Source organism: Odocoileus virginianus, chromosome 31 (assembly GCF_023699985.2).
Source record: "Odocoileus virginianus isolate 20LAN1187 ecotype Illinois chromosome 31, Ovbor_1.2, whole genome shotgun sequence".
NCBI classification, from domain to species: domain Eukaryota; kingdom Metazoa; phylum Chordata; class Mammalia; order Artiodactyla; family Cervidae; genus Odocoileus; species Odocoileus virginianus.
Genome location: NC_069704.1, coordinates 41,127,260 through 41,198,605, shown reverse-complemented (window position 1 = coordinate 41,198,605; position 71,346 = coordinate 41,127,260). Strand labels below are relative to the sequence as shown.

General features: G+C 41.7%; 3 protein-coding genes across 4 annotated transcripts in view; all 3 read left to right on the top strand.

Annotated features, from left to right (window-relative positions):
- Nucleotides 1-19,551: 19,551 nt before the first annotated feature.
- Nucleotides 19,552-20,326, top strand: LOC139032479 (large ribosomal subunit protein uL16-like). The gene has a single exon (XM_070459709.1). It carries the CDS (start codon nucleotides 19,555-19,557, stop codon nucleotides 20,245-20,247), a length of 693 nt encoding a protein of 230 aa, XP_070315810.1. The 5' UTR covers nucleotides 19,552-19,554; the 3' UTR covers nucleotides 20,248-20,326.
- Nucleotides 20,327-23,795: 3,469 nt separating this feature from the next.
- XPO7 (exportin 7) lies at nucleotides 23,796-59,722 on the top strand. The gene is made up of 28 exons (XM_070459708.1): nucleotides 23,796-23,850; nucleotides 24,388-24,534; nucleotides 26,965-27,058; nucleotides 27,593-27,759; nucleotides 28,731-28,823; nucleotides 31,176-31,280; nucleotides 32,930-33,095; nucleotides 33,668-33,741; nucleotides 35,050-35,169; nucleotides 36,400-36,546; nucleotides 37,366-37,538; nucleotides 39,469-39,662; nucleotides 40,098-40,203; nucleotides 42,496-42,631; nucleotides 43,168-43,241; nucleotides 44,403-44,486; nucleotides 45,709-45,769; nucleotides 46,156-46,264; nucleotides 47,223-47,329; nucleotides 49,582-49,670; nucleotides 50,388-50,495; nucleotides 52,367-52,449; nucleotides 52,666-52,880; nucleotides 53,072-53,210; nucleotides 54,959-55,119; nucleotides 56,272-56,370; nucleotides 56,965-57,092; nucleotides 58,109-59,722. The coding sequence occupies exons 1-28, from the start codon at nucleotides 23,830-23,832 to the stop codon at nucleotides 58,200-58,202; spliced, it is 3,294 nt and encodes a 1,097-aa protein (XP_070315809.1). The 5' UTR covers nucleotides 23,796-23,829; the 3' UTR covers nucleotides 58,203-59,722.
- A 7,277-nt stretch (nucleotides 59,723-66,999) lies between these two features.
- NPM2 (nucleophosmin/nucleoplasmin 2) overlaps nucleotides 67,000-71,346 on the top strand; it is a 15,374-nt gene continuing 11,027 nt past the window's right edge. Inside the window, exons 1-4 of one of the 2 annotated variants that reach the window (XM_070459705.1) lie at nucleotides 67,000-67,774; nucleotides 67,973-68,052; nucleotides 68,167-68,252; nucleotides 68,418-68,543. In XM_070459705.1, coding sequence (XP_070315806.1) covers nucleotides 67,995-68,052; nucleotides 68,167-68,252; nucleotides 68,418-68,543 — 270 coding nt within the window. In that variant the 5' untranslated portion in view covers nucleotides 67,000-67,774; nucleotides 67,973-67,994. The remainder of the gene's footprint in view (nucleotides 67,775-67,972; nucleotides 68,053-68,166; nucleotides 68,253-68,417; nucleotides 68,544-71,346) is intronic. The other variant, XM_070459706.1, reaches the window with a different exon arrangement.

Here is a 71,346-nt window from a genome sequence, read left to right as displayed (position 1 = left end):
TATATAACACTCAGAAATGCTTGGTAAAGTATTAAAATAACTCCTATTAAGCACATAGTTGACCTTACCCCCCAAAAGTAAGGAAAATAAATCCTTTGGGAGTAAGAATAGGAAGATAAGAGTTTCAGAAGTGGATCCTGTTGAATTTGAATAAGCATTCACAAGTTTGCAAGAAAAAAAGGAAATCTCCCAAGTCCTCCACCCCATCAGTTAGTTTAAATGAACCCATTCTAACTGGAGCCTGAGAAGCTAAGCAGGTGGCTCTAGGGCCAGATGCCAAAGCTGGAAACTTGTGCCTGCTGTGGAGTAAGGAATCTAAGGCTGAAACTTGCCCATTAATCCAGTTCCCTAGAAAGCAGTTGGAGTTGTTAGCACTCCCTGGCCACTAGCAGATACAGGAAATCACAGGTATTCAGGATTTTCGCAGGTTCACATCAGCCAGTTATGAATTTATATTATACTCCCACATGGGAAAGACCCACCTAAATGAGCATTTGTTGATTTAGTTTTGGCTGTGCTGGATCTTCAATGCTGCATGGACTTTTCTCTGTGTGTAAGTGGGGCCTACTCTGTAGTTGGCGACGGGTGGGCTCTAGGGTGTGCAGGCTTCAGTAGTTGCAATTCCCGGTCTTTAGAGCATAGCCTAAATAGTTGTGGCACACAGGCTTAGTTGCTCCACGGCATGTGGGATCTTCCTGGACCAGGGATCAAACCCGTGTCCCCTGCATTGGCATGTGAATTCTTTACTACAGAGTCACCAGCAAGCCCCAATGATGATCTTTCTTTTTTTTAAGTGACTATCTAAAATGATGAGGCACATTTGAAAACTCAAGTTGAATATGAGCTAAAAATATAATTGTTGACATTTTAAACCCAATGAATAGGTTAGCATGTTAGACAGTGAAGAGGAGAGGTAAAGAACAAAGATATCTGAAAATGTGGTTCAGAGTACAGCACAGAGGACAGGAAGTGTTTAAAATACGAAAGGTCAAAAGACATAAGGGGTAGAATATTTAACATACCTGGAAAGAGAATGGAGGAGAGACAAGTATTTGAAGGATGTTGACTGAGAAATTTATGGAACAGAAGTTATAGGTGCTCTGCATATAAAACAAGGTACATTTTTAGAAAATCACACCTGAACATGTAGAAAAGCTACAAATTCCCAGAAAGAAAGCATGACCTACAAAGAAAACTCATGCTGACAGAGACATCTCAACAGTGATCTAGAACCCAGAAGATAGTACAGAGAGAAATCAGTGTCAACTTAGAATTGTGTACACTGCAAAATAATTTCTTAAGAATGAAAACATTCTTAATCCTTTTTAGATAAACTGTTTCTATCAGCAGATCTTTACTTAAGGAATGTCTGTAAAGGATACATTTAAAGAAGGAAAATACCTTAGAATAAGGGTAGTGAAAAGTAAAAGGGAACCAAGAAATTGGCAAACATAAATAAATCTAAACAAACTGTATGAAGTAAGAGTAATGTCTAATTTTTAGGACTAAAAATACACAACCAGAAAATCAGCCGTGCTCCAATAAAATTAAAAACTAAGAAGAAGAAAAAGTAAAAATATAAAACCAAGTAGTAGACAATAACAGACTAATCAGGAGAGAACTGGTCATGTTCTAAGGTCATTGTTTTTTTAGGATAGGGGATAAAATATTGCTAACTTTGGACTTTATTAAGAATGTGTGGTTACTAGTTTTGGGAGTGGAAGGTGATGGAAATCAAGCTAGCAAACCAAAAAAATTGATTAAATCCAAAAATATCAAGGAAAGGAAAAGAAGCAGAAGACGAGGGCAAACACAGCAAAGGAAGAGTCCATGATACATTAGTAATAACAGATATAAAGTAACTGTTAGTCCCTCAGTCGTGTCTGACTTTTTGTCATCCTGTGGACTGTAACCCCCGCAGACTCCTCTGTCCATGGGATTCTCCAGGCAAGAATACTGGAGCGGGTTGCCATTCCCTTCTCCAGGGGTTCTTCCCGACCCAGGGATGGAACCTGGGTCTCTGGCATCACAGGCAGATTCTTTACTGTCTTGAGCCACCAGGGAAGCCCAGTATGAAGTCACCTCAAAAGCGAGTCTGTGCAAGCGTGTTAAAAACAATCACACAGGAGAGATAAAGCTTGACCACCAAATACATCATGTAAGATAAATACTTCAAACTGGCTTTTAGGTCTAAAGTTAAAAGAAACCAACATTAAAAGATAACTAGAAGAAAATGTTTGTGAACTTAGGGAAAAAATCTTTTTAAGGACAAGCAAAACACGTAAAGGAAAATAGCAATAAATTGCACTGTATTAGAATTAAGAACTTTTCTTCATCAGAAGACAGCATTAAGAGTAAAACAAACCAAAAAAAGAGTGGGAAGAGTTATTTATACACACAACTGGCAAAAGTCTTCAGAAGTCAAAACAGTCACTAAATACAAAAAACAGCTCTTAAACTTGTTTGCTTTTCATGAAATAGCTTCAGAATATATAAAGTAAAAACTGAAAAGCATAGGGCTAATCCACTATTATAGTTAAAAATCACTCAGCATTGATTGGGCAAGGAGCCAAAAAGAATAAAACTACAGAAGATTTGAACACAAATAACAGGTTGGACTTGATGGACAGCACATTCTCTTAGCATGCACGAACACACACTCTCCTCTTGCACACATCGGACATCTACAGAAATGAAGAAGAGCTAAAGTGGTAAGAAGGTGCTGGAAGTGCAGAAGAAGAATGAGTGACAGATCGGAAAGTCAGAGCCCGGAAGGTTTGCATTGAGGGGTAATGAAAAGGGGATGGGGTGGATTGGAAGTCAGATGGTTTACCAACTTTCTCTCACCCCACATTGTTGATATAAAAGGAAAGTCTGACCCTTAGTTTGGAGAAGGCAGTGGCACCCCGCTCCAGTACTCTTGCCTGGAGAATCCCATGGACAGAGGAGCCTGGTGGGCTGCAGTCCATGGGGTAGCTGGGAGTCAGACAGACTGAGCAACTTCACTTTCACTTTTCACTTTCATGCACTGGAGAAGGAAATGGCAACCCACTCCAGTGTTCTTGCCTGGAGAATCCCAGGGACGGGGGAGACTGGTGGGCTGTTGTCTTGGGGTCACACAGAGTCAGACACGACTGAAGTGACTTAGCAGCAGCAGCAGCAGACCCTTAGAAGCGGAACACAAACTTTCAAGTACTTTGAAGGCATTAAGTGTTACTTCTATGTACCAGATTGAACCACATAAAACTGCCATTTTTTGGTAGAATGAGGATTGGCTATTGGCATTTTCCTATGGCCCAACAAAACACAAAGTGAGAATTGAGCTTTTCTGTTTTGTTTTTTGTTTTTTAATTCACCTTCTTCAAAAAGATAAGTGTTAGTAGACCAGAATTCAACATTCTATCAAAAACATCTGTGCCAAAGTCTTCCTACATTTATTTACTATCTTACACACTAGAGGTTGTCTCAGGCTTTGTTAATGACACATTCTCAGGCAAGAAGTAGATGTTGGATTATTTCAAAGACACCATTTGGCTCCTTGAAGCATCCTTTAAAAAGGCAGTTAGTGTCCTAAAGCATGTGGGTACTGAACGTGTGGTCTCATCTGTAGTAAGAGTCATCACCAGGAAATACTTTCCTGGGTTTGGGTGCTTTCTATAGCAAATGAGGTGTCCTGACCTCAAAATAACTTTCTAAAGGTTTGTTCACCTCTCTGTTCAAAACTCTATAATGCCCTCTGTTTCTGGTTTCTGTTTCACTGTTGAATTACACTTTTTCAGGAAATCTCATAAACTGACACAGTAGTTCCAGAAATTAACATTATAGAAAAAATTAGTTTATTCTCACTGCAAAGTTTATTTTCCACATTTATAATTGACTAATTCCTGCTGTAACACAGATCCTCCTGGCTTAACCAACTTTTACTCTTTGTGATTGGTTGTTGGTCTAGCAGCCAACAAAGGCTCACCCTGGTGTCATCTTTAGCCCCTTGCATGCCCGGAGACAATTGCTATGTAGCTACCTTCTCCCAAACCTGCGTTAATGACTAACATGAAATTGACAAGTCGCTTAGACTTGTTCTGTGTGGATACGTCTCCCACCACTCAGATGAGAGTTATTTTTATGCACTAAATGCAGTAGTGTGTCAGCAGATTTGGAAAACTCAGCAGTGGCCACAGGACTGGAAAAGGTCAGTTTTCATTCCAATCCCAAAGAAAGGCAATGCCAAAGAATGCTCAAACTGCCACACAATTGCACTCATCTCACACGCTAGTAAAGTAATGCTCAAAATTCTCCAAGCCGGGCTTCAGCAATACATTTCTCCTTTATTGACTGTGCCAAAGCCTTTGACTGTGTGAATCACAGTAAACTGGAAAATTCTGAAAGACATGGGAATACCAGACCACCTCACCTGCCTCTTGAGAAATCTGTATGCAGGTCAGGAAACAACAGTTAGAAGTGGACATGGAACAACAGACTGGTTCCAAATAGGAAAAGGAGTACGTCAGGGCTGTATATTGTCATCCTGCTTATTTAACTTCTATGCAGAGTACATCATGAGAAACGCTGGGCTGGAAGAAGCACAAGCTGGAATCAGGATTGCCAGGAAAAATATCAAATCACCTCAGATATGCAGATGGCACCACCCTTATGGCAGAAAGTGAAGAGGAACCAAAGAGACTCTTGATGAAAGTGAAAGAGGAGAGTGAAAAAGTTGGCTTAAAGCTCAACATTCAGACAACTAAGATCATGGCATCTGGTCCCATCACTTCATGGCAGATAGATAGGGAAACAGTGGAAACAGTGTCAGACTTAGTTTTTTGGGGCTCCAAAATCACTGCAGATGGTGATTGCAGCCATGAAATAAAAAGACGCTTACTCCTTGGAAGGAAAGTTATGCCCAACCTAGATAGCATATTAAAAAACAGAGACATTACTTTGCCAACAAAGGTCCGTCTAGTTAAGGCTATGGTTTTTCCAGTGGTCATGTATGGATGTGAGAGTTGGACTGTAAAGAAAGCTGAGCGCCGAAAAATTGATGCTTTTGAATTGTGGTGTTGGAGAAGACTCTTGCGAGTCCCTTGGACTGCAAGGAGATCCAACCAGTCCATCCTGAAGGAGATCAGTCCTGGGTGTTCATTGGAAGGACTGATGCTGAAGCTGAAACTCCAGTACTTTGGCCACCTGATGTGAAGAGCTGACTCATTGGAAAAGACCCTGATGCTGGGAAAGATTGAGGGCAGGAGGCGAAGGGGACGAAAGAGGATGAGATGGTTGGATGGCATCACCGGCACAATGGACGTGAGTTTTAGTAAACTCCAGGAGTTTGTGATAGACAGGGAGGCCTGGCATTCATGGGGTCGCAAGGAATAGGACATGACCGAGCACCTGAACTGAACTGAATTGTACCATAATTGGTTAAAAGCAATGTGATGGGGTGATGGGAACAAGGTGGCACAAAGTTAGTGTTCATGGAAGCTTTAAAGGCTAAAGGCTCCCTGACGTTCCTTTCAGTCTTGTGACAGCCAAGCTGTTGCAGCCGCTAGTGTGATGCCGTGGGTCAGGTGAAGCTTCCTTACGCCAGGGGCCACCTTTTCCAATACCATTCTACCTCAGTGTTTTAAAGTCTCACTCTCATTTGTTGTTCAGTTCTAAACTTTACTGACACTGTTGATTATTTTTGATAGGGAATACAGATAGCACTTGTAGTTTGTGGCAGTTTGGGAAGTCTTAGAGCTTCTCAGGGAGTAGAGGTATCAGTCCTTTTTTTAACCTAATTACCAAAGTAGGAACAGATGTAAATTCTGGAATAAATTTGTAAGGTCATTTTTACTGGGATCTAGGTTTAGCTTGGAGTTTTCTTAAAAAAGCAGTCATATTAGGTAGGTAGGTTTGTTTTTTACTTAATTCACAGCCATACCCTGTAATATTTCAGAATCCAGGGCTGAGTGGGTCTAAATTTATTTCATTTCCTTAGAAGCGGTTTCTTTAATCTTATTTGTGCATAGGCTTTTTAAGGACATTTTCAAAGAAACACTTGCCAAAAAATTTAATTAGCATTAGTACCATTCATTGCAGACTTCCCAGGTGTCTCATGGTAAAGAATTTGCCTGCCAGTGCAGAATCAGACATAACTGAGCGACTGAGCACATACACATGTACACACACACACACACACACACAATTAACACATAACCAGTCCCCAGAGAAGTGGTAGTGTTTCCCTTTGAAGACTTCATGTGTATCCTCTTAGTCATAGTGAATCCTTGATAGGAGTCATAAGTAGATGTGCTTACCTCTTCAGTCAAATGTTTCATTTTGTAAACATGTTATTTCATTTTTTTTCTCCTCTCTGTGCATCCTCAGTTGCTCAGTCATGCCTGACTCTTTGCGACCCCATGGACTGTAGCCCACCAGCCTCCTCTGTCCATGAAATTTTGCAGGCAAAAATACTGGAGTGGGTTGCCATTTCTTCCTCCAGAAGATTTTCCCAACCCAGGGATCGAACCCAAGTCTCTTGTGTCTCCTGCATGGGCAGCCGGATTCTTTACCAATGAGCTACCTGGGCAGCCTTGGCAAATAACAGGCCCTTGTTTTACAAGGATGCTTGTAAAACAAGTGCTGTTTCCTGTATGATAGAATAGAGATGTTCAGGAGTTAGGGAAGTTCCAGTGTCACATAAACAGTCTAAAGCAAAGCTGACGTAGAGCCCCCAGTTGAATGTAGATACAGTGACCAAAGTAGCGGTTACCAGAAAGGAGGTAGGGGTGGCGAGGTTGAGTCAACCGTGTAGTGACTGGTGGAGACTAAATTGGTAGTGAGCACGCTATAGGGTATACAGAACGTAGAAATGCAGTGGACACATGAAACTTAAATTATGAACCAATGTACCTCGATAACAAATCTAAAAAAGAACGATTATTTGTCTTTGTATACTACATCACACACACGCATGCACACACATACCACCAGTTAAAACCTTCCTTTAATTAGCCTGCCATCCTGTCCGTGTAGTTAAAATATTGATGCAACCTGTATTTGGTCACACTTGGAGAACCCCATAGCCGTATAGGTATGTTATCAGCTGTTTTGTTATTGAGGGTCTCCAGCTACTGCTAATGTTTTTTTTCCAGAGCTTCATGTTGTCAGCCCAGTATTTTTGGAAAATTACTTTTAAAGAGTATTGTATTTATGGTACTAAAACTTACAGTAAGGTCATATGTTAACTCTGATTATATTTGAGTTTATTGAGTTTATTTGAGTATATTGAGTTTGACTGAGGTTTGATCCATGGGTTGGGAAGATCCCCTGGAGGAGGGCATGGCGATCCACTCCAGTATTCTTACCTGGAGAATCCCATGGACAGAGGAGGCTGGCGGGCTACGGTCCATAGGGTTGCACAGAGTCGGACACGACTGAAGAGAGTTGGCACACGTATCTCTATTTACGTGTCTGTGATAGAGAAGATCCTGTGCTGTTTAAACAGCGGGACTCCCTAGGGATGATGGAGAAATAACAGTTCCAGATAGGAGTGATTATTAATAACCTAACCCAAGTCTCAACAAATTTAAACGAAGCACATCAGTACCATCCCCATATTGTTAGAAGCTTCCTCCTTGGTGTTAGCAACCTGTGTAGCAAATGTCACTTCTCTTCTAGAATATCAAGTGCATTTGGCCTGTTTCTTTTGTAAGAATTTAGCTCAGAAACCACACCAGTTTCTGCTGTGAGAAATGGTGAGATACCTGTAGTCATTCCTACAGCAAGCTTGTGAATGAAGACTTTAGGGCCGTTCAGAAATAACTTTATTGGTATGTTGCACACACTAGTTTTTTGTTGTTGTACACTTTGTTATTTTCATATATAGTAACAAATCTGCCAAAATGTACTGTAAAATCTATTCTTCAGGTATTCTTGTGCCTTTTTTTTTTTTTAATTTTTAAATGACAAATGCATGGTGAAGCTGCAAAAACTTACAGAGAAGACTTTTTCAATTGTCAACAGGTGCCAGAATTGTATTTATGTTTTTGAAAGGAGTGCAGAACACCAGAGATATTATATAAAATAGAGGACCCACAAGGCAAACCAAATTAGATTTTGCTGACCTTTTGCATATAGACATGTATTTGAGTGGTAAGAGACAATTTAGAAGAGTAACAGCAAGTTATTTAAGCATGAACATTACTTTGAAATGACCTGATAAATCCAGCTCTCGAAAATTTTTCCTGTATACATCCTCCAGCAAAAGAATATTTTATACCAGGTGGATGCAGTATGGGTTCCATTAATAATTCACATCTGCAGAGAACCACTGTCAACCACATCATCTTTGAATGACAGTGTTACAATGCCTATGTATTAAACTAGGGAATTTTAACCATTTTATTGCCCTGTCAAGTGGACCAGCAGAGTGGAAGCTAGGATATGAAATGGTATGTTTTATTATAAAACATTGATTAATAAACTAGACAATATTAAGATAAAATTTGGAGAAGATTGGGACTTTTTTTAAATTGACCTTAGATTTGTTTTTAATAGACTAGTTTCTAATATACTTTCCTTAAGTTTGCATAAAAATCAAGTAGAAGGTACAAAGTTTCCATATACCTCCTTATCCTCAACAATTTGCTCTGTTACTTACGTCTTCATTACTGTGCTGTATTAAAGCTGATTAGCCAATACTGATACCTTAACTGAAATACACTCTGTGTTGTATGTTCTCTGGGTATTGACAGATGTATGAGGTCATGTATTGATCATTATACTATCATACAGAATCGCTTCACTGCCCTAAACATCCTCTGGCTCTGCCTGTTCTTCATCCCTTCCTCCTCTTCAAACTCTTGGCAACCACTGTTCTTTTTACTGTTTCTCTAGTTTTGTCTTTGAAATTTGGAATCACAGAGTATGTAGCCTTTTCACAGTGGCTTCTTTCGCTTAATAATTATTTCAGGTCCTTCGTGCCTTTTTGTGGCTTGATAGCCTACTTCTCTTCAGCAGTGATTTAGTACCCCATTTTCTGGGTACACCACACTTGGTCTTCCCGTGCACTATTGAAGGGCATCACGATTGCTTCCAAGTGTTGGCAGTTTTGAATGAACTTGCTGCGAACACTCAGAAGCAGGTTCTGCGTAGATACAAGTCTGCAACCCGTTGGGTAAATACCAAGCAGCTCAGTTGCTGGGTAGTATGGTGAGACTAGGTTTAGTTTTGTAAGAAACTGCCAGACTGTCATCCACAGTGGCTGTACCATTTTGCATTCTCATCAGCAGTGAATTGAGAATTCTGTTGCTCCACATCCTCGCCAGCAATTAGTCCATGTTCATTGTTTATTTTTTAGCCGTTCTGATAGGTGTGCAGTAGTATCTCACTGTTGTTTTAATTTGCATTTCCCTGATATCATACAGAGTTAAGCATCTTTTCATAGGCTTATTCGCCATCTGTGTATCTTCTTTGGTGAGGTGTCTGTTCAACTCTTTTGCCAGATTTTTAATTGGGTTGTTACTGTAGAGTTTTAAGAGTTCTTTGTATATTTTGGATACTAGCCTCTTCTCAGATACATGTTTTGCAAAGATTTGTCTCCCAGTCAGGCTGATCTTTTTCATTCTCTTAAGCAAATTATATTTTCTTTATGACTGCAGTTCCTATCAGCCATGGAAATGGAAAGAACTAGTAACATTAAAAGAAGGGGGAAACACTATTCCTAACTTGCTTGAATAGTCTTCAAGCCAGTTGCAATTATTTAGCTGACCTATTAATAAAATAAGTATAGTGCTTGAACCTGAAATTCTTTTTATTTAGTCATCGTAAAACATAGTAGCAAAGCTTGGTGATTGGGGGCGTCAGATAACTGATGATTGTGTGTCTGATCACTTTCTTTGCTCTCTTATATGGATTTAGTGGACTTGTAATATTTTAATATGATGCTGCATAAAATATCCCCAGTACTCTGAAGTTTGGACCTTATACCATATTGATATTGAGAACATAAAATTAAAACAATAAATGCACACTGGCCCAACAGTCTCTATCTATAGTGTATTTTAAATAATAAAGAACTCAAAAACATACAGTTCTTGGAAACCAGGGCTAAATGAAATGTGAAAGGCTCTCTCATTTTGGCTCCTTTAACACTTAACCAATAAGCTATTACTTTCTGACCTTTAGAAATCATATGATTGACCATAACTGCTGTGTGGTATGTGTATGTATATACATAAACACACGCGCACGCTCAGTCACCTCAGTCCTGTCTGAGTCTTTGCGACCCCATGGACTGTAGCCTGCCAGGCTCCTCTATCCATGGGATTTTCCTGGCAAGAATACTGGAGTGGGTTGCCATGCCCTCCTCTAGGGGATCTTCCCCATCTAGGGATCAAACCTGTGTCTCCTGCATTGGAGGCAGATTCTTTACCACTGATCCACTGGGGAAGCCATATTTATACACACATACACATATTAAATTTATAAGGAAAAATATAATACCAGTAGACAGTATCATTCCAATGTAAGAGATTCGGTTTAACATTCTTAACAAGAGTATTGAACTTACAGGATTTTTTCCCTTCATAGACCTGCTTTTAAAAATGAAGTTTTAGGGAAATGATAATATAGTAGAAAACTATTTACATGTATGATTGTTTCAAACTGCAAACTTGGATTCCCACATGGCTGGGTGTTGGCTTCTTTTCCTAAGGTGATCAGCTAGGCCTTCATAATCTACTCTGTTACTCAGCCATTTTCATAGCAGAATACTTTGTTTGGTTCTTTTAATACTCTCAGCATGGCAGAATCAAGTTCCATAAAGGGCATTTGAGAAACAAACAACCTTTTCTGTAAAGGAAGTGAATGTCGCAAAAACCAAGTGTATTCTCTTTTTTGCTTAGTAGAACTCCATTTATAAATCATAGGGTACAAAATTTTTATGCCTAGAGCCTATTACCGTTTTTAAATGCTGTTAGTAAGCACACTGTGCCGTATTCATTTCAGAGTTCTTTTATGTTGCACAACTGCCTTTTTTTTTTTTTTTTTTTCATTTATTTTTATTAGTTGGAGGCTAATTACTTTACAGTATTGTAGTGGTTTTTGTCATACATTGACATGAATCAGCCATGGATTTACAAGTATTCCCCATCCCGATCCCCCCTCCCACCTCCCTCTCCACCTGATTCCTCTGGGTCTTCCCAGTGCACCAGGCCCGAACACTTGTCTCATGCATCCAGCCTGGGCTGGTGATCTGTTTCCCCCTGGATAATATACATGTTTCAATGCTATTCTCTCGAAACATCCCACCCTCGCCTTCTCCCACAGAGTCCAAAATTCTGTTCTGTACATCTGTTTGGAATGTTAGTTTAAAATGATGTCACAGCTCTATAGAATAATTTTCCAGAGTTTAATGGAGAGTGGTTACTTGGTCAGTTAAGGTCATTTCTGTGAACTAAACTTCAACATGGATTTAGGTGAAATCTTAACATGAGAACTCTGTCCTTGATGGCAGCAGCCTTCTTGGTGATGACTTTGTCTGCATAACTTGTCCCCTGAGCCTCTTAGCTTGACTAAGGCCTCCTTGCTCTCCAAGGCCAACTCTCAGCTATCATCCCAGGACCTCCCTTCACCATCCTCCCAGAATTCCTTTGATATCACTCTCTGTGTTAAAAGAGTTCCCATCTGCTGCACTCCATGCTTAATGTTTTTTCTGGGGTGGTGTGATGCACATTCTTTTAATAGTAAATAGCATAGGTCAAATAAACTGTGGAAAATTCTGAAAGAGATGGGAATACCAGACCACCTGACCTGCCTCTTGAGAAATCTGTATGCAGGTCAGGAAGCAACAGTTAGGACTGGATGTGGATGAACAGACTGGTTCCAAATAGGAAAAGGAGTACGTCAAGGCTGTATATTGTCACCCTGCTTATTTAACTTCTATGCAGAGTACATCATGAGAAATGCTGGGCTGGAAGAAGCACAAGCTGGAATCAAGATTGCTGGGAGAAATATAAATAACCTCAGATATGCAGATGACACTACCCTTAACGGCAGAAAGTGAAGAGGAACTAAAAAGCCTCTTGATGAAAGTGAAAGAGGAGAGTGAAAAACTTGGCCTAAAGCTCAACATTCAGACAACTAAGATCATGGCATCTGGTCCCATCACTTCATGGAAAATAGGTGGGGAAACAGTGTCAGACTTTATTTTTTTGGGCTCCAGAGTCACTGCAGATGGTGATTGCAGCCAAGAAATAAAAAGATGCTTACTCCTTGGAAGGAAAGTTATGCCCAACCTAGATAGCATATTAAAAAGCAGAGACATTACTTTGTCAACAAAGGTCCGTCTAGTCAAGGCTATGGTTTTTTCAGTGGTCATGTATGGATGTTAGAGTTGCACTGTGAAGAAAGCTGAGTGCCGAAGAATTGATGCTTTTGAAGTGTGGTGTTGGCGAAGACTCTTGCGAGTCCCTTGGACTGCAAGGAGATCCAACCAGTCCATCCTGAAGGAGATCAGTCCTGGGTGTTCATTGGAAGGACTGATGCTGAAGCTGAAACTCCCAATACTTTGGCCACCTGATGTGAAGAGCTGACTCATTGGAAAAGACCCTGATGCTGGGAGGGATTGGGGGCAGGAGGAGAAGGGGACGACAGAGGATGAGATGGCTGGATGGCATCGACTCGATGAACATGAGTTTTAGTAAACTCTCGGAGTTTGTGATGGACAGGGAGGCCTGGCATGCTGCGATTCATGGGGTCGCAAAGAGTCGGACACGACTGTGAGGCTGAACTGAACTGAACTGATCGTAGGTGATAAAACCTTGTGGCCTTAGGTGCCAGAAATAGCTTTGTTCTGCCCTCCCACTTGATTGCTTGTATACCTGGGTGAACATGCTGTGTTGATCATTGTCCTTCAGAGTCTTGCAGGGACTGCTTGTCTTGTTGCCAAGTGTTGCTTCTGTGCTGCCCCCAGCCATCTGATTCCTGATCATTTATGTTTACCTGACTTGTATTTTGTTTGTATTTTTGTTCCCATCGACCATCTCCTTACCTCCTGGTCAGCTTACAGAATCTTCTTTCTGTCAGGCTTCTCAGGTTTCATAGCGGTATGCCTTGGGTATGGCCTGATCCTCACTTATGCTGGACTTCGGTAGGACTTTCCTCCTGACAGCTGATGTTCTTCGGCTCTAGGAGGTTTCCTTGGATTATTTTGTTGATGTTTTCCTCTCCTCTGTTCTCTGTGCCCTCTGGAACTCTTGTTAATTAGATGTTTGACCTCTGGAATCAGGTCTCTGATATCTTTGCTCTCTTATTTTCCACCTTTTTCTCTACTTTCCAGGAGGCTTTAACTTGATTTTCCAACCCTCCGATGGAGTATTTTGTCTCTGCTATCATTTTTAATCTCTAAGATCTCTTTTTATGTTCTTTGAATGTTTCTTTTTTAGAGCACCCTGTTCTTACTCCCAGTTGCAAAATATTTTCTTATCTCTTTGTGGAGCTTAGTAATACTTTTTATCTTTATGTTTTTTCTTTTTTCAAATTTCCTTTTTCCTGCACAGTTTCTGTTTGTTACAGGGTTTTTTTGTATGTATTTGTTTTGTTTGCTGTTGTTACAAAAGAAACCAAGGCATGTTAAAAATTTTCAAGAGTATATTTGAGCAAAAATCAGTTTCAGTGGAGCAGCATCCAGTCTGGCATATAGAAAGGAGCTCCAAGGGGCATAAAATAAAAAGACTCTAGGTGAGAAGGGAGCAGGAACAAGGGAGTCATACTAAGCAAAAAACCAGATTAGTTGTTGCAAAGTTGCTTTCCTTTAGGGGATGGCAGGGGTCTATCCAGCAGGTTACCTAACTAGTGCTAATCAGGCAGGTCCTGATTGACTGGCTTAAGACTCCATTTTTGGGAGAACCGAAACTATAATTAAGTCTCGGTTTTTTATCCAACCGTAAGCAGCTTCACTTGAGGCCTGTTTTGTATTTTAACACTGTCTTCCATGTTAAAGTGCTTCCCTGTGGCTCAGACTGGGAAGAATCTGCCTGCGATGCAGGAGACCCCGATTAGATTCTTGGGTTGGGAAGATCCCCTGGAGAAGGGAAACGTTGCCCACTCCATGGACAGAGCCGCCTGGCAGGCTGCAGTTCATGGGGTTGCAGAGTCGGACACAACTGGGCAGCTATCACTATACACACTTCTTTAAAGGCTTTTATACACACACTGTTAAAGGCTTTCTTCAGATTTGTGGTAATCCTTATTTCCTCATAATCAAGATTGAAAGACTACCAAGCTGATTAGAAAGGCAAAGTGTGGGCGTGAGGCTTGTCCGCTTGAGGCATCACTGTGGGGTAATCCAATTATGCCATTTGTTGGGTAACCCCTATATCAGTGTATCTTTAGGTATTTCCTTTGTGACTAATGGGATTCTCAGGGGAAGATTTTCCAAACTCCTGTCAAGGGAGTCCAGTCTGGACACTGGCATTTCTGGGTACAAGGAGCCCAGTAAGGGGGCGTTTGATGTGTATGTGGCCACTTAATCGACTATCTGGTGCCCACGTCCTCAAAGGTGCTTTCGACTGGCTTGGTGTCCCTAGTCCAGAGGCACTGAGTAAAGATACCTGGAAATCTCACTTCTCAAAGATACTTTTACCCTGTTCTTTCTTGCCCTGGCCACCACACTTCACCTTAACATCTGACCAGGGAGTGTAAAACAGCTTGGTTTCCAGTTCTTTTCACCACTTGCAAGATATTTGGCCTTCCTGTGTCAGTTAAGTCAGTTACTGCTGATTTTTCTGTATTCCAAAATTTTGTCCTGTCTCCTGTCATATTTCTTGTGAGATTATGTTTGTGGTTTTTTTTTTAAAATCCCTTTAGTGTTGTTTTTGTTGGGTTTGGGAAAGGAACAAGATTAGATATGGGATCACTCTGCCATTTTAACCCAAACCCCCAGGAGGCTTTTTTAAGAGTTAGACAGCCATTTATTTTTATTTAGCTGGCTGCATCTGGTCTTAATTGTGGCATGCGAGCTCTTTCATTGTTTCATGGAGGATCCTTCATAGAGGTGCATGGACTTTCTAGTTGCCCTGTGCAAGCTTATTTGCTCTGTGACCTGTGGGATCGTAGTTCCCCGACCAGGGATCAAACCCACACCCCCTGCGTTGCAAGGCCGATTCTTAACCACTGGACCACCAGGGAAGTCCCGACATCCACTTACAGATGACATTTTTATGAACCTTCTGTGTGCTGGATACTGACTGAGGTACGCTTTTGTCCTTTTCATGCACTGCACGTTAGTACTCATTTACTAAAATCACAATAAATAAATAATCAGTATAAATGGCCTTGTAAACAAACATTTGAGTCAATTGTACTAGAATTTGAGTGTTACACAGTTATGTAAGTTAATAAATACCTCTCTTTGAACAAATGCCTATAATAATGGCAATATAATTCTGTATCTGTGGGGAAATATGTACTGAATACTACCCAGTCTGGAAATAGGTGGAAATACAATTGATCCTCATTATTTATGGTGGTTTGTTCTGTAAAGTCGCTGAGAACACTGAATTAACAAATCGAGAACCATTTGTCTTTCAGGACATATAGGGTTAAGTTCCTGCCAACCTCTGGTCACATTTTCCTCAACCAACCTTTATTTGTATTTCTCTTTACAGACACCTTTTAAAAACACCTTTATCTAACATTTTTTTCACACAATCTTCTTGAGCTTAGGAATACTAAATAACACTTCAGCACTATGCATGGGGCTATTTTAAACAGCATAATTGGCAACAAAAAGCCCTAAATTGCAAAAAACATGGCATTAAGTAAACTATAAGAAGGACACTTTTTTAAGTGGTGAGAACTGAAGCAAAAACACAAATCATTACCTTGTTTGACTTCAGATGAGAAACATGTGTTTTTCACCATTCTCTTCATGTCCACAAATGACACAGTTGCTGATAGTTTTGACTTGGGGGATTACAAATAAATTTAGCAAGTAGGTAAATTTGCAAGTAGGGGACCCATGAACAATGAGGAGCAATTATACAGGACTGGCCAAAAAGTTCGTTCAGATTTTTCCATACGAGAACCGGAACAAACTTGGCCAGCCCAATATACCCTGTACCGTAACCCTGCAAGGCAAGGCACCTAGAACCCCTCTAGGGTTCTAGTGGTAAAGAATCTGCCTGCCAACGCGGGAGACACAGGTTTGGTCCCTGGTCCGGGGAGACCCCACGTGCTGGGGAGTTCCTCAGCCATGCGCCACGACCATCGAGCCTGTGTCCTAGAACCCAGGAGCCGCAACTGCTGGAGCCCAGGTGCCCTGGAGCCCGGGCCCAGCAGCAAGAGAGGCCCAGTGCCGCGACTCGAGAAACCTGCGCGGCAGCCAGGACCCGGCACGGCCAGAAGTGGCTCATCTGAGGAAATTTATATACATCTGTATGATAAGTTATACATACAGACACACACGAATGAGGAGGGCATGGCAGCCCACTCCAGTATTCTTGCCGGGAGAATCCCATGGACAAAGGAGCCTGGTGGGCTACAGTCTCTGGGCCCACAAAGAGTCAGACACGAGTGAGCGACCAAGCTGACAGCACACATGTGTATGTATATATGATACCACTGTAGAGAAAACTGTAGATTTTAATGCATGTTCTTTAAAAAGCTGTTGTTCTTCACTTTTTAGTAGACAATATATTCCATAATAGCAAGTAATAAACTCAGTGATGAAGAATGCGCATACATTACTACATTGACTTTTACAGCATTGTTAGATCAATATTATTTCTACTTATAAATAAAAACTAGTTTGAAAGATTTGAGCAACTTCTTCACACTCCCACAGCTTGTAAACAGGGCGGTGGGGATTTACCTGATATCTGAGGTCTTAACTCAGGTTATACTGAACCTTCATTCTAAAAGGATCCTTGTTCCTGCTGCTGGGTCACCGGCGTTGTTCATGTTAGAGAGATGTATGGGAGTGTTAACCTGATTTATTTTTTGTTAAATTCCCTGTTTTAAAAGGGTTGGCCAATTGTTTTCATGATCTTTTTAATTTTAATATTTGCTTCCTTTTAAATCTGATTTTCTTATGTAATTAGAAGCATAGAATTTAGAACTGGCAGTATCTTTGTCAAATAATATAATAAAATCCACCTATTTTACACATGAGGAAGCTGAAGCTCCAGGAAATAAACTTGCCCAAAGTCACGCTGTTACTTACTAAGTGAAGTGAAAGTGAAAGTCACTTAGTTGTGTATGACTCTTTGCAACCCCATGAACTATACAGTCCATGGAATTCTCCAGGCCAGAATACCAGAGTGGGTAGCCTTTCCCTTCTCCAGCGGATCTTCCCAACCCAGGATTTGATCCAGGGTCTCCTGCATTGCAGGTGGATTCTTTACCAACTGAGCTATGAGGGAAGCCCTCCAAACTGCAAGTTGGCAAGGAGTTACTACCCCCAAATGAAGTCAGAATCTCTTGTAGTACCATATGCTCGTTACTTTTTTTTATTTTTATTTTTTGCTCATTACTTCTTTTTTTTTTTGCTCATTACTTTTTTAACTTTGATGTCTGGAAGTGAACCACTGATGAGAGGCAGAATTGCATTACAGCAAGTGGAGGAAACTCCAATGTCTACCAGGGCCAAGGCCTATGACCTGCAGTCAGCTAGCAAGAGCCTGCCCTGAGGGAAGCACTGTGCTTTTACTGTCATTTGATTAGTGACACTTGAAAATGCAGGTCCTGGGTAATCAGATCTGCTAATTTTTTATGGGAAACTAGAAAACCAAATACTCTGATGAAACATTGGCAACCATGTTGAGCATTGTAAGGTGAACAACCAAAATGTGCATGGGCCAGTTTGAGGCTGCCAGTGTGAAACCCGTACTTCAGGGTCTTCCGCTTGCACTGCAGCTTTCATTCCTCTGCACTCCTAATGACCAAGAGAAGAAGCCGAAACCGGTTTCTCGCGACATGTTAATGAAGCTCTTAGTTAGATGTGTCAGTCAGCAAGCCAGGCACAGTCAGTCTGCTGTTTACCTCGTGAAATGACTTGTTTGCCTGTGTTCATGTGTCACCCACAGTGCAAACATCATATGTGTTTGTTACAAGTGAGGACTGATTCATATTTTGAAGCTAAGTGTAGAATTTTGCAGTCTCACATGTTAGGAGACATGCTGTCCTTATCTAACGCACGCAAGGCGCTGGCACTGCGGTATCGCCTGCTGAAAGGACGTATTTTATCTTGCTTTACGGCAGTAGACATTACACAGCAGCTGCAACCAAAAAGCTTTACTTACCCGCTTAGTCCTCTCAGAAATAGAACGTCCCTCATGCATCCAAAAACCTTACTTTATTTATTTCCTGAACAAGTAATGGGAGTTACACTTCTAAAAGCAGAAATTGGTATAAAACTGAAGTATTCTAAATCTAATGTGTGGTTGTCAGTTACAGATGGACTTCTTTTTCATTAGTAGAAGAAAGAAAGATGAGAGTAAATATGTGAAGAATTTGGGGAGAACTGTGTCGCTCTTCCATCTTATGTGTACAGAAAAATTTACAGATTATAAATGTACAATTCAATGGATTTGCTCAAAATGAGCATGCCTCTGTAATCAGTACCCACATTAAGGAATGAAACATTTATCCATACTACTATTGATGGACATTTAGCTTTCACATTTGGGAACTGTTACATTTAGTGCTGGCGTGAACATTCCTATTCAAGTGTTTTGGTGAACTTAGCATCTATCTCTGTTGGGTATATACATAGGAGTGGAGTAGCTGGGTCATGCGATATTCAAACTATCAGCATTTATTATTGGTAAAAACAAAATAAAAGTATTGATAGCAATAAGCACTGACATACTTTTTCAAATTTCAGCTTTTAGAATGTATTACCTATTGCCTTCTTGATTTTATAAATTTATCTTATGAATTCTGATTGGAAGCAGGATCAGCTGTTAATTAATAGTAGTATGTTCCTATTGAGAGGAGTTAATTTAAAAAAGATTATCTGTACAATTGTTGGGGGGGTTTCCCTGCTTATAAGTAATATCTACTTGTGGTCAAAAATGTAAAACTTAGGGAAATACAGAAAAGAAATTATGAGTCTTCCATAATCTCGTCTCCCAAAGATAATTGTCAGTATGTTTTCATACAGATTTTCCTTTATGAATTTGCTAACATGTATCACAGATGATACACTCTGCATACAGTTATTCCACTTGCTTTTTTAAAATAAACTTTTATTGGAGTGTAGTTGATTTGCTTTGCGTTAACTTCTGCTGTATGGCAAAGTGAATCAGTTTCTTTATATATATGTATCTCCACTCTTTTAGATTCTTTTTCCATTTAGGTCATTACAGTGTCTTGAGTAGCTTTCCCTGTGTCATATATAGTAGATTCTGTTGTGTGTGTGTGCGCTCACACAGTCGTGTTCAACTCTTTGTAACCCCATGGACTGTAGCCCACCAGGTTCCTCTGTCCGTGGAATTTTCCAGGCAAGAATACTGGAATGGGTTGCCATTTCCTCCTTCAGGGAATCTTCTTGACCCAGGGATTGAAACCATGTCTCCTCTTTCCCTTCGGCACGCCACTGAAGATCCTGGTGTCGCCATGGGCCGCCGCCCCGCCCGGTGTTACCGGTATTGTAAGAACAAGCCGTACCCAAAGTCCCGCTTCTGCCGAGGTGTCCCTGATGCTAAGATCCGCATCTTCGACTTGGGGCGTAAGAAGGCCAAAGTGGATGAGTTCCCACTCTGTGGCCACATGGTGTCAGATGAGTATGAGCAGCTCTCCTCTGAAGCCCTGGAGGCTGCCCGTATTTGTGCCAACAAGTACATGGTGAAAAGCTGTGGCAAAGATGGTTTTCACATCCGAGTGCGGCTCCACCCCTTCCATGTCATCCGCATCAACAAGATGTTGTCTTGCGCTGGAGCTGATAGACTCCAGACAGGTATGCGCGGTGCCTTTGGAAAGCCCCAGGGCACAGTGGCCAGGGTCCACATTGGCCAGGTCATAATGTCCATCCGCACCAAGCTGCAGAACAAGGAGCATGTGATTGAAGCCCTCCGCCGAGCCAAATTCAAGTTCCCTGGCCGTCAGAAGATCCACATCTCCAAGAAGTGGGGATTTACCAAGTTCAATGCGGATGAATTTGAGAACATGGTGGCAGAAAAGCGACTCATCCCGGACGGCTGTGGGGTCAAGTACATCCCTAATCGTGGTCCCCTGGACAAATGGCGGGCCCTGCACTCATGAGCATCAGCTCTGTTCCCTCTTTAATCACGCTCACCAATAAATGCTATTTCCTGTCAAAAAAAAAAAAAAAGAAAAGAAACCATGTCTCTTTGCGTCTCCTGCATTGGCAGATGAATTTTTAGCACTGCACCACCTGGGAAGCCCAGGTTCTCATTAGTTATCCCAATCTTCCAGTTTATCCACCTCCCGCTTTCCAGTCTCATGACCAGAAGTTTTTTACATCTGTGACTCTATTTCTATTATGTAAATAAGTTCATTTGTATCATTTTTTAATGGATTCCACTTATAAGTCATAGCAGACAAATTTTGTCTTTCTCTGCCACTTGCTTTTTTAAGCTAAGAATAATTGTTATTACTGGATTTTTAGGAGTTTTTAAAAACATTATCTATGCTGATTGAATATTCATTATTGACAATAGGTATGCCTTATCGAATAGATAAAAAATAAAATGTAATTAGTATATCAAATTAATTTTATTGGCCTTACACTTTTTAAATCGTTTCTTTTCTGGCAGGTTAAGTATGCATCTTTTGATTTACCTAATAGAGTTTTTTCCTAATACACAGAAAAATTCCAACTAAGGAAGATCTACATTAATGGGGTTTATGAACAGGTTGAAAGTGGCTTGAGTTTTTTCTTATTTCAGACATCCTGCTCATGGAAATTCAGCCACCAGATTGGTAATTCTGACTGTGTGTCCTTCATGAGAACGCCTCTGGGTCGAGGGTGTGCGTCACACTTTGTCCTGGCGTGGTGCTTCCGGCCGTGTCAGCGGGTTTGGGTGGCAGGCAGGTCAGGGTGCGCTTCGCAGAGAGCCTGGTCGTCCAGGGTTTATGCTTGTTCCCTGGCCACTATTCAGCCCTGTCGGAAATGTCGTCAAACCCTCCCTAAAAACGAGTATCCTGGCCTCTGATTAGAAATCTCCAAGTGGATTTTTTTTTCCCCCAAACAGACTAATTTAAAAATATATACTGTCAGGCTTTTTTTTTAAAAGCAGTATGTGACAAAATAAGTTCCAGAATATGCTTTTTGGAGTTAGTATAACATCTAATGCAGAAACAGAAATCTTCATTTTCCCAAAAGGTACAGGCAACTCCTCAGATAAATCATTAATTTTGGAGGCCTGAAGTCTCAACTGATTGCACCTTATATTGAAATGAGAATAATTGAGCTGCGTTTTTCTCTATCCTAGTTTTAAAAACCGTGTAAAATAACATTATTGCTAAATAATGGGATACATTCTTTTTAATACTTTTTAATACCTTCATTGTAACTGAATTGTTGGTGAAATCCAAGTGCTTTAGGTTTGGAGGTTTGATTGTCTTGAGTGTCTTGTACTAAAGTAGTGCTTTTCTAGTTGAAGATTGCTTTCCAGTTTTGTGAAGACTTTACCCAAACATGCTTTTATATTCCAGTGGGACCAGATGGAGGTTTCTCTGAGAATTATCAGTTTGGCAGCCTCAGGAATAGAAAATAGACTTGCTTCTCTGGAGTCTCTTCTGTGACTGAACCGGCATTGTGTAATAGATGTCCTTAATAAGAACTGGTTGAATGGGAGAAGGAACTGCGCCAGGGGGCAAGATGCAGTGATGCTAAATGTGAAATAACTAGTTTTAATGGCTCATCAAACAGTTGTAGGATAAATGGTTTTATTCTGGGTCCCCCAGAGAGGTGATTCAAAATGATCTAACTGTTAGATTTGCTTGCAAAACATTAGGATCCCAGAGAACATAAATGTAAATGTTTGATTCCCCTTTCCTTCAATGGGCAACCCAAATAAAATGACTATTCACCCTGTGGTTTTTAGACGTTTCCACTAATTGTTTAGGAAAACAAGATTGTTTCCCATTTGTTCTTCTGGAAACAAAGAAATAAAGCTTTTGTTCTTCTAAATGTTTGTGTAGATGGTCAAATTACTCTTTTGGTGGTTTGTTGTTCTGTTTTTTGGTTTTTTTAATGGTCTTGTTTCCTGAGCTGAGAACTCATTACCAGACTTACCCTGCAGTGTATTTTTGTGTAGTACATTTAAACAAATCAAAACAAAGCAACAACCAAAAAGCCCACCATAACCTGCGTGTAGGCTTTTAGCAGTAAGGAACTTAACTGCCAGTGACAGGTGCTTAGCCATCGTCATGTGCACAACTTTGCTGTAATAAGTGTAAATAAGAGGAGCACGGGGGTGGGGTTGCTCTTGGGACTGACCGACCAGACTTCAAGGGAAGTCATGATGCCTTAAGCAGCCTGAGCATTTAGGGGGTTCTGTTCAGGATACTGGGAAGCTTGTAGTGGGTGGTTATGGAGGCTATGAGGCTGCTGCTGCTTACTGAAACCATACCACCCTTTGATGTCTTCTATGTTACTTACTTTTTAAATAATTTGTTCCCTGTTAGTTAATCATTTCACAGGCAGGGTAGGGGGTGGAGGTGGAACCCAGTCTGCTGGGTTGAAACAAAAACCTCCTGAAAAGGAGATTTAATCTCTTGCTTAGAAATGTAGGGATTTATAATTAAACTGATTCATTGGGAGTTTGGCCATTAGTGGCAGACAGAACACTGACTTGCACACATGTCTTGTGGAGTATATGTGATTAATTGGCCTTATCCTCTATTCCTTGTGTTTTGTTTATAAGCTATATGGAAAAATCAGGAAAAATTTCACTCAATAGGTCTTTCATCACTTGAGATCTGGCTTTGTGAGTACAGTTTTCTCTGTGCTTTCAAATTGCGGAAGATATTAAGTGGGACCCCTTCAAATCAGAGAGGAACAGATTAAACATGAGCCTAATCAGAGTCCCAAGATGTTTTGAAGAGTGGTTTGTTTATTTTGTTCTGCAGTGGAGGTGGTTGTTTTTATTCTTCTGAGGGCTTTCTGAAGTGAGACTGATAATCCGAGTGTCAGCATCTGTCTTTCTTGTTTGCTTTAGGTTAATATTTGAAATTTATTAATCAGATTGAGTAAAATAGGTATCCTGCCCCCAGGGCTTTCCTGCTTAGTAGAAAAGCTGTGATTTATAAAGTCCCAGCTTAATGAAATAAAGTGATGATGAAAAGCCTTGGGCAAACTGGCTGTGTGATATATTTTAGGCTATTTACACAGGTTGGTTTGCCTAATTATTATTTTGGTTCTTGTCAGAATTGTCATTTCTAATAGTAGTGGGATCCCTCAAACTATTTAAACCAGATCTTGCTTGCTGCTGTAGAAAATAGGTTCAAAATTTCTTCTTAAAGTCCAAACTGGCCCTTTAAAAACTAACAGATGTTTGCCCTCCTCTCCAGTCAGTGAAAGGTGATAGTTACATCAACTCTTACTCACTCCTTTCCTCTTAGCTTTTAAACACCACACTAAGTGGAAGTGGATTTGTATCCCTTTGGGGTTTTGACCAAAGCACACACCCATCCCCTTCCTGCCTCCCTGGAACTGGTTCAAGATTCGGAAAGTAGGGTTTGTTTGGGGGCGTGTCCCGTGTCTTATCTCTGTCTGAGCACATGCTCAGGTTGAATTTATTTTGACCCTGCGCTTTAAATTTGGAACCAAAGCAAGAGTTTAAAGTGCAACAGAAGAGAGTCTGCTGAACTTTAGACATGAGGGACCCTGGGAGGAAGGTGCGTACTTGTATTCTGAAACTTAGAGGTTGGCCATCTTTGCATGTACACATAATTGTAAGCTGATAGCTACAGGCAAAAGGAGAATATTTCAACCTATGTAAAGATCTGTGTGACGCTTACATTGTGTGTTTATGTGCTTAATTTTACAGTGATGACTTTAGTAATTATAATCTTGAAATTAATGGCTGAGCAAGTAAATTCTGCATTTTTCTTTGAAAACATTTTGGAAAAGCTTAGGATAAGTAATGCAAGGAAAAAATGTGTCATTTTTGTCTGAACTTTAAGCAAATGACTGAAGAAGAGTATCAATTTTAGGCATTCCATCATTTTGTCTTTTAAAGCATCAAAGGAAGAGGGCTCTAAGTGGTTATTTTTAGATAAAGGTCACCCAGATTCTCCTCCACATGGAGAAGCAAGTCTCTCTTCATTGATTATTATTTATCTTCATCTAGTAATTTCAAGCACAGTATGTATGTAGTCGACTTATGTATATAGTAGACTGGACTGATTTCTTTTTTGACTGATCTGTTCCAGAGCCTGGCCCAACTAGAGAATCTGTGCAAACAGCTGTATGAAACAACAGATACGACCACTCGACTTCAGGCAGAGAAAGCCTTGGTTGAATTTACCAACAGCCCTGATTGCCTGAGCAAGTGCCAGCTACTCCTTGAAAGAGGAAGTGTACGTAAGATTTGAAAAATCCTAAAGGGGAACAGGTTTAGGAAGATACATTCTGGTTTAGGGGTGGATTAGGATAACCTCTGTTCCTTGATTCTTCTAGGTACCTCTGCCTTCTTAATTTTCACTTTTAAAACAAACCAGACCTGCCACACTAGCAAAAAAGGCCTTCAGAGTCATCAGGAAAATCTCACTGAGCGTATATTTTTGTCCTATGATTTTTATTCTTGAATCAAATTTCTGGGCCTCCTTTTCTGTTTTTTACAGTTATGTATCACTTCACACGTTTTACAGAGAAGACAAGGCCATATATAAATGGCCTTTCTTATCCACAGAGTTCATGTCACCTTCTAAGATCCCTCGTCTGCTCTCTTTTTCCTCTGCTCTACCACAGCCGCTGCTTTTTGTCTTAGATGTACAGGGGAAAAATTTTCCTTCACAATGGAAATGACAGGAAGTTAGAATGTTTAAAATGAAATTAGAACCTCTTCCGGCTTAAAAATGGCATACAGTGATCAAAATAACGCTTTCATGAGACTTGATTTGATTAAGTTAATATTTTTGGCAGGACAGAGGTCTCAGGAAGGACAAGCCTCCATCCAGGGTATCATGAAAGGGCATCAAGAGAGTTTAGAATCCCAGCTAGACCAGCCGCCAGCACTCTGCCAGAGATGGGAAGGAAGTGTGAAAAGGAGGAAAGCCATTAATTTGTTGAGAGTATAGAATTCTCAATGGCTTCATTTTTGAATTTACATTAATAGTGTTAGAGAATTTATGCAGTAAATAGAACAGACTACAGTTGGCTAAGTGATATCCTTAGTAGCTAAAGAAGTTGACTCTCCTCCCGAGTATCTGGAGGTTAAAGCATCACGGTCAGAGATTGGGTTGTGCTCTGTTCTGTTTTCGCATATAGTATTTTTATATTTCTTTTCCATCACTTGGTTCTAGTATTGATCAGTTTAGATTCATACTGTGGGAGATTCACAGCTAACTCTCCTCTGACTTCCACTGACGCCCCTGGGGTCGTTTGTGACACTGTTAACTCCAGTTCTTCACACTGATAGTCAGCAGGCTGGAATGAAACAGGGCTGGTGCAATGCTGATAGACTTAATTATAGTGGATTCTTACTCTTTAGTCTCTATCGACTTCTTAATGATTTAGCAGGTTTATTGGAGTCATATTCAGAAACCATTTTCACATTACATAGTCTACAGCTGTACACTGTGTTCTACAGTTATAGTAGCCTCTTGCATTATTGGTGATCTGACACACCTGCTTTAATCAGTTTAAACAGTGTTTGAGAGTTGAATGAAAAATCACATGTCAGAGTCACTTTTTTTGTTGTTGTGGAAGCCATTAACATGCATTTTATTTTTTTTCAGTGGAATATAATTGCTTTACAGTGCTGTGTTAGTTTCTGCTATACAACATGAATCAGCTATATGTATACATATATCTCCTCCCTCTTGAACCTCCCTCCCATGCCCTCCAAAGTCACTTTTATAGATTTTTTTCATAAACTTATTTTTATAATTGATGGTATGGTGTAATGCCTGTGGATAGCCTCTATGGATAGCCTACTGCCCTAAGGACTTAACAGTTTCGTGGAAAATTATGGTCAACCCTTGATTAAATTATTTTGGTGATTCTGTCTGTCCCTGTTACGTGATGTTACATGTAACACAGCTGCACAGAGGAATTCGAATCTGCACATGGCTCCTTCTTATACATTATGATCAGATTGAATATGCTGATTCTCCATAAAGTTAAAATTCATTAAAATCTACACTTGAGAATATGGTAATGCTATTCCTTTGCTTAGGGCATAGTTTTTTTTCTTTCTCATAAATAATTGTTATGAATTTACTGCTAAAACTAGCATATACATTCCCCAGAGCAGTAGCTGACTGATAGTTGCACTGATGGAAAGACACAATTTGGGGATTAACTACACAGCATAAGGCGGCGGTTCCTTCTAATACTACTACTACTTTCTTTTTCTTTCTAATGCTATCCTATAGGAATATTATGAGGTGAAACTTTTTTAAACATTGTTATAACAAGGCTATTGGAGGAGATTTCTTGATTTAAATGAAAGAGGAGATTTGTCTTCTAAAGAGCTTAGTATCTTTCTGTAAAGATCTCCTCTAACTTCTGTCCCCTCAAAGTGATACAGATACTTGGATTAGATTCAGTTTGATCAGGCATTCACTTTATCCTGCCCTTTATTCATGACTGAAGTCAGCTTAATGAGCACAGATGATGAATGGGCTCATTTTTCCATAGTATGAGACCCTTAAAAATCCAGAGGATCAAATGTAGCAAAGCTGATTAATTTTCTTAAATGTGAACTCAGATCTCCAAGTTAAAAACTTTGACTGACTAACTTAATAAAATTGAATCCTAAGCCCTTTCCCCCTCTCTTTTCACAGTCATCTTACTCCCAGTTACTGGCAGCTACATGCCTTACAAAGCTTGTATCGCGCACAAATAACCCTCTACCATTGGAACAGCGGATAGATATTCGTGAGTAGAAAGTTGTCTTTTCTCTCTTAAATTAGTTTAGTGATGTTCTAGTAATAGTTACATTTATGTTGCTTGTTTGATAATGTTCTGAAATTGCTAGGCATACAGAATATCTAGAACATAGTTTCTTTCCAGAATTGGGCTTAAAAGTGAGGAGGGCCCAATATAATTGCTCCTAGATAAAGCCCAAGTTAGCTGTTTTGTTTTCAGAAAGTTTCTTTTACCTGGTCTTCACCATCACTAGTAACTAAGAAAAACATTGCTGAAGATTTTGAATCCTATGCCAGCCATGCTATTTAATCATCAAGAGGTAGATTCAAGGCTCCCTTACTTCAGGTTCTTCGTTGTGACTCGTATACAATTCTGAGTTGGAAAGTTTAGTGAATCTTAAATTTAAAGTCCTGTTTCTCAGTAGTGTGAATAATTAAGGAAGTTTAAGGTAAAGAGTCTAGATTTACCACTTCTTAGACATTTAACGACACACACCCTTCCCTGGTGGTGCCATCTCTGATGTAGATTATTTCTGTTTTATAGGGAACTATGTGCTCAACTACCTTGCCACTCGGCCAAAGCTGGCCACTTTTGTGACGCAAGCACTTATCCAGTTATATGCCAGGATCACAAAGTTGGGCTGGTTTGACTGTCAGAAGGATGATTACGTCTTCAGAAATGCAATCACAGATGTCACAAGGTTTTTACAGGTATGATATATGTATTCGATAAAATAGAAAGAATTGAAGCAATATATGCTTACTTAGATATTGATCTGCAAATGGAATTGTTTGGTACATTTTCTTCCATATCTTTTTAATTCTTAATGTGTTGGTTTTACATGTTCACATGTCATCACAAACCCTACTTCATTCTTTCTATTGCTTCCATACTATTCCAGTTTAAAACATTATAATTCATTTAACTCTTCTAGGTGAGTATTGAGTTAGTATCTATATCTAGACTGGTAGATAAATACTTTGGTGAATATTCCTTGTGTGTGTGTGTATTTGTGTGTGCTTATACTTTGAGCCAAGTGTGTTTATAGTGTGAATTCCTAGCCTTTGAATTATTCAGTGAAAAGACTGTGTGTATTCTGGGTTTACATGGATATTTCCAAATTACCCTCAAGAAAAGTTACTCCCTCCAACAGTTAATATGTCTGTTTCCCTGTACCGCCCCCCTGTGAGCTCAGCTTTCTTATTTTTCCCGTTTCATGGGTGGAAAGAATTGGTAGCTCAGCATTTGAGTTATGAATGAGACAAATAAATTTTCATATGCTCATTTACTACTTATTTTTTGCTTTTTGTGAACTTCCTATTTATATCTTATGTACATTTTTTAAATCAATTCTTTGCCCTTTTTTGTATACAGCCTTCCATATAGATTTTCTTACACATTCATTTGTCTTTTATCTTCGATGTGATTTGCTAATTTCTCTTCCTACAATATGTATAGTGTAAAGCTTGTAGATATTTTTAACATACAAAAGGTTTCAGTTTTTATGCAGTCAGATTTAATCCTCTTGTATATCAGTTAGATTTTGTGTCCTGCAAAGCAGCAGTTTTAAAATACCAATTTCTCATACCTTGTCTAGGCAGTTTAAGTATGACTGCATTCCAGATGCTGAAATCAAGCTGCACAGGCCAACTCTTTCTGCCTTACTTTTTTTTTAAACCAGGATAGTGTTGAATACTGCATCATTGGTGTCACGATTTTATCGCAGCTAACCAATGAAATTAATCAAGTAAGTGCTACAGCCTTCCTCATTGAAGTAAGTGCCATATTTTTACTTAGTATTGGTGTTTTCTGCCTGTGTGTGGGATGATCTTTTTTGGCAGTTGTGTGCTTTTGCGGTAAGTGATTAATGCCCTTTTGAAATAAAATAGTTCCATGGGGTTTTCCTCTGTGAGTGCAGTCCAGATCCCCTTCCATCTCCAGAATATTTTTTCTCTCATCTCAGCTTTCCTCAGTGGTATTAATGTTCAATGTTAGAGAAGAGCACGGTGATCCTAAGTCAGAACTGAGGAAACCAGCATCATTGGTGTGCTCTTTCTGCTGTATAAGTTAATATATTTATAATCATTCAGAAATCAGTTCTCATGTGCCTTTATTAAAGATTTTTCTGGTAATCTTTTCAGAATGCACAAAACATTCCACTAAATACCAAATAATTTTTTTAAATAGTCATCGATGTCACAGATACTACAGAGGAAACACCAGTGGCTTTCTTTTGCTCTGGCTATAATATTTTTTAGTCATTTACTTTTGTATCCAGCTGAAATGTTATAATTATTGAACAGGCCTGAATTAATTGTAACAGCTCACCCTTCAGCTGTCAGCTATTAATTATATTGGCATCACTGTTGCTATTGCACATACTTATGCAGACATGTTAATTAACCCTGAGAAATTTACCTGTGAGTTGGTATTTTAAATACACTAGCTTAGAGCCTATTAAAATCTGGAGTCCATATTGTGTTCTCTGTCACATGTAATCCCCACTGTGATTGGTAATTATTAAAATAATTTATACTTTTGAGTGATTTCTATGTGGCAGGCACTGTTCTAAGCACTTATGTTAATTTTATTACACAGTTACAGTAGTCGTATGAGATAGAGACTCTGGTTATGCTATTTTCTAAATAAGGAAACTAAGGCACATAAAGATTAAATAATTTGCCTATGGTGTCACAGTTACCAGGCAACAAACAGTGTATGAATTCAGACCCACATAGGCTTATTGCAGAGCCTATGCTCTTAACTTGCTTATTATTTAACCACTCCTATCCTTGTAGTAACTGGAGTAGGAAATGGCAACCTACTACAGCATTCTTGCCTGGAAAACTCCACGGACAGAGGGGCCTTGCAGGCTACAGTCCATGGAGTCGCAAAGAGTCGGACACGATTGAACACACACACACCCTTGTAATAAGAGAGCATGCATTAATTATGTACAGATTGTGGAGTTAATGCTTTTCCTTTGGAAGCTTGGCTCCACAAAATCCATCAGTGTTGGTATTTTAGAATCTTTTCAAAATTTTGTATTTATCTTTTTCAAGAAAGCAATAGAAATGTGTGTGATGTACTTAAGATGTAATTATTCTCTGGATTATGATCTGTGTAACAGATTGTATACGGCATCTGATATATAATGTAGTGATACCTTTTTATCTAAGACATTTGTAATACAGTGACACTGAGGCTAAAATCAGAATATTTTGAACTGTGCAACTGAATTTTCTATTGGCGCTTTTTTTTTTTTTGCTTTAGATTTAAATTAGAAAACATATTTCTGTTATCATTCCAATTTGAACTTAGAAATAAAATTGGGGGGTAGGGAGTTCCATAATGTGCCAAAAGGCAAATGAGCTCCCTCCTGCATGAGTTGATCAGGATATAGAAGTGATTTAATCTTACAGTAAGTGGCTGGACTAAATATTGTTGGCAACCTTGAAATTCCTTTATCACTCTTACTGAGTATGTACTGTGTGTCAGCTATAGAGGACTTACTAAAGAAGTAAGAGATTTAATCCCTGACCACAAAAACCTTTAAAATATGACTAAAAAGACAAGGACAGAGGAGTGAGAGACCAGTACAGCCCCTTAATTGAAGTCCTCACTCCCGTGGAATAGACTGCATGTTGAAATAGGTGAGAAAAGAAAGAGAGTATTACAGGCTATTGCCATTTATCTTAAGTTCATGGCTGTAGTAACTCTTGACTGGATTATGTAGCAAAATCCAAGCCTTGCGACTGTCTGTTTTTGAGACTCAGCCTCAAAAAAGCATGATAATAATTATTAACAAAGTCTTCCAACAGTTTGTTAAGTATTACCTCCCTAAGTGCAGAGGAAATGGAAACTTTGCAGTGGAGACACTGTACTTTCTTCTTATCTTCCCTCTGTAAACGGTAGAGACATGATATCCTGCTTAGCTATTAGCCGCTTGTCGTCATCCTCATTCTCTCACTAAACAGAGTTTAACAGTAACTTAAATGTTTAAAATGTATTTTGTTATTTTTGTTGGTCTTATTGAAAAATCCTTCTACTTCATTTGAAGTCTACTTGAAAATTTTTTTCTTTGCACTTAATTCTAAAACTTGCGTTGATTTGTTTTTCTGCACAGGCAGACACCACCCATCCTTTAACCAAGCACAGAAAAATAGCCTCTTCTTTCCGAGATTCATCGTTATTCGATATCTTCACGCTTTCGTGCAATTTACTAAAACAGGTAAGATTGTATGTTGGTACCTGCTTCCTGGTTCCTTCTGAAAGAATCAGAGTAGCTGAGGACTTGTTAGATGTCAGCGCTTCAGTGACCCGTGAGAGTTTATGCGTCTCTTTAATTATCATCTCTCACATGATATATATGTCCAAGCTGTTGATGACCTTCTAGTCTGAGAGAATTATTTCCTGATTTCACATCTCCCTAGGTAAGGAGCCGTAAGTGAACACTTATCCCATGCTCCTATTTTAAAGAAACTGGTTTGCCACGAAGCTTGGGGTTTTTGTTGTTTGGTCTTTTTAATATCCATATAAGATCTTCCTATATGGAGTTAAAGCATCTTCCTTTTATGGTGTTTGATTCTCAGTGTTCTGAACACAGGCTCAGACTACATTGTTAGCACATTAAAACTAGGCTGGCTCCCCTGTCCCCTGCTGAGTTACAGGCAGCAAATAAACAAGCAACATCTGTAAGGAAAAGCATATTTTGAATTTTTAACATCGATTTAGATTTCATAACCTGAAGGGGTAGACAGTATCACTGAAGGAAATTAACTGTTTTAAAATAGAAAGTTGGTATTTCTGGAGAAGGAAATGGCAACCCACTCCAGTATTCTTGCCTGGAAAGGTCCATGGACAGAGGAGCCTGGCCGGCTGCAGTCCATGGGGTCCCATGACTGAGCACGTGTGCACGAGGTTGGAGGGAGATGGATTGGTAGCAATAAAATGATAGAACTAAAAAAAAAAAAAAAAGAAAGAAAGAAAGTTGGTATTTCAATTCATTTATTGATAGACTTGAACTAAGGAGGAAATGATAACCTATAAATTGTACATGTTCATAGCTGTGTTTTAATGTTTTGTCCATATAGAAAGCCAAGTGGAATTACCCTCTGACTTTGTGTTCATTTGGGGTTTTTGTTTGTTTGTTTTATTGTTCTCATTTTCCAGTGTGTCTCAATTATGATATGAGAAGCAAGTTTGGATTTTTCTTTTGTCCCAATTAATGATGTCCATCTTTTCCTTTGGCTACCTAGTTTTACTTCAGAATTCCCCAAAAGTCCTCATGTTGGGCAGGCTGCCTTGTAAAAACTGTTGTACCCTCTAGAGGGGGAAAAAGCTTGTGAGAAAACAGGATTGAATCCTCTTCTGATACTGATGCTATCAGAAACGAATCAGCCAGTCCCTGGGGTCGCAATTGGTAGAAACTTGAATCTCATAGTCACCATAGCTCTGGGCCATTATTGAGCTGTAGGCAGGTTCACTGCTGATGAATAAATAAAAAGGATCTAAAAAAAAAAAAAAGGATCTAAGACTCAAATGAAGTAACCATTCATCCCATATTGCTTCAGAATTATCTGCAGCCATGTCTGCAGCATGTAAAGAGTAAATGTCAAAGAGGGAGTTTCTGTAAATACTAGCTTCATGTTTTTATGAACATGAAGCATGTTTTAATAGTAAATAAGGAGCTAGGAGTTTCATGGTGATAGAAGGACTTTAAAGGTAATAGAAGTGCTGCATCTCCTGGCAGAGAACCGCCACGCGACTGTGCTGAATCTCACCCTCCTTTTCTGGCTCAGCAGCCTCCTTGTAAGTCTGGTAGCATACTTGGAAGAGAGGAATGACTGTCTGGGGCTCATTATGTGGTCATTTTTACAGGCTTCTGGAAAGAATCTGAACTTGAATGATGAAAGTCAGCATGGCTTGCTGATGCAACTGCTCAAGCTCACTCATAACTGCCTGAACTTTGATTTCATCGGCACTTCCACCGACGAGTCCTCAGACGACCTGTGCACGGTACAGATCCCCACCAGCTGGAGATCAGGTAACACGGCCACACGTCACACCGGGCTGCCGCCCCCCTCTGCCTGGAGTCAGCAGTGTGGGCTCAGGATCCCCTGGCAGGCCCCCTCCTTGCTCCTAGAGATCACTTGGGAGGTTGACGTGGGTCTTTATTAAGTTAGGGAGCTGCACTTGGGAGGATTCCCCAGCTGGGGCAAACTCGTGGTTACCCGGTTTCTGATGGATGTGAGTTTGACCTTACATTTCTTACCTAGAGACTTCTGCTCTCTCATTCATTTGAGAGAATTTCTAGCTTTAAAAAACCTGTACATGTGCTTGGTATTGTGTTCCTAAAAGATAAAAAAATTCTTGCTATGAAGAGTCCTGCTTGTCTTAAGTTGTTTGAGAATCAGAAAAAATGAATCCATTTCTTAGAGGAACTAAAAGCTAATGCTTTTTTTAAAAAAAAAAAAGAAAGAAAACAAAAAGCCCCCATTAGTTTGTCACTTTCAAAGGAAGTAAACATTCTGGAAGATAAGAAAGCAGGAAGATAAGGCGCGCCGGGGAACCCAACGCCAGCGTGCGGACGGCTCAGTAATGTGTTCTCTCTTGCAGCGTTCTTGGATTCTTCAACTCTGCAGCTGTTTTTTGACCTCTATCATTCCATCCCTCCTTCATTTTCACCTCTGGTGAGTCTGGACTACAGTTTCTGTTTCTGGAATGTAGCAGTGGTGAATGAGCCTTATGTTCATTGTGGTGTACAAAATCATAGAAATAAAGTTTCTTCCTAGAACTACTAGGGTTAGTTATCTAGCCTGTTGAGATAAAGCTTGTCAGTTAAAGGTTCTCACCATAAAGTCTTGATTCCTTTTAAACTGTTCCTGTCTAATGACAAATTGCTGCAGGTAGCAGGTTCTTTTGGTCCCCTTTGTGTCTGACTTTGTACTGTACCTCGAATTGCCACAGGCTAGAGTGTGGGGAATTCACCTTATATGGTCTAGTAGAAGATTGTCAAGACTGAGATTTCTGAAAATCTCTCAGGCCTGTGTTATATAAGTGATCAATGGAAGCTGTATTGGAAAGGCAGATTTGCATACTTGTCCTTAATAAAATCTGAAAGCTCTTGGGAATGCTGTATTTCTCCTTTAAAGCAATAATTAACCTCAAATCCCAAAATTCATTTGGGTCCTAAAAAGTCAGTGGTCTGATACTTCAGATTGTTGGTGTAAAATGTTGTTGTACAAAACGTACAAAGAAAGTAAAGTTAATAAATGTCAGTGGGTGTTTTGCACAGTGTTTCTGTGTAAACTGCTTTCCTGGTCCCTATGTCACTTTTCCAAATTAATGCGGACTTTCGCTTTAGCAGAAACATGAATTTGTGTTGCTTGTATCATTACATTTACTTCTGCTGTTAGTCAGCAGAGGTCTGCCTCCCAGAGTAGAAAGTAGGGAGGAAAAGGGCAGAAAGTAGATCAAGAGGGGCGAACAGAATGTAAATTTCTAGCGCAATGGGGGAAGGGGAAAATGTTTTCATTGTAAAACCTGTTTTCTTCCGAGCATAGATCTGACTTGGTTATTTCATGGTAGCACTACGTAGCAAAGCCTGGTTAGCCAGAAGGCCTGATAAGACAGGAAAAAGCCTACGTCTGAAGCACTGTTTACTGTCAGTTGCTTGCTGTTTTCGAGTTTAAATATGTATCTTCAACATAAAGAGGCCGTAGGGGTGGTCGAAAAATAATACCTATATGAATTTCCAAACTGGATTTAACTAGTTGTTATGCTCACTGTGAGTCTAATGCCCTTTATTTTTCTTTTAGTAAAACTGTTTCAGATATCCTCGACTACACCCTCCTTGATCTTTTTTTTCTGCTATCATTATAATGATAGCAGAGAGTAACAGAAGAGGGAAGAAGAATATTTATAGCAAGGAAAAGAGTAATGAAAAGAGCTATACCGTCTGTTTTGCTCATTTGTGTTTTGGTTGTGCCCTCCTCTAGGTATTATCATGCTTAGTACAGATTGCCTCAGTTAGAAGGTCCCTATTCAACAACGCAGAGAGGGCCAAGTTTCTCTCTCACCTTGTTGATGGTGTTAAACGAATACTGGAAAACCCACAGGTACGATTTTTGAGAATTTACTTTTATTTTATGTGTATGGATGTATAAGCATGTATGATTAGTATATACCTCTCTGTTATAAGGCAAAAGCTCAATCTAGAGGTCACACATAGCAAAAACCCTAAAAACAGTTCAATCTGTTTTTGTTTCCATGATTTTGAATGTAAATTATTTACGTAAGTGAATAGAGCTACTTTTAGCTAGAAAGGGAGATACTTCTCATTCAAATATTATTCATTCCATAACTCAGTTGTCCTTCTTATCTTTTTCAGTCCCAAAGATTCAGCTCACACCTCTTTTTTTAAGTATCACTTCTCCGCACTAGGAAATATCATAAATAAGACCCGTTCACTTTTAAATGTACTCAGTTATGGGACTCCCGTGGTGGTCCAGTGGTTAAGACTGCATGCCTTCACTGCAGAGGGCATAAGTTCGATCCAGGGTCAGGGAACTAAGATCCCTCGTGCCATGTGGCATGGCCAAAGAAAAGAAAAAGAAATAACTGTACTCAATTCTTTCCTTTTTAAAAATTCATTTTTTTTTATCAGCAATTTGTATGGAGTCACCTACCACGGGCCAGAGATGTAGTGACAAGCAGAACAAAACCTGTCCCCTTTCTCTAATGTAGGAGAACATGTGTAAGGAAACAAACATACTGCTGTAGTGTACAGACAGAAGTGTCTGATATAAGTAGATAACAAGATACATAAACATATTAATACAGTGAGTTTGTTGTCATGATAGCAGTATAATAAAATACATGAAATATTTGTGTAACTTTGCCATTCTAGTTGTGCTTAATGATAAATTAGACAGCTGTGAAAATGAAAATGTCATTACTTTTCATTCGATCAGTGGGAAGCAAACAGGCCTGTTAAATCTGAGATTGTGCCCATTTCTGCCGTTAATCAGCATTGCAACCCTGGCAAGTAGTCTGGTCCTTCTGGGCTTCTGTTTCAGACTCTGCCAATTGAGGCCAATAACCCTATCTCCCAACATGATTATTGTGAACAGATGAGATGATAGATGTAATAGTCCCCTTTAAAAGTGACTTTTTAAAAAATTGTTGTTTAATCGTACAAATGCACTGTTCAGAGTGATGGCCAGCATCTCAGAAGTTAAAGCACGTCTCCTGCGGCCTCCCCGCCCCCTGGGCCGTCCCAGATGCCTTTGGAAGCAGTTTAGTGAGTCGCGTTTCACACTGTCTTTTCCCCCCTGTGCTGTCACCAGAGTTTGTCAGACCCAAACAATTACCATGAGTTTTGCAGACTACTGGCCCGCTTGAAGAGTAACTATCAACTGGGAGAATTAGTGAAGGTGGAAAACTACCCCGAGGTCATCCGATTGATAGCTAACTTCACGGTGACCAGCCTGCAGGTTTGTTGTGGATTGCTTGGCTTTCTTCCTAAACAGTGGAACCTCTTCTCTTGCTCGTTGGTTTTATTTGACCTTGTGGCATTACAAAGAGTGTGGTTAGGAGAACATGAGGGAATTGTAAGAATAATACTTAGATTCAAGGCTGGGAGAACTCCTTCATAGCCCCCCTTAAAAAACGGGCAGAAGAGTGAAGGGAGACTCAGCACCCTCTCTGTCTTAGCCGTGTGTAGGCAGTGGTTCTCTAAAGTGATGGATTGCATCAGAATCATCCAGAGAGCTTGATGAGAAATGCGGGTGCTTGGGTCCTATTCCCATCATTTTTGGTTCACTCGGTCTAGGGAGGAGCCTTGGCACCTCTATTTCTAACAAGCTTCCTACGAGACTATCTTGCATACTAATGTCTGAGAGCCGCTTACTCAGCCAGCTCAGAACATCTCTTCTCACTGGATGATTAGTCTCTGAAATACCAGTAAACACATTAGACTGGTTGCTGTACAGAGAACAAAACCCATCAAAGTTTATCCTTTTTTTTTTTTTAAAGAAAAGCTTTTATCCTTTATGTCAAGTGGCTTGAGACTAATGTACTATGTACACAAATGACAGTTAACATCTGATTCTACTGGATCCCTTTCATAGACCTTGCTGTGTCCATCCAGCCACGATTCTTTCTCCTCTGCCTTCCTTTTAGAGCATCTGTGGTTTGATGCTTCTGGGACCTCTAGGAGGTCACATCAGAGCATCTTAAGAGATACTAAATTTAAGATTGGACCTCTAGGAGATACGCTGGTAACAGAGGCCTACTCTCTTGGTGTTCTTTAGCATTGGGAATTTGCCCCAAATAGCGTGCACTATCTCCTGAGCCTGTGGCAGCGGCTGGCAGCCTCCGTGCCATATGTGAAAGCCACCGAGCCCCACATGCTGGAGACATATACTCCTGAGGTCACCAAAGCCTACATCACATCCCGTCTGGAATCTGTGCACATCATACTCAGGTAAGGAGATGGGCAGCCTCCCTTTTTCCCTACACACGCCTGGTGTCAGACTTGCTAGGGCCCTGACATCCAGTTGGTAGATGCATCCTTGATATGAATCTTATTGGAGCTAACACCGAAATGGGTATTTTTTCCTGTCAGCACAGCAGCTGATGAGAGCATAATGTCTGAAAGAGGAGTCTTTTTCTCTTTAATATCCTATTCATGTCCCTTCTTCACCCACCATAGCAGCATCTTGGAATACAAAGCATATCAGTATAACATTTGTCCTTGCCACTGATTTTCGTTAAACATGAGAGAAGCATTTCTAAACTGTAGGTGACAACAGTTACAACGTTTAACATATAGGTGCTTAATGTGAACTTCTCAAGAAATAAGTGGATAAATAAACCCTGCTATCCAGAGCTTACTAGAAGATCTAAGAATCCCAGGCAGCTGGCCACCGATTGCATTACCCTGACACATGGGTTTTGTCTTCTTGACTGCCAGCTGGACCAGAACTCTATAGTAAAGAAGTGTCAGACCCTTTCAGAAATGACCTATATAAAATACAGTTATTCTTGGTGTAGAGACCTTTCTTATATATTTTTTCATTGGCTGTTTCTCAGGAGAATTTAGCTGAACTCTGCAGGTCTGGTTGGTTGTTTTTTCATTTTTAAGTTGCATTCATAATTTGCTCAAATCAAGTAAATTTGTCATAATAATTATAGTCTCAATTGTGTATGACTTGAATCATTTCAGAATCTTGGTATTGGTGAAGCCTACTGGAAAGCGTTGTTCTGTTAGTGGTGTAGTTTTTATTCTTAAGGACTCAGCAGGTTTCAGGCAGGCCATGTTGGGAAGTGGGGACACGTATGGGCTCTGGGCCCAGTTACTCAGCTCATAGCTCTGTGCTTTTGGGCCAGATTATAATGGGAATTAAATTACTGTGTCCTGGCCTAGTGCATGGACCATGGTTGACACACAGCTCTGAGCTGCCCGTTGTGGTGGCAGTGATGCTGCTGGATTGTCATATGACCATGTAACAGTAGACAGCTTATAAGGTTTTTAAGTCTAGGAAACCAGTGGATACGACAAGACATGGTATAGATCCACAGCGCCTTGTCTGCAGTTCTGAAACTTAAGATGTGAATGTTTAATTTTCTCATAAGTTAGACACAAAACTCATTTGGTGGCAAAACTTGACATGTGCTGATATGAGACCACTTAATCTCAGGTGGCGCTAGTGGTAAAGAATCTGCAGTTCAATCCCTGGGTTGGGAAGATCCCCTGGAAGAGAGTATAGCAACCTACTCTAGTATTCTTGCTGGGAAAATCCCATGGGAAGAGGAGCCTGGCAGCCTACAGCCCATGGGGTTGCACAAGTCAGACACAATTGAAGCGACGTAGCATACACACATAGTAGTGTTTTTAAAAAATTTTATTTAGTGTGACTATTCGTAATATTTATATATTTTGCTACAGGAATATTGTATGTGACATGCCACAGCCCATGGAGGGTTCATGTTACGTGTAGAAGCATACAGTACCTCCCTAAAATCTGAAGATTTCTGAATTCCAAAGCCCATCTGATCACAGAACGAGTGGCCTCACAGCAGGGATAGGCTACTTGTAGTCTCAGAGTTTACTATCGTCAGGAACAAACGAGAGGCTGAGAGCTGGGAGCTTTCAGGGTTGAGAAGCATAGGACTGGGAAAATCACTGCAGACAAATGTTACGGGACTAGGGATTGAAAGATACCTCAGAGACTGATGCTTGGTGAGACCCCTGCCTTCAGCCCGTTCTTACCTTCCTTCCTTGGTAAAAAGCTGTGTTGGGATATGGGCCTCTGCGACGGCATGTGGTGGCAGAATGGAGGAGGAGAGCTGCTGTGACAGGGAAGTCAGCAACACGTTTTAAGGGGGCTCCTTCCTTCTTCTGTTGGGAGTAGAGATGGACTGGAAGACCCCCTGGAGGATACAGGTCTGGTCCAGCAGCAGCTGGACCAGCTCTCTACCATCGGGCGCTGTGAATACGAGAAGACATGTGCGCTGCTCGTGCAGTTGTTTGACCAGTCTGCCCAGTCCTACCAGGAGCTGCTCCAGAGTGCCAGCGCCAGCCCCATGGACATCGCAGTGCAGGAAGGTGAGTGGACACCCAACTGCTGTCAGCACTCTTTCACTCACTGTCACCTGCCTTTCACCTCCCCCGCTTCAGAAGACTTCCTCCATCCTCAGTTAGCTTCATATACACAAGAATATTTGATAATAAATGCCCTGGGGAACTAGGAAAGAGTAACTGAAGTCATATCTGTAGTGGATGTGTTCAAGGAAGTACTGAATTCTAAAACTAATGCCCCTGTCTGATAGGGGAGCCTTGGTTATAGGGGAGTTTCGCCCTTGGTATCACCCTTACTAGAGCAGAGGAGTAGCTGTTCTCTGGAGGAACAGTCTGACTTCAGGGCCTTTTCAGTTTCTTAAGATTAAGGGAGTTCACAGTAAGAAATGAACCTCACAGGGAGGAATTTCTTCTTGCAGTGATGACTGGAGGTGACACTAATGGGTCTTCTTCCTGTTGCAGGAAGGCTGACGTGGCTGGTTTACATCATTGGTGCAGTGATTGGTGGCCGGGTCTCTTTTGCCAGCACTGATGAGCAGGATGCTATGGACGGCGAGCTTGTCTGTCGGTAAGTGCTCCCACAGAGGCCCCCGTTTCACTGCTCTGACCCTCCCACCCCCTTTCGGGTCTTGAGGCCATGGGAATTTGACATGCTTCTGTTAGTGCTTTTCTTCCCATTTACAAAGTATAATTTTATGAAGCTGATTGCCCATGAAAATGAAAAACTGTTACAGGTCCAAATTCCAAAGTTTTTATAAATACGGCAACAGCCATGCCTACAATCTTTACTAAAAAACCGTCTGCAGTAATTCAGCAAGGAAATAAATTGTGGATATAGAATTAAGAGTATAAGTAGGATACAGAGTGGAGAGTAGCTTTTAATTCTGTTTAAGTGCAATATCTCAGAGTTAATGAAATGTGGACTGCTTTTGCCTTGCCTAATAGTCAAATAGGAAGTCTAATAGGAAACTGGGGGTCTTCAAATATCCCTAAAGATGAATTACAGAATTTCTACAGCCTTTCAGATGCCTTGACATACCTTTTTCTATCTACAGGATTTCAAGTTATTTTGTGTCTGTATGATTCTCATCTTAACTAAAAACCTGTAAATGAGCATTTAGTGATTTCTGAAAGTCTACTTACTATTGAAATAAAAAGGCAGGATTTTTTAAAAATCTTTTTAAACCTCTGCAGCAGAGATTCTCAGACTTTTTTCTTCAAGACTTTGTACCATCTTAAAAAGTATAGAGGTCCTCAAAGAACTTGTTCATATGGGCTATATCTATCAATATTTATCATATTAGGAAGTAGAACTAAGACGTTCTATGTTTTTAAAATATTTACAAATTAATTTAAAAAATAATAAGCCAATTTCATGTTGATATATATAATATTGTTTTTAATAACTATTTTTTTCAGAAGAAATGAATGAGAAGAGTAGCTTTGTTTTAATGTCTGGCACAGTAAAAGTCAGCTGGATTCTCCTCTCTGCTTCTGCATTCAGACTGTAGTGATATCACACAGCTTATAGCCTCTGGAAAAACCCCACTGCACCCTCCTGTGAGAATGCGGGTGAAAGGGCAAATAATGTTTTAGTATTTTTATGAAGAGCTTTCCCGGTGACCGAGTAGTAGAGAATCCACCTCCCAAGCAGGAGACTTGGGTTCGATCCTTGGGTGGAGAGGATACCCTGGAGGAGGAAGTGGCAAGCCACTCCAGTATTCTTTGGGAAATCCCATGGACAGGGGATCCTGGCAGGCCACAGTCCATGAGGCTGATAAAAATTCAAACACAACTGAGCAACTAAATAACAACAATTTTCATGAATGGGGTTTGTGACCTTGCAAGGAACTGCTACCTTGAAGGGTTCTAAAGTTTGAGATGCTCTCCTTAGACATTTTGACATAACTCCTTAGAATTGGTCCCTAGACATTTCAGTCCATTTCTATTCTTATTCTGAAAATCCCCATTTTTCTCTTTCTACCCCCACCTTATTTATCAGATGCTCATCTGCCCTAATTGAACAAAGATTTAATAAGGATGAAATCCAATACCTTTCTGATTCTGTGGCCTTGTGTAATACTGTGTGTGTGTGATAATATAAATTGAGTTTAGACAATTTCTCATATACTGGCTCTCAACTTGAGTGTTCCAGAACAGTGACTGAGTCCAGTGCACTCATGATGTCACAAAATGTTCAATAGTTTGTTACCTGTTTTCACATTATCAAAATGTCAGATGACTCACTTGTAATAGCATCATTCTTACTCATCCAGCATCCACTCGCTTGCATTCCAGTATGCTTTTTTTGGGGGAATGGGTGCAGTGAAAGGGATGATGTCACAGGCAGCATGTCGGCTCTTGGTCCCTGAAGTGTTTCCTGCCTGTGGGCATTGTCCTTCATGTGTCTCCTTTCCTTTTATGGCTTTATGAGAAAAAAGATTGAGAGCCACTGGCTTAGTCCTGTCTCCCTCATTTTATAGCTGTGGAGCTGGGGCTAAGAAAATAAAATTGCTGTACTTGAGTTCTCACGGAAGCTTCAGGGATGACCATTACCCTAGTACTAGTATTTTTTCCCACTGTTTTTAAGCAGTTACAAGTTCTGCCTCCATCTATAGAATCTCAGGGGACTGGAAGTTTTAAATATCTAATTAGTCATTCATATTCCTCGGCTGTGGTTCCTGAGGCACAGAAGGGGAGAATTTTGTTCCCTAGTGGAGCTTAGAGCCTGCAGAGAGTGCCTTTCCAATAGGATGATGGGTGAGGGGCGGGGGTGTGTGCCTCTTTTCAGGGGAGGTTGGTTTTCTCTGGTGACCAGGATATCCTGCTGTTGAGAGAATCATTGCTTTTCCTCCTCCAGGGTGCTCCAGCTGATGAACCTAACAGACTCTCGCTTGGCTCAGGCGGGTAATGAGAAACTAGAATTGGCCATGCTGAGCTTTTTTGAACAATTTCGTAAGATCTACATTGGGGACCAGGTGCAGAAATCCTCTAAGGTAACAGATTCTGAGTTGGCTGCATTTAGTGCTCACTTCTGCTTGTGGAGTTTCTGAGTAAAAGAAATGGCTGTTAACAGTTTAGTTACAGTCTCCAGTATCAGAATAATTCAAATAGTTCCTCTTGGTCTGTAGAATTTCAGGAGACTCCTCAAAGAGTAGAAGTCAGCTGGATTCTCCTCTCTGCTTTGCATTCAGTCTTCATATATTTCATGTGCTTAATAAATGACTAGTCACAACATCCATTGGTCTCCCCTAAATTGACAGTTCTTAGTCCCTATGTACATGAATGGATGTTCAAAACAACAAGGTTTTGACAGGTTTTTTTTATCATTTTAGGCTTGAAGATAACATCTACCCAGTATTTAGTAGTGCTCAGAAACTAGCTCATCCCGTCAGTAAAGACTTTCCCAGCACTGTTGTTCATATTCTTCATATGGTTTTAACCTCCTTCATGAGGACAGAATCAGTACTGGGATATGGTTTTTCTTACCTGTATTTTCTGGTTGCTTTCTCTTCCCCAAACACATCACCAGTTGTACCGCCGGCTCTCAGAGGTGCTGGGCCTGAATGACGAGACCATGGTCCTCAGCGTCTTCATAGGGAAAATGTAAGTATCCTGGCTCGCCCTCGGCAGGAGCCCCTCGCAGTCCGGTTGCGACTGTACAGTGTGGTCTTGGCGTCGTGCCGCCAGTGCCTTGGTATTCCAGCAGTGATCGTTTGCGTCAGAAACTTGTGCATTTGAGTGTGTGACGAGCTGTGCTTAGAGATACGGCCCGGCCCCAGAGCATTCCAGGCTTGAACAGGCAAGGCTTTCATTTTGTCCGTGCAGAATCTCATCGGCAGCCTCTGGAATCATGGGGAACCTGTCGGGGGGAGCCTGTTGTGACATTAGCAAAACAGACCTTCCTCCCCAGACTCTCACCAGGTCACCCTCCTGCCCAGAGGCCCCGAGCCGGCTTCCGTTTTCCGATGCTGATTGCCACTAGGTGTCCCCCCAGGAGGGGAGCCCCACTCTAATTCAAATGGGCTTACTCCTCTCAAGAACCATCACACCCTTTCAGAGTCTTGAATCGCAAAAATCAAGCACTGTTATTTGAATTGTCTTCAAAGTTGGAGCTCCTGATTGGCCCTTTTTGGTTCTTTTTTTTTTTTTTTTTTTAAAGTTATGCCACTTTGCTTACATTTCCCCCTTTTTTAGGAGCTCAATTTATCAACGCACACAGTAGTAGCCAAATAAATATATCACCCAGGGCTGTGTGCAGTGCACCATTTTGCCTCCTTTCAACCATCCTGGACCTAAACATTCATACCCATGAGCTGGTTAATCACTTAAGATGAAAAAAAGCAAAGGGGGTCTAAAAGACTCTGCCAGCCAAGAATCCAGAAGCAAGGGCTACTAGAATTCTGCAGCTGACAGTGGATGGTGCAGGTGCAGAATTGCATACGTCTGCATGTTATCACTGCCGCAGAAATCTCTTGCCCTTGCTGCAGAAATCAGCCCTGGAGTGCCCCAGAATTCCAAGGGCCTGGGTATGGGCCAGTGTAGCTTTGGAACCAAGTAGTGAAGATTATCTGAAGGATAATTTTTCTAGTCAACCAAATGTAAGTACGGAGATTTTATACCCATTTTTTTGTGGTTGTGATGTCTGTGAATTGGTGATGCAGGTGTGTGGTGACTCGTGATGGATGATTTTCTTCTTCTCCCAACTCTCCAGAACACCAGGCATATCAAAAGTCTCCTGCTTTTTCTTTTCTTTTTGTCCTCCAGCATCACCAACCTGAAGTACTGGGGCCGTTGTGAACCTATCACCTCCAAGACACTACAGCTTCTCAATGACCTCTCCATTGGATATCCTTTTCTAAGCTGGCTTCTGGGGGACCATGGTGTTACACAGTCTGAGACATCAGGGCCTGTTTTACTTCTACCTTAATTTAGCTTTATGTATACCTAAGTATGGGCTTCCCAGGTGGTACTAGTGGTAAAGAACCCACCTACTGATAGAGGAGGCGCAAGAGATGCAGGTTTGATCCCTGGGTTGGAAAGATCCCCTGGAGGAGGGCATGGCAACCCACTCCAGTATTCTTGCCTGGAGAATCCCATGAACAGAGAAGCCTGGCAGACTACAGTCTATAGGGTTGCAAAGAGTAACTGAAGCAACTTAGCACACACACATACTTAAGTATTTTCCATTCTCCTCAGAACCAAAGGCAACACCCACATACAATCCAGGTCTAATTCCAGACCTTAAAAATGAGCCAGCCGACAAACTAATCGTCTGTTGTTGTTAAGTCGCTTGGTTGTGTCATGCTCTTTCGTGACCTCATGGACTGTAGCCCACCAGGCTCTTCTGAAATAGTCTCCCAAAGATTTATTCCTGGCTATCTCTAAGATCCAGAAATCCCCAACAGATCTTTCTGATAGGTACACACTCTTTGAAGCCAAGGTTTTAGCATAGGTGGCAGTAAAGTCCATCTGGATTTTTCTATCAGCTTATAGGTAGAAGTAGCCTGATCATAAACTTTGCAATAAAAGTAGTGGCTACACACCCTCTTGACTTGGATTCAGTGTGCTGTAAAGGTTGAATTACTCCAAAACAGCTTATCACACCAGGGGTCTACAAGAGAAGTAAACCCTAAAAAACATTATTTGGGTGTCTTTTTTTCATACAGAGCTAGTCTCATTCTAAATGCATAGGAGAGAGGTTTATTCACACCTACAGTGGGTGCCATGCACAGACTTTAGGGCTTAATTCTTTTTCAGAAGCCCCATTGAGAAAAGCTACTCTAGGATATCATGATTCTTGAGGGAAACTGCCGGGTTTTAGCTGTTTTCTTACACATAGACTTTAAGGTGGGTATTTTTTTCATCTATCAGTTAAAATGCTGTTTAGAAGAGAATACCTTTTTCCCCATTTGGCAGTGTTATATTCAAATGGTTAAGACAAATAGGTTCTCCGGGCATGGGATTCATAGTAAAGGAAGAAACTGCTCTCACCTAGAAAGTGCCCATTGTGCAGCAGAGATTCTTACTTTGCATCACCCTTTCCTTGACCCTCTTCCTTTGTCCTTACATACAGTAGTGTAAGGAAGCTAGTGAAGCTGAGTGCAGTACAGTTCATGCTGAACAATCACACGGTGAGTGGTTGAGCCCCTTCCCTGGTCCTACTCTCCAGCCCCCTCCCCGCCCACGTGCTCTCAGCATCAACGTGTTCACACTGAGCTCCTTGGCGCTCAGTCCCCCACGCCGTCACACTGCCAGATGACGATTACTGTCATCAGAGCTTCTCTTTGGGATCCAGATAATCTGAGTTATGGTGAAGTCACCAACTATTACTAAAATAACTTAGTTGTAGATAACAATAACAGTTTAAAATTTTTTTTAAATACTCCTCATTTACCATTAAGGAATGATATAATACGGCCATTAGCTTGAAAGGGCTCGGTAATTCTAAAATTACTGGCTTGCATTCTGCCTCTAATCTGTGTTTTTATCTTCGTAATTTGTTTTCTTTTTTCAATAGAGCGAGCACTTTTCATTTTTGGGTATTAACAATCAGTCCAACCTGACAGATATGCGGTGTCGAACTACCTTCTACACGGCACTTGGGCGTCTCCTCATGGTGGATTTAGGTACTGCAATAAATCCTAGTGGCTAGTGAAGTAATTTGGCGTTGTTCTCAATTTTTACAAGAGGATAGAAAACTAAATGTTGGGAGAAGTCTTTTCTGTTGTTTCAAAAATATCTGAAGTTACAGTTTGATTTCACCAAGAACAGGTCCTGCTATCATGATCTTTGTAACTGGAAGAGATTTACAGTATGTGTCTGAAGTTTTCATCTGATAGGTTTTAAAATTCTATTCATAATTCTCATCTGTAAGATACGGGAATTGAGAATTGAGATTCCTAAGTGCATCTCATTGTCCAGGTAACCCCTCCTGCCACATCGAGGTGCAGCCACTTGAGATGGCCAGCATCCTCAGCACCCACTTCCCTGGCATGGATGAACCAGGAGCGCTTATGTGTCTTTCTCGCTCTGGTTGTGATATTAGCAGTTTGGGCTCAGCTTACAACCTCAAGCTTAATAGTACCATAATTTTTAGCTATTTAAGTTTAATCCTGCTAAACTTACAAGGTAAAACTTTCTCTGTTTATGAAGGATTATTTACAAAGGGAGGGGGGTAATAAAAAAGAAATTCCTCCATGTGCGCCTAATTCAGGTTCAGGTCTCATCTAGTTCTCATACACCAGACTCGATCATTTCTCGACTGACTATAGTTCTCATTTAAGGAAAAATAAGTAACGTAGTACCTTGTACACATCAGAATCTTTGATACTGAACCTCAGTATTGAAAAAATTGGGGCATTCCTGGGTTAGATGATTTCTGCTGTGATGATTTTTCTAGTTTAAAAAATTATCTCTGTACATAATTTTATTCTGAAATTACTACTAGTACCTACTGGGATAATCAAGAGACTGCTCTGAATTATCCCTGGGTCTGTACTTCTTTTATACCAACTTACTTTTCACGTATACCACAGCCTTGCACGTTTTGTATTGGGGTCACAGCCCGGGTTATTTTCCTTACAGGAGAGGATGAAGACCAATATGAGCAGTTCATGCTGCCGCTCACAGCAGCGTTTGAAGCTGTGGCCCAGATGTTTAGCACTAATAGTTTCAACGAACAAGAGGCAAAGGTGAGTCCTTCACCCATTGATTGATCTGCTTCTGGCTGAGGGCTAGCCCCTGAGAGAGACGGGATTAAATAGCACTGCAGAAAATAGTGTTTTATCTATAGATTTTCTACTGATACAGCTTTTTATTCAGTCTCTTGGATTCCTGAGATTTTTAAATAGAAGAACCAACATAAGTTTATAAACTGTTTATGTTCTTAAACAGTTCTTAGGATTTTTTATCTTTATGTTTTCACATGTATTGGCATAATGTAAATATGTTTTCTCATTGCCTTTTTAATCTCTGAAGTATATTTGGTCATGTCTCCTTTTCATTTTCAATACTGCTTATTAGTGCTTTCTTTGGTTTTTCTAGATGTCTTACAAGGGGTTTGTCAGTTTATTAGTTTGCCTCATGGCACACAAAAGAATTCTTTTTTCTTTTTCTTTGTTTTATCTGTTTTTTCTATTTCCTTCATTTCTGCTCTTAATCTTTATCTTCATACCTTTTACTTGAATCTATGCAGTGGTTGCCACTTCACTTTTCAAGCTCTTCTTTCCTAATACAGTCATTTAAAACTAAATGTCTCTCTAGGTGTATTATTTCATAAGTGTTGTTTTTTTTTTAATTAGTGTTAAAAAAAAAAACACATAAAACTTACCATCTCAGCCATTTTTAAGTGGTTTAGTAGCACTAAGTTTTCACATTGTTTTGAAACAGGTCTCCGGTCTCTACAAGCTATGATATATAGCATCTTTCATTATCATTCAGCTTTTTGCATTTTATTTCCATTAAGATTTTGTCTTTGACCCATGAGTCATTTAGAAGGGTTTGTGAATTTCCATATAAATGGAATTTTAAAGTTACCTTCAGTTATTGATTTCTAGCTGTCAGAATAGCCATCTTTTTTTTTTTTTTTTGCTTTCCTCCTCTTTTTGTTTCTTGAACACCTGCTTTCTTTATCTATAGATCTCTGTACCAAAACCAGAAACAGTGGACTATTAATACTTGTAGAACTTTTCTGTAGTGTTCATGACACTAATACTGAATTTTAGAGCCACCAAATAGCCCAGAGGTATTGCCCCCTAAAATGCCATACTTCACCTGACATTATGAAATTCTTTTTCATCTCTAGATAGCCTCTTGGTGTTCTCTCTCCAAATTAACAAGGAAGTCAGAGAGCAACACCAGTTACCAAACTCCTCTTTACTCTGGTGTGCTGGGGTCTGAGATGGGCACTACTACTATCAGGGATAACAGGGATAGCAGCCCTTTCCCCATCACATTAGTTCTGTACAAAACAAGTAAAATTAATGAAAGAACCACCTTGGCCATGAACTACAACCATCACTATATCTTTGTCATGTCTCATATATCAAGCCCATGTCTTAAAGTTGAGCTTATGGTATCAGTTAGGAATAGAGCTGTAAGCAGACCATTAGCAAAAATGCAGACATTTTTTACAAATGAGTCAGGATACCCAGTGTGCCTACTGTGGGTGTTAGCTTTTGGAAAGGGGTTTCATTGCACTTCAGGGCCCACTAGTCAATATTCTGTTGAGAAAGAGAGCTTTGAATTTGGAATCTTGGTGTCCTAACCCTGGCCCTGTTGCTGCCTACTGGCAGGACTGTGGACAAATTATTGACCTCATTGGGTCACAGGCTTTTATTCTTTAAAAGCATAGTATTAGTACTTTATAGGTCCAAGATCCGATACATCAGTCTTCTTTCTAGATAGCCCAACCAAAAGGCAAATAGTATTGCAGACTTCTGTCTTGCTCCTGGCGGGGTCTGCATTTGCTTTCCTGTGGCACTGACGCCTTTGTAACTGGATGTGGTACCAGACCTTTAGGGATATGACTCTTCTCCATCTTCTTGTATGTGCTTTTTTGCCTTTTTCTCCCCCACCTCTTCTTGAATACGCTTTTTTGCTTTTCCATTTTTTTTACATAGTTTATCACATTAATGTCTTAAAATCTTCCAATTTTAGTATATGTGCTGCCGAAGCGAGCACATAATGTCTTAAAATCTTATCAGCCTCTGTTTTTGCTGTGATGGGCCAGGAAACCATCCCTTTCTCTGGATATAAATAGCATCCAAGACTAGTTTTCCAAGAGAAGAGATTGCACTTCTCTCTTTTGGACGGGAGAGATCGAGTCAGAATACTTGGGAAGGAGTATTTGTTGAATGATGGGAGGAGGAAGATGAAATTCCCATCGGGTGGTGATAGGTTTGGTGTGTCTTCTGTCTTAACATATTTTTGCCTTCTGCCACAGCGAACTCTAGTTGGCCTCGTAAGAGACCTGAGAGGGATAGCTTTTGCCTTCAATGCCAAGACCAGCTTCATGATGCTGTTCGAATGGATGTATCCTAACTCAAGCTAGGAGTGCACCTCCGCAAGCTTTACCTGGAGGGTGAATGGGTGATGGAGTCATCGGGGAAGGTGGGAGGAAGGAATTGTGAGGCTGAGAAGGTGAAGAGTTACCCAGAAGGCAGCCATATCTTTCCAGTTCTCATTCCTCAGTGATCCAGTGACACGAAGCTGCCTGGTCACTGAGATTGAGAAGTGAGTGAGGTGGGGCTCCTCGGTTTCTATTTGGGGGCCCAGTTATAAATCCCTTTGGAATTATTGCATGTGAATTTTGCTACACTTAGAAAAGAGACTTTTCAGTCTACTAATAAATAAGACAGCTGTACTAGGAGTTAGAAAGGCAAACCTTGCTAACTTCATAACCTGTAACAAATCATTTAACATCTAAGTACCTCTGTTTCCTCAAACAGTTATGTACAGTTATGCTTCCCTGTCACCTCACAGAAGTGGTAAGAGGACAGATAACTGGGTGAAATGCATTGTGCTTCTCAGAAGAAAGGCATTATGTAAGTTAAAGTGTGTCTTTAGATGCCCGTTACAAGGTAAAGGACACACAGTCACTCTAGAGCCTTCTGTTTAGAAAGACTCTAAGATCAGCAAGCAGGAGACAGGAAATCAGAGAACTGTAATTTGGCAGTGTGTGCCTGACCAGTGCTGAGAAATTGTGTACCTCTCTGGATTCAGAATTCTTCCTTAGCCTCTCACTTACAGCTACCCCTCCTACATGCCCATCCTGCAGCGGGCCATTGAGCTGTGGTACCATGACCCAGCCTGCACTACCCCTGTGCTCAAGCTGATGGCGGAACTGGTCCACAACAGGTAAGCAGGGAGACTTTCAGAAGGCCCCACTGCCCTTCATCTGAGCAGACCCTGCGATTATTTGTTTTATCTAGTGTTTTCAGCAGATTGTAGAGGGTACTAAGACTCACTGCTGTCAAACTTTAAAACTTCTGAAAGACTGTTCTGATTTTGTTTGTTTGAAAGAAGGATCGCCCCCCACACACAAGGCCATAGTTGCTTACAGGAAGTAAGTCACTTTTTAAAAAGTGTCTCAAATACCCACTCTTAAGTGAATTTGGCGACCAAGAGTCTCATTTATAAATTTCTTTTTTATTTATTTTTAATCAAGGATAATTACAACAGGGATCAGCCATAAGTATACATATGTCCCATTATGTGTTCATTGTTAGGCAGAAGACAGCTGAATCAGTGAAGGTTATCTTAAATTAAGAAAGATTTCCAAAATACTACATTTTAGATTTGCCCAGCAGTCTAAGGGCATAAAGAAAAGACAACTTCAGCACCTTGACTTCACTAGAACTTCAGCTCTGTATCTGCCTTGCATCTGTACCAGCACACCTGAGAGAATTAGTCATTTTTGCAACTACCTTAGTGAAGAAGTAGGTGATAGTCACAGAAGCTGGAGCCACCTGTGAGGCTCATAGTTAAGACTTGTTTACAAAATAAACATTTAAGAACTTCTGCTCTTTGCCACTTAGGCACTTTGATATTGATTGTGCCAGACAAAACCTCTGCCCACATTCTGGAGGGACAATAGGCAGTATAAGAAATGTGGAAGATCATTTGAAAAAAGTAAGATAATAAAACAAGGGAGTTGAAGAGAAGGATTCTTAGAGACAGTAATACAGATGACCAGAAGCACTCCGGTGTTCCCTGCAAAGAGAGGGAAAGAGCAGTCAAAACAGGGAAAACAATTCAGTGGTCCTAAGACAGAATGAGCTTGCTGGGACTCGAGACAGCAGAACACTGCTGGCTGAAGCCTAGGGAAGGAGGGGAGACCCTGGTGGGCGACCAGTCAGACACATCATGCGGCAGCTCAGTACAGCAGTGGTGAAGCGTGGTGTGTACTCAGTATGTGGGAAGCTCCTGGAGTATGTTAAGCAGGGATTAAAATGATCTCCTTGACATTATTTAAAGGTGTCCTTCTAGCTTCACGTGGAGAATGAGACCCTAGGGGCAGGAGTGGAAGCAGAAGGACCTCCCAGCTGGTGGGCGGGTTCAGGACGTGTTGGGGATCTGGGTGGATTCTCTGTGGGGAGGGGGAAAGAAGAATCAAGAGGACTCGTGTTGGTCTGAGGCCTTACCGGCCATCAGATCACCGACCTCATTAAGCAGTAGAGGAGAACTCCGGCCCAGGGGATGGTCAGGAATGCAGAACTCTGGTTGTTGACGTTGTTTGCCCTCCCGGCTTGACTCGAGGGAGCGCGCTCAGTCCTTCACAGCTTTCCTCCTTCAGAAGTAGGGGCGATGCTTGTACGCAGTTGCCACTGAAGCTAGAGAGGTAACATATAGTAGATTGAAGTCTGCAGGGCTGTGAGTGCAACCAAGCACTGACTGTGCTGGCACCCATACTTTAAACCAAATTGAGAACTTTTTTAAAATAATTTTATTTCTGGCTTCATTTTCTTTGTTTCTTTTAAGTGTTTTCAGTTTAAGCAGCAAAACTTGAATGTATCATGGTTTTTTTTTCAAGAAACAAGCTACATCACTGGTTATCTTGGATTAACTTGCTTATTTCACATTAGGAAAGGTAGTCTAACTTGCTTATTTCACATTAGGAAAGGTAGTCTATGTCTTCACGCAAAAAGTATCACCTAAGGTACTCAGGCAAGAGTGAGTCTTCCAGCAACATAGCTCTGACTTTTATCTCCTGTGTGTTATCCTCTCAGATCCCAGCGGCTCCAGTTTGATGTCTCATCCCCCAATGGCATCTTACTCTTCAGAGAAACCAGCAAGATGATAACGATGTATGGTAAGCAGTTGAGAGGAGCAGAACCCTGGGAGTGAGTTCCAGCCCGTCGCCACACTCCGTGTGTGGGTCTCAGGCCAGGGCTGCCGGGCATGCTGCGTTGCGCACACGCTCGTTAGAGTGTCGCCCGATGCCAAGGGCTTTTGGACGAAGAGGGTTGAGTTGGCGTGTGGACTGTGAGCTACCACGTGATTGAATAAATATATCTCGTCTACTCAGGCAATCGCATCCTGACACTAGGAGAGGTCCCAAAGGATCAGGTCTACGCACTGAAGCTCAAAGGCATCTCCATCTGTTTCTCCATGCTGAAGGCTGCTCTCAGCGGGAGCTACGTCAATTTTGGAGTGTTCCGTCTCTATGGGGATGACGCCCTGGACAATGCTCTGCAGACCTTCATCAAGCTGCTCCTGTCTATCCCCCACAGTGACCTCCTGGTGAGCCCTGGGCTTCATCGCTGACAGAGTCTGAGGCCATGACTGAATGTTTCTCTAAAGAACTAGAAGCTAGCTCCACTGGGCCCTCTGTCTCCCCATCTGAAGGGCACTAGGCTGTTTATTTCTGATCGTGCTCACACGTGCTGAGGTACACATTGCCTCCGCTGACTCTAACCCTGCTTCTCCTACAGGATTACCCCAAGCTCAGCCAGTCTTACTACTCACTACTGGAAGTCCTCACCCAGGACCACATGAACTTTATTGCAAGCCTGGAGCCTCATGTCATCATGTATATTCTCTCTTCCATTTCTGAAGGACTTACTGCACTCGGTAAGCACCTGGGTGGGTGAGTGGGCTGGTCCATTGGCTTTTACCACCTCCCTAAGCAGAAGGGAGAACCTTGCCCCAATTGGATTATTGCTTTGGGGAGTTGACCCTCACACCAGAGTATATAACTCTTGGGAACATTCTCCTCCAGCACATACTTACTGATGCCCTCCTACAGACTAGGCGCTAAGGACCTAGTAATTAGTCCCTGTCCCGCGGGAGCTTTTCATCTGGTAGATGAAATAGACATGTAAACAGATGACTGCCTGTTCCCGCCCTTACCTGTGTAAGCACGGCAGTGGGGTGAGTACAGAGCGCTATGGGAGCACCCAGGAAGAATACCTGAACTCCTGGCCTTGAGGAGGGCGTCCTGCAAGGCGCGAGTGGGCGTCATCAGATGAATTGGGGAAGAAGCCTCCTGGCAGCAGGAACAGCACGTACTAGCCCCCAAAGGCAAGGAAGAACCAGGAAGTCCACATGGCAAGAGAGGAGTGAGGCGAAGCTGGAGGAAGCGAGGAGGCAGGGCAGCTCTGGAGGTCACAGAGGCTGCCCTTCAGCTGGATCTGGGTGCTTGGATCCTAGCCTTAGGGCAGTGGAAGCAGTGGGGCGTTTTACCTAGCGTGCTCCGTAAGTCTTTTCATCCTCCTCCACCTGGCTCTGGTCAACCATTTTGTTACCATGCTGCGTGCCAGCCAGCTGTCTTAGTCGGTGTGTATGCGTGCAGAGAATAAAATACATTTTTATACTAAGCTGAGCAAAACATAAATAGGATGAATAAGTCAACTGAAAAATGATCATAATTTATTGCAAATGCACAGAGAATGACTTTTGAATTGTCTGCCATGGTGAGTTAGCCACACCTCTGTGCCACTTCCTTGATACGCACTTACCTCCAGCAGGATGCATAACCGTATCTAGAACCATCCAGCCAGGTATCAGATCCTGCTTTGGAAGGCTGTTTTTTAGCTTCTTGAAAACAGAGGGACCTTGGTATGCACAGAAGCAGCGTGGTTTACTCATTCAGGCCTGTGGTCCGAGCCTCACCAAGTCAGTGCTGTCTGCAGGCTGCACTGCAGTGCAATGTCCTGTTTATAAAATGCACAGATACCTGCAGCTTTACACCACACACTTCCCCAGAGATGCCAGAGAGAAAAGAAGGTTTTAGCACCCAAGTCTTAACAAACTGTAGTGTTGATAGGCTGTACTAAGCTGGGTTCAGTGACATCACCCAGGTAACTTGGAGCACAGGCTCACGTCACGTGCTTGGATTCTAATCATTGCTTTTTCCAACTACTTGCAGTTACTAGACCTTGAGGCAAGTCATAGAACCTCTACATACTTCTCTTTACTCATTGGTAAAATGGAACACCTACCTCCTGGTGTTCTCAAGAGGATAAAACATTAGCACAGTATCTGACACGATAAAAGCACTTGCTCTTTTGTTAGCTGTCTGTCGCTTTTTATGAAGCAGACGTCAGTCCACATCCTATGAAGTCACTAATTTCAGTAGTGTTTCTGTTATTAGCTAGTACGACGAGCCCATTTTCAGATTTGGCATTAAACCCTGCTGTAAAATGAGGGTGAGAGGTTAACAGACAGCATCCCACGCAGTAGTCTTGGCTACGCTGGCCACGTCCCCAGTCCAGCTCGCTGCCTCTGAGGGGTCTCAGCTTGGCGTCTCACATTCACCTACATCGCCGGTGGCAGCTCAGTACCCCTGTTCTGCTCATCCCTGCCCTGTTTTCTTCCAGACACCATGGTATGCACAGGTTGCTGCTCCTGCCTGGACCACATCGTGACATACCTCTTCAAGCAGCTTTCCCGTAGCACCAAGAAGAGGACGACGCCCCTGACCCAGGAGAGCGACCGCTTCCTGCATATCATGCAGCAGCATCCAGAGATGATCCAGCAGGTGAGGAGTGTGAGGGGCAGGAGGCGGCGTGGGGGAGAGAACCTCTCCGAGAGGGGCAGGCCCAGCAAGATAATGAACCTGACCAACCTTTCACCTGGTTAATGCTGCCAAGGAGAATTTTATGCGCTAAAATGGCAGATCTTTGAGTTTGCTGAGGAGTCACTGAATGTGGAGATAGAAAGTCTGAAACGATCCAGTTTTGAGTTTTTCTTCTGAGTGTCGCACCAGCCCCGACACCTTGGGCCCGTCCCGTGAGCACGCTCCTCCTTCCGTGGCAGTGGCTTTGCTCATCCATCGCTGTAAATGGAGGGTGGGTTAGAGTATCCAGCTGTAAAACTTGTACTGCCACTTGCAAAATAGAAATAAGAGTGTGGGACAGAGAATTCCCTGGCAGTTGAGTGGTTAGAACCCCAAACATTCACTGCTGAGGACATGGGTTTGATCCCTAGTTGGGGAGCTAAGATCCCTGCAAGCCACACTGTGCAGCCAAAAGACTTGCATGTTGTTCTACCTTTCAAATAAAGCTCTCGGTTTAACAGAAAGAAAAAAAGAGTGCATGACAAAAGGAGATAACTGACCACACATGAAGATCAAACCATATGCCTACCATTATTTAATTTGTATGCAAAATCTTTTTTTTTAATTTTTATTTTTTTGCAAAATCTTTTAAAAAATAAGATTTGCAGAAATACACCAGATAAAAATAGATAACGAAAAAGAATCAATGGAATAATTTAGATTTTTAGCCAAAAATATTTTAACCAACCTCATCTGTATCCACGTTTCTCTCTAAGAAGTAGCAAACACCCCAAAAAGGTTGTAACCCTCTATCTTCTAAGAGAAGGTCCTGAGAGCTTTAGTGCGGGGTGGTCTTGCCTATTATAATCATTCACTTGACTGATCCCATTACCCACAAAAATCAGGGTTAACTGGAAAGGTCCATTTTTAAATGAATTATCAAACCGATTTAAAGACCAGGAAAGGGAATATCTTGTAACTCACCTCATAATAGATTTAAATGAAGTTTCATGGACTATTTGGTTTACTCTCAACAGAAAAGGCTTTCAGCCTAGTCAGCTCCTTTGTTTGGGATCTGTAGCTCTGTCTGGGCAGCCACACACCAGGTCACTGCCTCCACTTCTCCATTTCCAGATGCTGTCAACGGTGCTGAACATCATCATCTTCGAAGACTGTAGGAACCAGTGGTCTATGTCCCGACCCCTACTCGGCTTGATACTACTTAATGAAAAGGTAGGAGAACCAGCTCCCTGGTGTCCAGGGCGCTGGGGGAAAGACAGACACGCCCGCAGTGGTGAGAGAGAGAACGCGGCCCATCTTTTGAGCATGTCCTCCTCATGCTCTGAACAGAACACAGTCACTTAAATGTTACAAGTCAGCACCTGGTGCAGTTCAGACAGAAGGGGAAGGATGAGGAAGTGTGACAAGGAGAGAAGCCGCTGGAAATCAGAGCACCTGAGGCCTACATTCTAGTTCCAGTTCTGCTGTAAACAGACATAAATAAGTCTAGAGATTCTTATAAAAGAAGAATCTTAAAAAAAAAAAACCAGTTCTGCTGTAAACAGACATAAATAAGTCTAGAGATTCTTATAAAAGAAGAATCTTAAAAAAAAAAAAAAGAATCTGTATCAGGTGGCTCTCATAGCATTTATTGCTTTAAAATTCTAGATTTTTAAGTAAGATAATGATATCCTACAAGTGCTTGCTTAAACTTAAAAAAAGTATCCAATTTTGTTTCTTCTAGAACACTCCTGTTCTTCAGGTGATGAGGGGCTAGTCAGCCTTTCTGCCTCTTGTCTCCTTACCTTCTCTCTCTCTGCCCTGCAGTATTTTTCTGACCTAAGGAACAGCATCGTGAACAGCCAGCCACCAGAGAAGCAGCAGGCTATGCACCTGTGCTTTGAAAACCTGATGGAAGGCATTGAGCGGAACCTTCTAACAAAAAACAGAGACAGGTGAGTGTCGGAGGCCCTGCCAAGAAATCCTGGGCACCTGTTAGTTTTCAGATCATTGAAACGTAGGAGACTCCTTCCAGGTCTTCTAGATGTCGTCTAAAAAGAAGTGCTGCCCAATAGAAAAGCAAGCCACGAAATAATTTTAAATTTTCTAGTTGCTGTAAAAAGAAACAATGTTCATTTTAATATATTTTATTTATTTAACCCATGTGTCTAAAATAATATGTCATTGTGTAATCCGTATTTTTAAACTGAGAATTTTAACATTGTTTTTATTGGACTAAGTCTTCAAGATCTTGCATATTTTACAAGTAACAGGAAATCTCAATTCAGATGCTAAATTTTCATCGGAAATACTTAATTTGTATTTAGATTTCCTAAGAGTTACAGTTGACAAAGTAGACTCCCATACTTAAGTTGTTCCAGACATACTTAGTTGTTCAATAACTGAACTTATGTCAGGTTTTCCTAAATTGATTTTAAAATTTTCTTTCATTTTAATTAATTAAATACACAGCTTTTAACTCCAAGTTAATTAAGGTACAGTTGGGGGCTGCATTTCAAATGTCTTCTCACTGCGTTCGGCTCCTCCGTTGCCCTGAGCACTTCAGGTGCTGTGAGCGCCCTGCACCAGTGGCTACCGTGCTGGCCAGCACGGGTCTCGGCGTTAGGACCTGAGACAGCCTCATTCTCGTCCAGCCCTCACCTCGGGAGGGTTACTTCCCATCTGACAAAGATGAGACTGAGATTCCTTTTGTGCTGCCATGAGCCCGAAATGATCCTCAGAGCCCTGGATTTAACCACATCTTGAGCCTGCCTTGAATGTGTCAGGGAGAAAGGGGTGCAAAACTAGCCCAACTTCTCCTTAGTCTTAGGACTGAACCTAATTAACTGACCTTAGAACCCATTGCTTCAAACATTCTGCCTCTCAGTAGCCACTTGCTTGCTAGAAACTTTTTCGGCAAAGGCCTCTCCCTTCCACTCTGCTCCCCCAACCTACATGCTCCTCTCTGTAGGTTCACCCAGAACCTGTCGGCATTCCGTCGAGAAGTCAACGACTCGATGAAGAATTCCACGTATGGAGTGAATAGCAATGATATGATGAGCTGACACCTCCTTGGACTCTACCTGTACAGAGCAGTGTCCCTTTGGTCTGACCCAGGGGGCGAACAATTACAATGGAGAGGGCCTGGCTGATCCTGGCCCCCTCCTCCAGGGGTATGGGGAAAATGGCAAAGGTCAACTAGCTTCTTCCCCAGGGAATAGGGGTGTGAGTGCACTCACTCGGGGGCAGGGCGCTGCTGGTTCCTGGGGGATTGGGTGGGAAGGGTGGTGGGAGGAGATAAGGAGATAGAGGCACAAATGTGTGAGTCTCCAGCCCCCCTCCTCCTGGGACCACCCGTGGGGAAAGAACCCCCAGTGTCCTGCCACAACCTGCCTTGTATAAACATGTACATTTTTTCATAACATTTTGAACAAGGTTTATATTGACTCAAGTTTAAAAACAAAGTGTGACTGAAAAATTTTTACAGAGTCTAGTGCACCAATGCTGATGTGAGGGGTTGTGTATGCGAGTGAGGAAAAAATGTGTATTCTGGTGGCCTGAAGCTTTACTGGACAAGGATGTGTGAACGTGCAGAGATATATTTAGTGACACAGTGTAGAGAGGCAAAAAGAAAAAAAAAGTAAAAATTCCAAATGTATATTTTTTCTTATTGCCCTTCCCTTGCCCCCCCAAATCATCACTTCCTGTTACTGTACTACCCTTGTTATTAGGAACTCTAAGCCATGCGGAGCACCACCCCTCCTCCCCGGTCAGCCTGACGCCGCCCTCGGTTCCTTGGCCTCTTGCAGTGACCCACAACTCCAGCTCAAAGTGTTTGGCGTTCTTAGCTTCATCCTCTTTCCCACTTTGCCGATCCCCCATCCTCAGACATATGCCTCTTGCTTTTAAAAGTCAGATGTAACTCTATACTTTAGGGTTCTTGGTCTCTGTTCAAAGTGGAGACCAGAGAAAAGGAGTTGAGCCAGTGGCTCTCCTGTCGAGCAATTTGGATGAGTCCACCAGAGGCCCAGTCACGTGTGGCCAATAACTTTTAGTCTTCCCCAGCCCTCGAGGCAGTGTGTGTGGATGTGTGCGTGTGGATATTTATATATGTACCCTGCACTCGTGAATGTATGAACTGGAGGAAGTTACTACAGTGGAGGGGTTCTTAATAACAAGGTCTGCCTAGCATGAAGTATTTAACATTCTCCCACCCCTTTAAAAATATACATTTTTATAAAATGAAAACCATAATAAATGTTTTGAATATTAAAAAAAATTAACCTACAGAGGAAAATTAACGGAGAAAGCTATTTGCCTTGTACTTTTTCCACAACTGTTGCTGCTAGTTGTACGCATCTCTAGTTCAGCTCTCGCCCATGGGACACTCATCAATTAGGTTTTATTTTTATTTTTCTCCTCTACCCCCAGAAACAAGCCTGTTTTTTTGTTTTTTCCTTCTCCTCTGGCGACTGTGTGGTGAATCCTTTCTTGCGTGATCAGGTTGCGGATAGACTTGTAAGGGTGTTTGCTGCATACAGTGTAAGCATTGTGACCGCCAATAAACTTCAATGGTTTCTACTGACCTGGTTTCAGCAATCAAGTCTAGTGTGTTGGCAGGGACATGTCTCATTCTGAACACATGAAACATGCATTCCTGAAAGCCAGTGGGTGACAAGGGACCCCTCAACTCTGAAATTAGCTTGTTTCTCATTGGATGAAGTCTGATTCCATAGCTTTTTAAAAGCAGGACTCTTTTAGTCCATATATTCTCTATATAAAAAATATGCTGGGTCCACAGCTGTAACAAGTGAAGCCTCTCTATCTCTTTATGAGCTTCCAGGTAACAACAGGGTAACCAGGAGAGAAGTAGTAATTGCAAAAACCCGAGTTAATGTTCTGACATACGCTCGTGAGCTCGGCGTCATTCATAGACCCTGACAAGTTCAAGGACAAATATTATCCCCAGAATACTTGGCAGATTTCATGAGCCAGAATTGTCAAATGTAGAACAGAACTACCATAAAAGGGACTATTTCTCATCCCCTTTGCTATGTATGTAGGACCCAGATGTAAAAGCATTTAATTTCCAGGAACATTGAAAAGTATTAAGGTACTACGATAGCTTCCTGTACCTTAATGCAGAGTGCATTCAATAATCACAGTCTCTAGAGAGCCACTGTTGTCCACTAGATACACCTCTGTCTGCTGTTTTGGTCTCTGGTCCAAAGTTATTTCACAGGCCAAAAAAACATACATTCTAATATCTAAAGGCAAGTAGAATTGATTCATCTTAGTCAAGTCTGTCTCTAAGCCTAATAGAAAATGGTCGGCCTTCATTAATATGCAGAACACTCCAGTCACATGCTCCCCTGACCTGGACTTCTAATTCTGCAGTAAATAAGACAAAAATAACTTTCTCACAGATATTTGAAGAAGAAACCCTTTTCCCCCAACTATCCTGAAATGCTGACTGATCAGCAAAACCCCATACTCCTCCCTTTCCTTCCACAAAAACAATTTCAAAGGCAAGAACCTCACTAGAGATGGTGTCTCCCCAGTGCAGTCCTAAGCCCAGTCCAGTCATTACCAAGTGCCACAGTTAAAATCTTCCCCAACCACATCAGACTTTTTAAACAGTGAAGCTGCAAGAGGGATACCCCCACAAGAGCCTTTTTTCCTGGTCAGTTATCAGCAGTTTCACATGAGTCAACCTAATAAATGCAAAAGCCAGTTAGTTATCTTTAAACTTTGATTTCCTCAAGAAATCTTGTGGAGCTTTTATTCAGTTGAAGAATGAATTTTTTACTTTCCAGGCTATCCTAGGCATCAAGTCAAATGTCTCTGGACAGTGTTTCCTGACATAAACTTACCTTACATTGACAAAAACACCTAGAATCTTTATTGCAGATCATCAAACTGTATGTATTTGTTTTTGTTGGCTCTGCCAACAAATAGGGTTATCCATCTTCACTAAGGTATAATTCAGACAAAGGAAGAAGGATCAAATTTTAAGTTTTCAGATTTTAAGAAGTACTTTCAGCCAAGTACCAATTTTCTAATGACAAGTGACAGCCTACTAAGAAGTAAATAGTTGTATGTTCTGCAAATGCAAACTTATTAAGAACTTGCTTCTTTCCCTATCAAGTGGCAAAATGTTCTAGTAATTTACAAAGTTTTAACCAAGAGTGGGAAAAGACCACTTTTCAAAATACCCATGGTCATGGGGTAAGATGAATTAACTCCAGAGAGCCAAAACACTTCTCTGTATCTTAACTACCACCAGCCAACCCATCTTCCACCCAAGAGTTTTAGCTGGATCTACAACAAACCTACATTGCCACATGAAGTGTTACCCAAGTGCTAAAGCAGAAAGGGAAAGCAAAGATGATTACAGGGAGACTGCAAAAACCATAACCAATAACAAGGGCTGGAAAATATGTAAATGAGTATTACTTTAAAAGTCCTAGTTCTTTAAATCTTTCAAGTTTAAAATATACTCACCAGCCATAATTAATACAACAACCAGTCAGGTGCTAGATAATGTCTAAGAAGCTTCTTGAATCAGCAGCATGTCTCCTGGGTCTATTACATTTATCTTGGGTTTCTTAGATAACCCTGGAATTCACTAGTCAGCCAGTTTGGTTTATTTCGGGATCAATGGGTCACTAAACAAATGAGCTGCCAGATAGTGGGACATCAAATGATCAAAAGGGAGTATGAAATCAAGCCTCAGATATTATCCTCTTCCTCAGAAAACCCTTACGGTTCTCAAGACGGCCTCACTGCTGCTGTCTGTTCATTCATCAGAATCTACTCTAAGCCATATATACCTTTTTGAGGGTCAGCAACAGAAAAGGAAACTAAAAAGGAAAAAACATCATTTGCAAGGCAAATTGGTACAAGCTGACCCCAAAACAATGTAATGAACAATACTTAACACAAGCACAGCTATACTTGAAATTCTGCTTAACAATCACAAAGACAGACCACTTAATAAGCAGGCATACCAGCACCACCTATATGGGCCAGAGCATCCCATTATTGGGTTACAAATGAATGAAGAGTGTCAAGTGGGAAATCTAATCCCTGCTATTGGACAACAAATTAAAGGAGTTCTATGTATATCTGGATTGAAGGTCTGGAGAACAACCAAACCCAGAATACAAACTGATCAACTGGACAACGGACTTGGCCTTTTGTAAAGGTCAAAGGGGCCACGCCAGTTTCTGATAGTGAAAGCGTGGGTGTATGTGAAAGCATGTCTCCCCTCAGCTCTGAAAGACTGATGACAGGGCAATTAAGATAAAGCTCTGCAAGGCTCCATTAGTTCAGCTGGAAAATGAGTGGAAATGAAACCACTCTTTGATCTAAGAATATGACAGGACTTCATCATTTCTATTTAACAAGAAATCACTTCCACACCCTTTAGTCTGGTCACAAAACAAGCCAAGCCATAAACTACCAGCCAAGCTACAAACGCTGCAAGGAAACCCTTCTACTCAGAGGACTGCCACTGCCATCTCCTCCACATTGCACCTTGTGCCTTTTCCCGGTCTGCAGGGCCCTCTCTTCTCAATGTAAACCTTTTTGTTCTTTACCCACCTTTTCAAACTCGGAGTAGAGCCCCACTTCCTTTTTGAAGTCCCTCCACTGTCCCTAAGTCTCATGGGATTACCTGAGGCATTGCTAAGCCCACTCCCGCCCTGTCTCAGCAACCAAAACGTGCTCCTTACGAGCCGGGCCTGACAAAAGAGGTAATACAGAAGAGATCATAATGAACGAAGGGATGTGTATCGGGGGCGTGGGAGAGTCTGCAGAACGGGGGAGTGGAGGGTAGTTGGACCTCCTTTGGGTGAAGCCCCTGTGGAGAGATCCCTGGGCTGCCTGCGTTGTGCGGTTAAGCTCACATCGTTACCAAAGGCTTCTACCAAAAGGAAAAGGGAAGGAGCCTCTAACACTAGCCCCGAGGCTCTGCGAAGGAAAGAGGGAAAGAATTCACCCCTGACCCGGCACGACTTCCCAACAAGCCTCCGCGCCCCGGAGGCGGTTCGGTGCTGTCTTTCGGTCCCCGCCGCGCCTGCGCACAGAGGCCGGCTCCGCGGGAGCGTGCTCTCAGGGCCGCCGCTCACCCCATCTCCGCCTCTCTGCGCAGGCGCGAGTCATGACTCCCAGCGTCCGCTGGCGGCGGCGGCGGCGGCGGCTGGGAGCAGGGCTGGGCTGCCCTATGGTTGCAGAGCGTCCCTCTTAGGGAAGGCCAGAGCTGGGCGGTGTACTGGGTAGAGGTATCCACGGTGACAATCACAGAGGCACTGTTCGAGGACTTGATCCCTGGCTGGGAAGAACTCAGTGGAATGGGCACACAGGCTGAAAAGGATGATCATTGCATGCTGTTTGCTCTGGAATACAAGGAGGAGCCTCCAAGAAGAGCAGTAACAGAAGCGAGCTCATCGAAAGAAGGCAAGGGAGAACATTCAAACAGCGTAAAAATCCTGAGGCACGAAACGCCTTGTACCTTTCTAGGGGCTGCAAAAACAGCATGACTGGAGGGAGAGTGTAATCCTAAACGAGTCTGGATGAAGGGTGGAGCACAAGAGGTTGGGATTTGATCCTAAAAACCATTAAGTTTGAAAGCAGCCTAGTGACCAATCTTTAACTCACCGCTGGTGAGTAAAAGCCTTTATTCGCCAATAGTGAGGAGCCTGGCACGCTGCAGCCCATGAGGTCACCAAGAGTTGGACGTGACTTAGCGACTGAACAACAAATGAGTAATAAGGAGTTCGAGAGAGGTGGGAAATACTGGGGGTGAGGGGTGGACTCAACGGGACTTTGGGAGGATAGAGAAAAGTAGATTGCAGTATGATTCCCCCCAGGAGCCAGAGTAGGACAAAAACTGAGTCACGGCAGAGGAATGGTGAGACAGCATAGGAAAGAATGCTTGGTGAGCCTGAACGGAACTCTGATCTGAGACTTCCCTGCTTTTGCAAGCAGAGCACTTGGAATTCAACAAGAAATTAGAAAATAGAGGAGGGAACAGTACTCAATCATAGTAAGATATAAACAATCAAACCCAGGAATATGTCAAAAAGCATAATATCATCATGACCAAATAGGATTGGTCCTAGAAACGCAAGGTTGGTTTAAAATATTCAAAAAATCAGTAAATGTAATTGACCATGTAAACAAAGGTGAATAAGGTGAACTTTCCAAAGAAGAAAAAGCGTATGACAAAAATTCTCACCAACTAGAATTAGAAACATTTTTAGTATGTGTAAATATGAAATATTGCAGAAAATATGAAAATCAACTATTTCTATATACTAAAAGATAAACTATCACTAGATGAAATTTTGAAATATATACTATTTGCTATAGCATCCAAAAGTATGAAATACATCAGAATAAATTTAACAAGATATATGCTGGATCGGAACACTAAGATCTATAAAACATCACTGAGGAAATTAAAGATCTAAATAAATGAGATTAAAACATGTTCATGGACTGTTGACTCAAAACTGGGATGGCTATTCTCCCCAAATTGAGCTACATTCTACAGGATCCAAATAAAAATCCCAGAAGGCTTTTTTCTTTTAAGAAACTGGCAAGATGATTCTAAAATTTATATGATAATGCAAAGAAACTGGAAGAGCCAAAATATCTGTGAGAAAGATCAGCATTGGAGGATTCAACTGCCTGATTTCAAGGTTTACTACCATGCTATAGTAGTCAAGACAGTGTCATATTGGCACTAGGATAGACAGACCAGTGGAAAAGAATAAAATCCAGAGATAGACCAACATATATGGTTAGTTGACTTTTGACAAAAGTGCCAAGGTAATTCAACAGAGAAAGAATTGTCTTTTCCAGAACTGGTGCTAGAAGAATTACATATTCACTTGAGGGGGGGAGGGGAATGAACCTCGGCCCTTACCTAACACCATGCACAAAAATTAACTTCAAATGGATCACAGATGTAAAAGTAAAAGCTAAGACTACAAGGCTTCCAGAAGGAAACTTAGGAGAAAATTTTCACAACCTTGAGTTAAGCAAAGATTTCTTAAAATATCAAAAGCATGATCCACAAATGAAAGAAAACTATTTGACTTCATCAAGTTTTAAAATTTCTCCTCTTCAAAAGATACCATTTGTTTTTTAAATGAAAAGGCAAACCATAGACAGGAGTGGAAAATATGTATGCCTAATACAGTCATCCAAGTACAAAAAACTACAATAAGAATAACTCAATTTTAAAATGAACAAAATATTTGAACAGATATTTTTTCAAAAGAAAATACACAGATGACCCATAAACAATTGAAAAAATATTCAACATCTTTTGCTATTGAAGAAATATAAATAAAAACCAGAAGAGCTGTCACTATATACATCCACCAGAATGACTAAAATTAAGAAGACTGACAATATGTTGACAGAGATGTATAACAACTGGAATTTTCATGCATTTCTGGTAGAAATGCAAAGTGGTACAGAAAATTTGGAAATAGTTTTACAGTTTCACATAAAATTTAATATATACATACCAAATAACCCAGCAATTACACTCCTATGTATTTATCCTAGAAAAACTAAAACATATTTTCATTCAAAGACTTGCCCTCAAATGGTACAGCATTTTTATTCATAATAATCTAGAACTAGAAACTACCCAAATATTTATCAACAGGTTTATCAGTCAGGGATGTAGCACAGGGAATTGGCTACTGCAATCATGAGGATTGGCTAGACAAGTCTGAAATTGGTAGGACAGGTTGTCAGGGAGAGCAGGCTGGAAGCTCTAGCAGGATTTGAAGCTTCAGTCCAGGTAAAACATCTTCAGAGAGACTTCAGTTCCACTCTTAAGGACTCTCAACTGATTGCACCAGGCCCACCCATGGTATTGAGGCTAATCTTTACCTAAAGGTAACTGGGATTGTGGATGTAATCACATCTATAAAATACCCTCACTAGAAACTGCCACATAGAAGGTGTCAGCCACACCCTCATTTTGATTGAATAACTGGTTGCAATAACCTAGTCAAGCTGACACCTAAAACTGACCAGCAGGTGTCTAGATATACAAATTTTGGAGTACTACTCAACAATAAACAGAAACAAACAGCAACAATATGGAAAATAAATCTCAAACACATTTTGCTCAGCAAAAGAGGGCAAACAAAAAGACCCTGTATGAATCTGCTTATATGAAATTCTAGAACAGTCAGTACTAATGTACAGTGTCAGAAAGCAGAGAAATGTCTAATGCCAATTAGTAAGGGGAGGATATTGACTGCAAAAGGAAACAAGGAAATTTGGAAGAGTAACAGGAATTGTAACTTGGCTGAGGAGATGGCTACCTGGTGTGTTGGTGGTAGTGTTGTTTAGGCACTCAGTCGTGACCAACTCTTTTGTGACCCCATGGACTGTAGCCCATCAGGCTCTTCTGTCTATGGGATTCCCCAGTCAAGAATACTGCAGTGGGTTTTCATTTCCTCCTCCAGGGGATCTTCCTGACCCAGGGATGGAACCCTTGTCTCCTGCATTGGCAGGCAGATTCTTTACCACTGAGCCTGGTGTATACATCTGTGAAAATTCAAATTATATGCTTTAAATGAGTACATTTTTATATATGAACTATTTCTCAATAAAGTCAGTGTTTTTAAAAAAATAAGCTCTTTCCTGCACAGTAGAAGCTCCACTCCAATCCGGGTTCCAGAGGATTCCTTCAGCACCATTTGTGGAAAAGACTAGGCTCTTCCTTGCCGCCTTTGTTGAAAATCATTGAATTTTATACGTAGGTGAGAAGTTTCCAGGATAGAAGTGATGTATAAGAACGCAATGAGAGAGGTTCCTGGTTATTTCCGACTCCCAAACAGAGGTACCACTTGGAGGAGGGGGGGTCAACCGAAAGCCTGCCTCCGCTTCGCTACCCCCACCCAAGCACTTCAGTGCTTCACTGTGCCGTGAGAACAGATGTTGGTTAAATGGGTGGCCCTCGTAGTCGCTGACCCATGGTGTATTGCTCACCAGCTGCGTCTCCTGGCCCCTTCCTCATCCCCACTCCTTCCTGGCCTTGGGAGAAGCGAGCCTTTTGGAAACTGGGCTCTTCATCTTTGGGGACCACAGCCCTGGGGGTCCGGCCCTCTGGGCCTGGGGAGAGGCCCACACTTGGCATGCAGGGAAAGGAAACAAACAAAAAAGGCAAAGGCAGGGTGGACAAGGCTATGCTTCCTACCGGGGGGCAGAGCGTCTCCACGGAGGGCGCGGGCGGGCTCCCGAAGCAGGCCTCAGTCAGCCCCTGTTAGTCAGGACCGCGCTTCTCACGGTGTGGGCCGCAGCATCCACCTCACCTGGGCACCTGCTCAGAAATGCTCATTTTCTGGATCCCTCCGTGGGAAACGGTGGAGGTGGGGCCTAGCGCTTGTTTTAACAAGCTCTCCAGGTGCTTCTGAGGCGCCAAGGGGAGGAAAGAGTGGAAGAACGGGATGGGGGCTGATTAGACCCCTCCCGGGGCCCCTTCCCAGGCTTCATAACGACCCGCTGAGGGCGGCCGGGCCCTCAGGTGAGGCCGAAGTAAGGAAGCCGGAGAGGGAAGCGACCCGAGGAGGAGCCGATGAAGTGAGCGGAGTCAGGGACGGTGAGGAGGAGGAGAGGTTGCGAGAGGGCTGGGTCCGGGGGTAGGGTGGGCCTGAGGCCGCGCGCCGAGCCGCCTTCCCCGCGGGTGCCGGGCGCTGCACCTCGGGGCGCTGGGAGGGCCGGCGGGGCAACCCTTCCGCTCGGGGCGCTCCGCCGGGGCCCTCCAGCCAGCGGATTGTAATGGGCCTTTCCCCGGCAGCTGCTCGGCGCCCGCCCGCATCATGAATCGCAGTCCCATTAGCAGCACCTCCGAAAAGGAGACGCTAAGCCTGCTCTGGGGTGAGTGAGGCCCCAGGGTGTCCTCGGAGCAGCGGGGTCCTGGTGGAGGGGAACGAGAGAGGGCTGGAGGGAGAGAGGGGACGCCTCTCCCGCGGTCTCCGTCTCCCTTCGCAGGCTGTGAGCTAAACCAGGAGAGGCCGACGTGGACCTTCAAACCCCAAAAGGTGGGGAAGCAGGACTGTGTGCTGTCGCTCAGTACGGTGGGTACCGCCGCTCCGAGGAGGGGAGAAAGGATGGGGCAGGGGGGAACTTGGCCAGACACGCAGGAGCAGGTGGCATCGTCCCCCCAGCGGGAGCCAGGCTTCCCTCCTCCGCCCTCGCCCTGGGGGTGAGGAGGCGCCCTGCCCCTTTTTCCACCCGCTCAGATTTCCCTGGGGGAGAAAGCCAAAGAGGAGGTGAACGTCGTGGAGATCCTGCCCTCGGCAAGCCAGGACGACAAGAAGAGGAAGCCCCTCACCCTGGCCTCGCTTCGGGCCTCGGTCCTCCCCATGGTGAGCTTCCCAAGGGCCTAGGAAACCCTGGCTCCAGCCCCCGGAGGCCCTGCTCAGGCCTCACCCCTTGTGTGCAGATGGACACAAAGGTGTGGTGCAGGCTCCTGCAGATGTACCACCGGTGCCGGAGAGAAATAGTTTTTCTTGTTTAGTCGATAAATCGTGTCCCACTCTGTGACCCCATGGGCTGTATGTAGCCCACCAGGCCCCTCTGTCCAGGGGATTTCCCAGGCAAGAATACTGGAGTGGGTTGCCATTTCCTTCTCCAGGGCATCTTCTCAACCCAGGGATCAAACCTGTGTCTCCTCCATTGGCAGGTGAATTCTATACCAGTGAGCCACCTGGAAAGCCCAGAGAGGCATATAGCCCAGCACTAAAAGCCTGGACTCAGGAGCAGGGAGGCAGCTTTCCATCCTAGTCCACTCCCTTTTTTGTGGAGGGGAGAGGGGGGCGGTGCACATTGAGTCCTAACGACTGGCCAGCCAGGGAACTCTAGTCCACTCTTCACTAGTTGTGTGACTTTGGGCAAGTTAAATAACTTTTCTTCAAATCCCATTTTTCAACTGTTTACTGCTGGTGACCGTGTACTGTTGGTGATTTACACGCTGCTTGTGTATCCAGACTGTGTACCCAGAAATCTTCACTTCTAGTCATTTGAGTTTTCTGTGTAGATCTTTGTGAATAATGGCAATTTTTGTATTTGTTTTTTTTTTTTAATCCCGTCCACTGGCTGGGACCTCCAGTATAATATTGGATAAAATTATAATGGTAGATATCCTTGTTTCATTCCTTTAAAAAGGAATGCTTCTAACATTTCTCCATTCAGTATGAAGTATGTGGTAGATACTCTTCGTCAGGTTAAGGAAGTCTCTGTCTAATTCTTTGAAAAATTGACTTTTCCTCTTTTTAATCATTATTGGTTATCAAAAGTGTTTCTATTCATATGATCAGGGGCACTCTCTCCTTTAATCTGTTAATGTGGTAAATTATAGTAATATAATAATATTAAACCAACTTTGCATTCCTGAGATAAACATTACTGATTGTATTATAAATGTCTAGATTTGCTGTGTTAATAAGATTCTTTTTTAAACTTACATACTCATAAGTGAGCTTAGAAAGTGAAGTTGCTCAGTCATGTCCAACTCTTTGCGACCCCGTGGACTGTAGCCCACCAGGCTCCTCTGTCCATGGGATTCTCCAGGCAAGAGTACTGGAGTGGGTTGCCATTTCCTTTTCCAGGGGATCTTCCCGACCCAGGGATCAAACCTGAGTCTCCCGCATTGGAGGCAGACACTTTAACCTCATCTTATTTGGATGTCAAGGCATATTAGCCTTATGAACCGAGGCATGAAGTGTTCCCTTCTTTGTGGACAACAGTGATTTAAAGACCAGGATTATCTGCCCTTAAAGATGTGGGAGGTTGATCTGTAAAACTGCCCTCAAACCTATTTTTTTCTCTATCAACAAGATCTCCCTAGATCTATCCATTCCCATAGTTTTACAGACCACCTATACAAATGAAGACATGGAAATTTATTCTGTAAACCCAGCCTCTCTTGTGCTCCACATACTGTGTCCAACTCAGTAGGTTAACAGTTATCTAACAGTTATCCCCTGTGGCTCAGCTGGTAAAGAATCTGCCTGCAATGCAGGAGACCTGGGTTCCATTCCTGAGTCAGGAAGATCCCCTAGAGAAGGAAATAGCCACCCACTCCAGTATTCTTGCCTGGGAAAATCCCATGGATAGAGGAGCCTAGTGGGCTACAGTCCATGGGGTCACAAAGAATTGGGAATGACTGAGCAACTAACACTTCACTTCAATAGATATTACAAACTTAACCTATTAAATTCAAATTCTTAATTTTTATGTATGACCTTTTCCCCTATCCCCAAATCTGATCTTCTCCCAGTAAATAGCTATTTAGAAAACCTTCAAGAAGCCATAGCTAGGACTTCAGAAACTATATTGAATAAAAGTGGTGAGAGTGGACATCCTTGTCTTGTTCCTGATCTTAGAGGAAATGCTTCCAGCTTTTCACCATTGAGTATGATGTTAGCTGTAGGTTCAGAAATGGTATTTTACATTTTTATTTTATTATTGCTCAGTACTAGCATATAGTTATATAAGTGGCTTTTGTACTAACTGACCTTGCTAAATTTGCATGTTAGTCCTAACAGCTTTTTATTGATGCCACCGAATTTGCTATGTGCTTATTCATGGCATCTGTGAATAAACACAGTTTAACATCTTCATTTTCTATCTCTGTACCTGGCATTTCTTTTTCTTGTCTTACTTCACTGACTAGGACATCAAGTACAATGATGAATAAAAGTGGTAAGAGCAGGACTATCCTTGCCTTTTTCCAGAGGGCAAGTATTCAGTCTTTTACCATTCAGACAGATAAAAGATTTTTGTAGATGCCCTATGTTAGATTTAACAGTTGTATCAGTCTTTTTCAAGAACCAGATTTTGGCTTCATCAATCTTTTTCTATTGTTTATCCATTTTTGTATTTAATCTATCTGTTGTTAATTTCCTTCTTCTGCTTATTTTTGTTTTAATTTGATCTCTTTCTAGCTTCTCACAGCATAATCTTATCTTATCCATTATTAATCTCATATTGTTTTTAGGCCCTTTTTGGACATGAGCATTTCATGCTATGATTTCCTTCTGAGCATGTTTCTGGCTTCATCCTACCAATTTTGCTAAGAATATTCATTTTAATTCAGTTCAAATTATTTTCTAGTTTTATTCTTCACTCCCTGGGGTACTTAGAAGTATGTTTGCTTTTTAATTTCCA

Excerpts from the sequence above, each read along its gene's own strand:
- LOC139032479 (XM_070459709.1), top strand. The coding sequence starts at position 19,555 with ATGTCTCCTCTTTCCCTTCGGCACGCCACTGAAGATCCTGGTGTCGCC.
- XPO7 (XM_070459708.1), top strand. The coding sequence starts at position 23,830 with ATGAGGGACCCTGGGAGGAAG. Across the intron at positions 27,059-27,592 it reads GGAACAGCGGATAGATATTC|GGAACTATGTGCTCAACTAC; the intron begins GTGAGTAGAAAG and ends TCTGTTTTATAG. Across the intron at positions 27,760-28,730 it reads ATGTCACAAGGTTTTTACAG|GATAGTGTTGAATACTGCAT; the intron begins GTATGATATATG and ends TTTTTAAACCAG.